The 72,089-nt window shown below is 38.1% G+C and overlaps 1 protein-coding gene across 1 annotated transcript; it reads left to right on the top strand.

Annotated features, from left to right (window-relative positions):
• The first annotated feature begins 28,193 nt into the window (after positions 1-28,193).
• Positions 28,194-63,017, top strand: BET1 (Bet1 golgi vesicular membrane trafficking protein). Its single transcript, XM_030857256.2, has 4 exons — positions 28,194-28,365; positions 32,696-32,820; positions 36,472-36,528; positions 61,831-63,017. Exons 1-4 carry the CDS (start codon positions 28,347-28,349, stop codon positions 61,984-61,986), a joined length of 357 nt encoding a protein of 118 aa, XP_030713116.1. The 5' UTR covers positions 28,194-28,346; the 3' UTR covers positions 61,987-63,017.
• Positions 63,018-72,089: the final 9,072 nt, after the last annotated feature.

Here is a 72,089-nt window from a genome sequence, read left to right as displayed (position 1 = left end):
CCGATACCAACTACTCATCATGGCTGAGACCATAAATTTGCTTATATGGTCTTAGAGCAACACACACAAAAACTTGAGTTATTTTAAAATTACCATTTATTGCTAGGCTTTTGACAGAGGAAAACCTCAGGGGTAACTATAAGCACTTCATAGATTTCTTCCTGAGGATTTATCAATTTAATTAAAATCTTACTTGAGAACAGGCAACTGACTTCAATCATCACAGTGCATGATTATAAAATAAAGACTAACACACCTAAATAAGCTTAGGTGATCATTATTCTCGAAAGCTTCCATCTAATTGAGTTTTTAGAAATTCAGAGTCATTGTCTTATATAAACAATGTTGACCTTGGCAAGTTTATTTTACCAAAAATTAACTTAGATTTAATAGACCACTTTTAGGATATATAACCATAATTTTTTTGAGTCAGTAATGCCCCATGTGCCAACTGGAAATTAAGGACTTCCATAAAACATTTCTGATCACTACACCCCAACTAGATTAAGTTTCTGGGAAGAATTCTCCTACTGCCTAATTCATATAGCTTCCTATCCACCCAGAAATAGAGGAATTGGCCCCTTCACCTTGGCGATTTATAGAGGAATCCTACTCCCTTCTATATCTTGCCTACTTCCCCAAACAATCTTAGGCATCTTGAAATAAAGGAACATATGCAAGAGAATCATTTACATATGAATTAGAGAGCAACCACTTTTTAGAAACATCACTGGTAGAATATATTTGTAAAGAAATGCAAACATTTCAACAAATGACCCTGGCTTGTACTCTTGAAGCATTTAGGTGAGAAAATTGCTCAGAAGTATGATAACAGGTAGCACCTCCATCATGGTGGTACTGACTTGGACTGAGATATTTCAAGAGCCATAAGCTTCAGCTCCTATATATTCTTCTCTAGTCTCCACAGTGTATTCCTACAAAAAGGAAGTGAAGTTGGCCTTGAGTAGCAATGACTTTAAGTCAAGACATAATCATCATTTGCCTGGACTACCGAAGGAACTTTCTACTACTATTTCTGTTTTTACCTTAGTAGTATCTATTGCTACATAACAAATTACCCCAACTTTTAGCTGCTTAAAATGACAAATATTATCTCACACAGTTTCTGAGGGTCAGGAGTCTGGGAGTCACTAAGCTGGCTTGGTCTGGCTTTGAGTTATCAGGATGTTGGCAGGGGCTATAATCATCTGAAGGCTTGAGTGAGGCTGAAGGATTTGCTGCAGACTTTGGCTTCTCACACGGCTGTTGGCAGGAGTTCCCAGTTTCTTGGCTAAAGGTCTTAGTTCCTTATGACATGGCAGCTGGCTTCCACCAGAGCAAATGATTAAAGAGGGTGGTGGGGGCCACACTGTCTTTCTTGACCTGGCCTTAGAAGTTAAGCACTGTCACTTCCATCATGTCCTATTCATTAGGAGTGAGTCACTAAATCCATCCACACTCAAGGGAGGGAGAATTAGGCTCCATTTCCTGAAGCAAGGAGTATCAAAGAATTTGTAGACATACTTTAAAACCACTACACTCCCCTCTTTGATCGAGTATATATACTGCAGTCACAATCTTTTACTAACAAATCTGTTTACATCTCTCTTCTTATTAGCCTTTCAATGGTATCTCACTGATTTGAAGATAAAAACACAATGTCTTTGGTGCTACTTGATGTGGCCAGTGCTCTCCCCCTACAAACCCCTCCAATGTTGCCTCCTATTTTTTCCCAGTTCTCTGTCTACTGGCCACATTCTCTTGCTTTCAGTTCCTCTAATATGCCAAATTCCTTTTGATTCAGGGCCTTTGCACATGCTGTTCCTGGAACCCAGAATGATCATCATCTTGCTGCACTTACTCATCATTCAGTTCTTGGTCCAAAGGATACTTCCTGAGGAGAGCTTCTCTGACTCATTAGCCTTTATTAGCTACCCAGCTACAGTTCTTGTTATAGCCTGTACTTTTCATCTGTGGGGCTGATCACAGTTTATGACTGCTTATTCATCTGACTATTTTGTTATGGCTGTAAAAAGTCTGTCTGATTTGTTCACCATTGAATCCTAGTGTTTGGTACAGGGTTTGGCTGGTATTAGTGCACAGTAAGTATCTGTACTGAATAGGTTATTAGGAAAGGAAGATGAATTGATAGAACAGAGACTTCTGCTTTGAGACCCAAGTTAGAAGAGGTAAGCAAATACATCTTTATCTCTAAGCTTAAGTAAAGACCAAAAGAAAAACATACCATAAATGTGCATAAAGTGGGATATACCAACGATGGAGACGCCAGCAGGGGAAGCACAATTACAGGAAGACAAGGAAGGCACACATGTAATCAGGACTCTGCTGCTGCGTCACAGATCTGGTTAGGTCATTAAAGAGGTAGAGCCCTAATCTTAATCTTTGGCTCTGCACTAAACGGTACAGCCTTGGTTCAGAAATGCATGAGTATATCTGCACTTCAAGGTGACTTTGCAGGTAGGAGAATCATTATTCTTAGAACTTTTATTCTGATGTTTTGCCCCATCTGCTTGCCACTCCATCACTCACAAACTGATCTGAAAATATGCACACATGGTGGTAGTCTCTGAGCTGTAAACTGGGCAAGAAAGGCGCCCAAAAAGCATCACTTCCCCAGTCTCATCCTCTTTGTTAACATGACAAGGGTGAGATTCCTGGATTAGAACCATTCTAGGTTTGGGGATGTCTTTTGCAATAGGAAGAGACATCTAGGTGAGAGTTGGAAAACGTCCACTGCTACTCATTGTGTTGTCAAACCCTTTGCACTCATGGGGACTAAGAGCCCTGCCTTTCAGAGAGTCCATTCACAGAGCATTGCAAGTGAGAAACAAAAACAGCTTGTTGGGAAATGAGTTCAGTCCCAGCAGCACAGCTCTGAGCCTGGAGGGAGGACAAACAAAGCCACTGCTAAGAATAAAGGCAAGTTCAGTGTCTCTCTCCTTATGGTTTATCTTGCTCCAGCCTCTTGTGTCCAGGCTTGAAAGCGTCTAGGGATCTGACTGAGCCTCTCTAATTGGGTGCCTGCAGTTCATCTTATTTTTCATTAAAAAAATAAGCTCATCGGCACTGTAGCCTCAGGGGTCCACACGGAACATGTTTATAGAGAAGTTTTTGTGTTTATTAGCATTTCACAAAGCCCATTAGACAAAAGCCTCAGAAACTCGCCCAGCCTCAGGAAGCTTCCAAATGTGAACACTTGATGTCACAAGCCCTAGGTCACTGCTAGTGACAGGCACACAGGGCCCTGAGAAGGCTATCCTTTCACTCAGCCCAGGTTACTTGAGTCAGTGGACCTTGAAGGGGACATCCCTCCAGAAAGTCACAGCCATTCGTTTTGGGTTGAGGTTGCAGGAAAGACATTTCCTTCGAAGTAAAAAATCATGAAGCACCTACTAACCTACTATGTGTCCGGCAAGCTGGGTGACGTAAATATGCTGGCATGTGGATGTTCTCTTAATACCGACAATAATTTATGAGGTAGATGAGAGTTTCTTGTCTTACAGAAAAAGTCACTGAGGTAAAGAAAGATCAATGACTTGCCCCAAGTCCTACAAATAAGAGGAGTCAAAATTCAAAATCAGGTCTATCTAATCTCAGAGTCTCTCTTCCTCCTACCAGAATGTAGAGTCTCTTAATATAAATTACGATTTGCACAACAGCCCCTTTGAGACTCTCATCCCAAACTACGGTGAAGTAGTACAAGGAGGGCAAAGGGCCAGCAGACCAGGATTTGGGTTCAGTACCTGCTAGGCCACCTGCTGGGCCACCTTGCTGGGCCGTTTCTTCATCGGGATCAGGTGCCCTCCTGGAGGAAGACTGAGCACGAGTCATGCATCAAGCAACCAACATGTCAAGACCTAAGAAGAAATAATGTTCCACAGGATAAGCACAGCAGAAAGAAAACCAAGTTAATTTCCATTGCTGCCAGAGGGGGGGAAAAAGACATTTCAGCAATTGATTCCAAACGCCGACTGTTATGAGACAGAACACAAGAGCAAGTGACTTCAAGTTAAACCTGACCAATTGATTAATAGAAACCATCAAGTAATTGCCTACTAATAGCAGCGGCCTGGAAGGCACTGGAATGTTTGTAAGGAAGTCTCAATTCCACCCAGCCCAAGCATTTCCTAACACTGGAAATGAAAGAACAGATTTTGTGACTATATTAAATATATGTAATGACCATTTTTAATTACTGCCTTTAAGGGTGGTTGATTTACATATGCTTCTTAGTCTTTTCCTCCTCTCCTCCCACCAAGGTATGTAATAGCTGTTGAAGCAAGGACAGAATGAAATGCAAATAAGCAAAGATTGTACAACAGGGCCATGGTATGCTGCTTCTTAAGGCCAGCTGAAGCCATTTCATTAAGTCAGGAGAGAAACATTTTTACCAGTAAGGTTTATACATAAACATAAATGGGAGACGTAAATGGGAGCCTGACTAACCCAACGTTCACCAAAAATTTGGCAAGGTAGAAACCCATTCCTCAAATATTTCTTGCTAAGTTGAGGTTTGATTTTTTGCATTGTTTCTGCATAAATAAAATAAAAACATTTTTGAGTGAGCCATTACCATCAATCATCTGCCTATAATTAAAATAATTGGCACAGAGTTACATATGTCAGGAGTCAAAATAAACTCTTCCTTCATATGCAGTATGCTAGCTGTATGTTAGGAGACCATCTGCAAATATCCAACCTGAATCTCCTTCTGAGACATAAGATCCTGGAGGCAGTTAATGCAGAGCAAAACAGCAAGGTGTGATTAGCATAGGTGTTCTTCTAAGGAGTCTGAATCCATTTAAGTTTGTTCCAAATGTGGGTTTGCCCTAGGAAAGACCCAGAACGTATTTTTATTTTAAACCAAGTTGGCAAAGTATAGCCCAAGGCCAAATGCACCCCCCTTTCACCTATTTTTATAAATATAGTTTTATTGGAACACAATGACACATTTGTTTATGTATTATCTGTCTGCTTTCAAGCTACAAGGGCAGAGTTGAGTAGTACTGAGAGATGTCTGCAGTGCTGAATGTATTTACTATCTAGTGCTTCATGGAAAAAGTTTGTCTGCTCCTGATCTAAACCATGCCCAGTTCTCCTTTGAATTCTACCACATAAAACCAATCAAACCAACAATGCTTATTAAGATCCTGTATGGGCAAACTGGTATGTTCACCTCCTACTGAGTCATCCCAGGTAGACTCTTCCCTGGGAACAGCCTCTAACAGAGTAGAAATGATGGGACTGGCTGCTTGCATAGCCCAGAGTTTCAGGGTCACGGCCAACACCACAATCTTTCAAGCAGCAGTATGGACCCATGGTCCCTCTCCCATGGCTGTCTTCTCAGTGTTTGGGGCAATATATGACATATGAGGCCCAGATCACACTATAACACAGCTGACGCTCTGCCTGGACAAGATAGACTTATAAGAAACTGATGCCCACAAGATTTAAATTTTGGAATTAGCCTTGACAACAACCTATTCTGACTTTCAAGTGTCTTAGGCTTAAAGAGAAACAAAACAAAACAAAACAAAAATCATTAATTTTTTCCGGCTTGGCAGGCATTCTTTGTTTACAGTTACATGAAGGCATTCCTACTTAAATTCTTTTGGTACTGCAGGTTAATATTTTATATACAAAATATATAAACAGCTATTTGTATGTAATATCAAGAGAATATACAAACATATTTAGTCTATCAATACATTTTCCAGAACTGAGAGGGAAAGATGACAAAAAAACCCAGGTACTTTGAGATCATAGAGTGATCGCTGGGCATATTAGGTCCTACTGCACTGTACGCATCAGCATTTAGAGCCCCAGAATGATTGCTTTTTTGAATGATTCCTTCATTACCAGGAAATTGCTTACAACTAAGCAGGATATGCCCAAAGCTTCATGTAATATCTTGGCTTCTCTATAATATTTTGATTGCACATTCATAAGAAGATAAGGGCTCTTGTTCTTTCAGAAAAAAGAAACAGGCATTTTAAACTTGGCAAGTTTTCTGGCAGTAAGTATTCTACAAGGGTTCATGACATTTCCATGAAGCTGTCTATAATACATCACTTATCAACCTCTTTGACACTATCTACACCAAAACATCCCAAAGGCAGTCAGAGGTGAAGGCTCTGGAGTCTAATTAACCTGAAAGTGTCAAGTTTTCAAATTCTCTCCAGCCTGAAGACCCTAGGAAATTTCATATGTTCATTAATTCTACAAATATTTATCAAGTTTAAGACAATGTTAAGGATACAAAAATGGATAAGAACAGGTCCTTGCCTCCAAGCACCTCAAAATCTATTTGTTTCATAAGAGAGGGCTAGTGTGAGCTGTAAGTGGGCTGAAAAATTCCTAACAAAAATTCAGAGCCTTTCTGTAGTGAATCAGATCTAGCCGATTAGAAAATCATTTCTTAGGTGAAAAGGATTTTGCTAGATGGAAAGAGATTGTATACTGTCTTGAAATGGCTATAGTTTGTTTTTAAACCCACCTTCTTGCAATACTCAAGTTTTAAAATTTCTCTCAATAAATTTCTTATTGACTTCAAGCAGTTCAGCCTATTTAATGCAAGAATTTAACACTATTTTTTAAAAGAATAGGAAGCTATTAATAGCCTTTGATAATCGTGAAAGATCAAAAATTTTAATAGTAATGTTGTGTCCATTGTGTTATTTATAAAAAAGGGAAAGCAAAAATTCATAGCCTCTAAATGTAATTGGATCCTGGAATAGAAAAAGGCCATTGGTGAAATAACTAGGGAAATCTGAATGAAGTCTATAATTTAGTAGTATTGTACCAATGTTAGTTTCTTAGTTCTGATAAATGTATCATAATTACGTAAAATGTTGACATTAGGGAAAACTGGATGACAGAGTATATGGGAACTCCATTCTATTTTTGCAACTCCTCGGTAAATCTAAAATTATTTTAAAACAAAACGACTAAAGAATAGTACCAAGTTATTGTTCAAAGCTATTTAGTTTTTCTCATATCTTAGTGTAGACGTGAGAGAACGCAAACAGGAGCACCCGAAATTGGCCAGATAGATAGGCATTAGGCATTAACAGGACTTTTTTTTAAAGTAAGAACATGGAAGTATAGGTTTCCAGTGGCTCTTTCAAATGTAAAATGTACCACTCTGCTGTGAGATTTAGAGACAAAACCCTATAATTCTCTTTGAGAGTAGAACTAGAGGGATCTTTCAGTTTATTCCAGTGCTTGTCAGTTTATCCGTCAATACATTCCTTATGGCCAGAGAGTTAATGTGCACTTCAGAGGGTATGAAGGTTTGCCAGAGATGACGCACCTACAGATACAAACTATCTTCATCATCTCAGGTTTAACTTTAAAAATTCATTCAATACATTATGTTTTATATTACTTATCTATTTAACTGTTCTCTTGAAGTTCTTATAAAATTGATGACCAAACTAAACAAACCAAAGCAAAAACCGAAGCTCTTATATGTTAAGAAAAATTTAGCTGATTGTATCTTGTTGATCGAAGGATATCATTTGATCTTAGATGTATATAAAATTTGCTGAGGGGTAAGAGTGGGAAGAGGGATGTACTATAATTTGAGAAGCCTAGAGTTCCTGGCCTAACAGAGTTCATGCAATTTGCTCAAGACCTGTACCACCTGAGTGAAGACCAACAACTCCTTGTGGGTGTGCACGTGGGTCTTGACATGTGGGATGCCTCACTCTCACTTTTCTAGCCACAGAATCCTTCAGTCAAGGAAGCTTTCATCCCAGATAGTTCAAGAGGAACCTTCCCTTTTTATGTTCCCTGCCCTTTTTGTTTGTCATCTGCCGTCTTTTCCCCACATGGAAAAAGGGAGGACATTTTTCAGTATATCAAATTCAGTCAATTTAGCAATCCAGGGGACTGGCATGCATTTAAAGATGCTTTTCTTTCAGCTTGTTACACTGACAAGACCATTGTTATGGAGTCTGAAACACTGAATGAAAATAGGTGCCCTCCAGAGTCCTACTTGGTTAGTCAGGTCTATAGAGTACAAGGGGAAGCAAATTCAATTGTATGACTTTAGGCAATAAAGATTAGAGTGCAACTTTGATTTGAGAAAATCAGTCCCTATATTCCATTTATATAATTAAAGGCAGGTCAGTTTGAATTATTTAGATAATCCCCCAATTTATGGATTGGATTGGCTTAATCACTTGACCTGAGATTTATTACTCAGATACCATTTCCGTAATTGCTCAGGAAGTTCAATGTTTGCTTGTTTTTATCTTTAATTTCAGTTGATGACCAAAATTAGTATGGTAAGAACTGTTCTACCTAGTATTCTATCAATTAATTAGAACTGCAGTACAATGTACATGGATATAAATTGTAATTAGCCTGATGAACTAAGAATCTTAAATATTAAATTGTATATCCATGTTCTAAAAATTGCAACAGGAAATATAACACCCTATGTTTCTGGTATATGGTTAACTTTTGTAACCAAAAAGTATGTTTTTTCTTTTCTTATTAGGGAGAACAGAAAACCCAAAAAAACAAGTCAGGCTGTCTGGAAAAATCAAATCAGCCAACTCTACCCATTCCTGTGTAATTCTAGAAGTGACACCAAATCTGATCCTCAGATCAAACTTACAAGAAACTTTATACAGACACATTCAAGAGGGGCATGTTAATAAAAGTCATGAAAGAGGTATTGGTAATATGGCGCTGCAACATTTTAAAATTATTTATCTCCTATTTTGTCACAAGGCAAGAGTTGTTTCCTCTATTTTTCCACTGATGCCCTTCTGAATTCATTTTTAAACATCTTTTAAAAATTGGAAAATGTATTTGCCAAGTTTATAATTTACTCATTTTCATGGGTTATAAGTTTAAAGCATAATTGTATTTTCTATATGATATTATTCTAATCCTAGCACATAGTTGAAAGGAAATTGCTAGATTTACCTATCCCCGGTATTCATGGAATATTAATGCGTTGGATTTCTCCTCTGTGTTTCTCCTGAGTTCGTAGGAAAAGCAATGTGAATTTTAATCATATCACATCATATAGGAGGTATGAAAATTTTTCAACACATTATGCTATTTGGTAGAGTTTATTCTTTTGCCTGGTATAATATCTAAAATTGCATTCTGAAGCATAAACTCAAAACAAAAATCTCTCACTTAGTTTTTAATAGTCACCCCACCAAAGACAACAGTGAACCTTCTAGAATCCGAAGATGGGAAAAAATATCCCCCAAAGTGAAGCTAAGCCATAAGACATAAAACTTGACTTTGCAGTCCAGATACCCCTTCTCCCCTCTGCCACCCAAATATTCCTAATTGTATATATATAATATATATATAGTTAACATATATATATAACACACATATATATAACGCATATTTATACAGGGTGGAGGGATGCTCATGGGATTATGGAGTCTAAGAAGTCCCAGGATCTGCATTTGGCAATCTGGAGACCTAGGAGCTCCAATGAACTCAGGAGCACTGAAGGCAGAAGAAGTGGATGTCCCAGCTCAAAGACAGTCAAGCAGAGAGAGTGAATTTTCCCTTACTCTGTTTTTTGTTCTATTCAGGTCTTCAACAGATTGGATGAGGCCCACCAACTCTGGGGAGGGCAATCTGCTTCACTCAGTGAATGTGTTTAAGAAAATATCTGTGCACCCCATGGCCCAGTCAAGTTGACATTTAAAATTAGCCATCATACAAATTAAATCATGGTAGAATGTCAGAGAGCTTATAAGCTACCTAGATCTTTAGCCTCAGAAGAGTTCTAATGAGAGACAACTTATGCCTCAAACTGCAGCATCTGTAATTTCTACTGTTTAGCAGACTTAACCTCCTCCCATCCTCTGATTCCTTGGAAAATACTTCCTCCATTCTATATGTGCCTGATGAGATATCAGTTATGCTTTAGTAATGGTCAGTCCCAGTACTCCCCCTGGACACACTGAATAGAAAGAGAAGCATATTTTGCAAGCAGGGCCAAGGAGAGCCCTGCCTGGGATTCATATACAGCTGTAGAGAAGAATGCTGCTTTCTTTCTACTGGTTGTCAAACCAGGATGGTGTGAAGTTGTGGTTTCAAGTGGCCATCTTCTCTGGCCACATGGAGGAAACTGTAACAAAAAGTAAAGAGACCATCATGCAGGGAGAAGAGACAAACAGAAACATGACATGGAGGGGAAGACAGACTGTTAAAGATTTGAAACTCTCGATATAGTTGGTCCTGAAGGCATCATTCCTGGACTTTCTGCTTAAGTGAGCTAATAATTTTTTGTTTTAAGTTCATTTGAATTGTGACCAAGAGAACCCTGATTAATACAAACTATGGATTCCTCTGCAAAGTGTCATGAAAGATAAAATGCAAAATGTCATTAGAGGCAAACAAACTCAAGGGCACTGTTGAGAACCCTTATGAATTTAGATCTCCACCAACCTCTGAGAAATTGGCCAACGTCTGATTTCATAACTATACACTACACAAGGGCTGAAACTTCATGTTTAGTAAGCAAAACTGTTATGATAGTTCTTTTGCTAATTAAAATACTTTTGCTAAAAAAAAGAGGGGTTCCAAAAGGCATAGAATGGCATCTGGGTCCCAGGGATGGGTCACTGTCTCTTGCCTTTTGGCCCCCTTCCCCACATACCCTGCATCACAGCATGGCCTTCCACTATAGCACACTATAGCACACGTTTCTCAATGTCCTAATATAACATCAGTCACACAATACAGTGCCCTGCAGATGGTGGATTGGTTGGATTGTGTTGTCAGAAATTTAATACAACCAGAAAAGACATAGAAATCATTGTATCCTCTGGAGTAGGGGGTGGGGGGGGGAGGGAGTCATTCTATTCTGTCATAGTATAAAAACTGAAAAATATTCTCAAGATAGGTATTAAAAGTAAAGGAAAATGAGGAGCCTCATTTTATGGAATGACCAACCTCTCATTTCAGATTTTTCCCTTTCTCACCTTTTTCAAGTTTATTCCATGTCTCTGCCTAGAAGGTCCCTGTGTAGCCAGACTAAGGAAGTCAAAGCTTTTCCATCTTCTACCAAATCCTAGTCAGTATAATATATTGACATAAAAAAAGCGACATCATTAAAAGTCAGACTTGGGCCAACATTGTTTTTTTCTTGACTCACATATTTTCTCAGATCCTCTGGATCCACAGAATAACCAAAACACTAATCTCTCAGCCATGTCTTTTGAACAGTACCAGCAAAATGAGCAATAATCATCCCACGCTCTATCCATTCATTACAGCCAAACCCCCTGTACACAGATAGATGCCATGTTGAACAATAGCCTTAACCCAGCAGCTCTTCCATAGCATACAGCTCTGGCATTCACTCCCTCCAGGGAGGTCCCTCAGCAAAACTCATATAGTCTAGCAGACTAGGACTTTGAAGGAATGCTTCTTTAAGTATTTACTACAAGTGATTTTAGGAGAGGTTCCTTCTAAAAACAGGACGGTTTAGCTCCAAAAGAGCTCGCCTTACTTTTTGTAAACTTCACAATTTTCATGTGGAAATAATCCATACAGATTTAATGTTCTCGGCATTTATTCATGTTTGTGGACTTCCTTCCAACTCCCACACACATTTCCCACATCCTGCTTCTCTTGAAAAGTGGAATCTTCTAGGTTTATTCAGAGTGGAGCATAATGGAATAATTGTTTCACAGTTCCCATAAACTCTGCTTTCAAGTGGGTCCTCCAGGCTCTGCCCTTCAACCACGTAGTATGTTGCAGTCTCCTGTGATCCAACTGGACTCAGATTCTTCCTCCCCTCCTCTCACATGGCCGGGTGCCTAGACCCTGACCCCTGCCATTTATGGCTCCTCTTTCTCTTTTCTTAGACTTTCCCATTGTTCGTTATGATATGTGTCTTGGTCATTTGCCAGCTCATCATGTGTGGTTGAACTCTAATCCTCTCCAGAGTTAAACTAATGAACGTGTTCCCTCTTTTACCACAGAAAATCAATTATTTTTGCCTTAACATCAAATGCCTTAAATAGCTACTTCAGAAACCCAAAGGGATAGAGGGAGAAACCTAAGCCAAAAAACCCACCAAAACCACATCTCCCCCCACAAAAAAACCCCACAGAAACACTGTTACAAATAGCAATGCAAGAGTCAAAGGCTGACCCTCTCCTATTGAAACTTATCTTTCTCTCTGTTTTCCCATACATTGGAATCTAATTTGTTTTCCCTCAAAAGGTGGAAGAGCTTTTCACACTTAGTGGAATTTACTTCTAAAGTATTAACGTTAACATTACCAAACATTGTAAGTCCTGCTTCACAGTTTATATACTTGTATATATTGTATTTAATATATGCATATGATTAATAAGTACTTAAGTAGGTCCCAGATAAATAAATACTCATTTATTCAACAAAATATGCTTTGAAAGCTCCTGATGCCAGAGGAAGGGACAGTGACAAAAGGCCAACAATTTGGGATGTTCTGTGGAAAACGGATTCTATGGTGCAAGAGGGGATATGTGTAAGTCAGTTAGAAAGTTGGTATGGTACAGGTGTGGAGTGGCATGGATTAGAGTGGGATTGGTAGTGGTGGTGGAGAACGAGAGGAGAGGGATTTGAGAGAGATTTAGGGTGTAAAATCAATAGTCTATGTTGACGGACTGGATTTTGGGTTTGGGCAGGATATAATTTCCAAAGTGTGATGTGTCAAGGAACGGCTAGGTTTCTGGATGTGTTAACTGGATGGTTAAAGTACTGTTCATGAAATTAGGAAGCAGTGGGAGAGAACACTTAGGGGAAGTAGATTAGGAGTTTGGTTTTAGAGAGGTTGAGTTTGAGATACACCTGAATTCATCCCAAAGGAGATATCAGATAGGTAGTTGGATATACACGTCTGGAAGTCAGATGAGTGGTCTGTGCTGGAAATACAAACTTGGAAGTTGTCAGTGTGTGGCTGTTAACACCATGAAAATAGATATGGCCATCTGGCGTGAAGTTGTAGAACGATAAGAGTCCCTAGGAAAGTGCTTCCAGAAGGAGAAACTATCAAAAGAGACGAAGAAGCTAGGGCCATAGAACTAGAAGGCATTGAGGGAGACTGCAATAAAACAGATAATAAAACAGATGCTGTAAATATAAACTCAATGAAAATATGCCTAATGATACTACAAAGTCACATAAGAGCTTTTTGTACTTATGGACACGGACTTAAAAGCTGTTTCTGTGTGTGTGACATGAGTTTCAGAAAACTGGAAGGGATGGATGAAGAGTGGAGTGGCTGAAGTAAGCACATGCCAGGCAACTTCCAAGGGATTTACAGGCATAATCGTATTTAATCCTCACAGTAACTCTTACAGATAAGGATACTAACTGTTCAGAGAAGTGAGACAAGATGACCTGCCCAAGCTCACACAGCTCTGTGAGGCAGCAGCACTAGAGCTCAACACCCAAGGTTAAAGATATCTGATTGAGTTTTGTTGTTGATAATTTTTTTTTAATTAATGATGAAATACTCCTTCTAAAAGTGAAAGTGGAATAAGTTTGCAAGTCACCTTTGAAATATTCAAAACAAAGAAATAAAACATGATAGTCTTTATTTTAAGGTGTTCCTTCTCATTTTATGAATACATGAATTAAAACATATTTATAAAAGCATCTGCACCCTGCCCCTTGCTCTCCCTATTTCCACTCTGCAGAGCAATCATTTTGAACACTTTCACCTGTGTGGTTGCTCTTGGTTATGCTGCTGAATTTGTTTTCATATTTCTAAATGATATGCGGTGGATATAGCCCAATTACACATGCCTACTCTCCCTTCTCTTCCTAGCCAATACAATTATATCATGGTCTCAGTTATAGAAAACCATGTTATATATTGGCATAACTTTGTAAATATTGTTCATTAGAGACAGATGTATCATGTTTATATTTTCTCTTGAGTTAATAATTGCTTCATTTTAACTCGCATGCTTTTTAATAAACCTATTCTTAACTTCCCACCCTAAGGTGACATCCTTGGTGTCACCATAAGCCAATCACAAGTTGTTTCAAAATGCTCGTTTGTCAGCTAAGCCCTTCCATTTCCCAGCATTTTCATGCCTAGTTATGTTTTTATCCTCCTCTGTTTACTTTCTGTCTCCCAGCTTTCCCTGGAGGTGTGCTCTTCTCTTAGGCTCTCACTCCATTCTCTATCAAATGGAATCTATTAACAGAGGGTGGAAAGCAATATGATACCTGTCCCAGGTCACTGACATTTTGAGCATTGGATCCCTCAATTGTGAAATGTAAGGACTTGCTCCCTGTAGAAGGCAGGTGAATAAAGGACAGAGGGATCCTATTGGCACCTTGAAACCAGTCTAAGAGGTCATGATGCATCACTGTGGGTGTTGGAGCGTTGTCTCATCAGCCTCACAGCACTGGCATGTTGATTTAAGACAATAACCTTCCACAAGGACCCTCCCTCCACAAGACTGGCGCCATAGTCATTCTTAGTATAGAAACATTCAAGTGAAGGCTGACTTCAAAACAATCTATAAACTCTATTAATCTTTCATTAAACCAAATCATTCCTTAAAGTGTAACTTCCATTATAAGTTGTTTTTCCTAGTTGTTAAAGCACATTATTAAATATTTTATAAGTGATTGCTGTCACTATGTCAGAAATATAACAACATCAGGGAATTTTACATTCATTCTTAGGAAAGTAATTATGCAGTAAGTTTTAGAGAAAAGTAAACTGGTTTACAGTCACTATTCATTTATTTTTGCAAGGACTAATGCTATTTTAGAGAAATCATGCAACTTTAACTATGTACAACTGAAAACTAGATACTGTTACATATTTCAATTGGATCGTTCAATCTAATTGCCAATCACTGTAATTTGGGTCTAAGCTGGACTTTATAAGGGGCCATATTATTTTGCTCTAAAGACAGTGACAGTCTCTGGTTAAGGATGGCACACAGACCACACTTTGCAGTAAGTCATAAAGCCTCTTTAAGTTGTGAGATCTCTGCTGGTCAAATTCCACCGACAGAAGTTCCCTGGCCTACTCACTGGCTAGGTCAGTTACACTCACAGTGAGGTCACAGCACTGGCAGCATCAGAATTTGGTAGGAAAATTCTTGGGCCCCACTTCAGACCTCTTAAGTCAGAAATCCTGTGAGCAGTTCCTACAGCACTCGGGCCTAAAGCAGTAGTTCTCAAACGTTAGTTAGTGTATCAGAATCACCTGGACACCCATTGCTGGGATTGACCCTAATTCAGTAGTTCCCAGGCAATGCTGATGCTGCTAGTCAGGGGACTACACTTTTCGAACTGATGACCTAGGCAAATGAAACACCATGTGAATGTTACCACGTTACTAAACGGAAGGTGACTCTCTGTATCCCATGATTTTGTTCGAGGGAACTTACCTGATTTCCTTTGGATGTATGCACATGTAGGGAAGAAAAGGGAGAGTCCATCCTTTAACACACACTTATGACACCTACTCTGTGGCAGGCAAGAGAAAGACAAGGACCACATCCTGGAGTTCACACCCCAGCAGGGGAAAACAACAATAAACAAACAAGAAAACAAAACATTTTGTTATGGCTATTTTACATGCTTTAAAGTGCTAAAAAGAATAAGTGCTGTGCTAATAAAGTGCCTAAGAGGGGAACCTGAGTATCTGGGGGAAATCAAAAAGTGATTTTTCAGCAATCTGAAGGATTGCAATCTGAAGGATGATGTATTAGTTTTCTATTGCTGCTGTAACAAATTACACAAACATAGTGTTTTATCTTACATAATGTTTTATCCTACAGTTCGGTAGGATAGAATTTCGACACAGATCTCACTAGATAAAAATCAAAGCATCAGCAGGACCCTATTCTTTCCTGGAGGCTCTAAGAGAGAATCTGTTTCCTCACCCTTTCCAGCCCCTAGAGGCTGCTCTTATCCTTGGCTCATGGTTCCCTCCCTCTGTAGTTAACACCAGCAACACTGTATCTCTTCAGGCACCTTTCTTTAAGAGCCACATTATCCTCTGACTCTCCTCTTTCTCCTTTCTTGTCCACTTTTAAGGACCCTTCTGAGTACACTGGGCCCACCTGGATAATCCAGGCTCATTAAGGTCGGCTGATTAGCAACTGTAATTCTATCTGCAACTTAATTACACCTTAGCATGTACACACAGGTTCTGGAGGTCAGGATACTGCCATTTTTAATGACTAACATTCCACTTACTACAGGTGACATGAATTTAGCAGAGTTAAAAGAAGAGAAAGAACATTCGAAACACATGTTGCTCTAAAAACAACATATGTGGGTGGAGACCCAGGGAATGACAGGAGCATGACATTTAAAAAGGTGAGCGAACTACACTGTGACCTGAGTAAGAAAGTGAAGGAGAATATGGTGAAAGAGGAGGATGGTGTTTAAGAGACAGGGTCTCCAGAAGACATAAATTTGCAAACAAATTAATTAAAATTATAATTTTGGCAGAGGAGATGAATGAAAACAAAAAATAAGCCACCAAAATATGCTGAAATCTTATTAAAGCAAACATACCCCAAAACTTTTATCTATGTAATGAGCAGACATATCCAACTCTCAATTTCAAAGTGACTATTTCACTTCGTAATAATGATTTATCTATTGCTGGGAATGCTTAAAGTTAGACTCAGTTTTCCAAGATTTCTGCCAGAAATATCAACAGAAGAAAGGTCACTGTTCTTGAAAGCTACGTGATAGGTGAAGAAATTAGGAGAAAGAAAAGTTTCCATGTTATCTTTCTTACCCAGGCAAACTAGTTTTTATCTATTTGATATGATAATAATTTTTAAAGGATAATTTATCATTATGAGCAAACATTACACGGAAATTGCAATGTAGAAATATTTCCTTTCTGGCATCTAAAATGTTCTGAGAGACACCCAGGAAGATCATTGGTACATAAGATAATTAGTCTATTTTGCCCTTGGGAAGACCCTAGAAGGGATTACTGTTCTGAGTCTAAATGCAGTTCTCTGTGCTAGAGCAGGGGCTCTTAGGCAGCCTGAAACTCCTGACATTACCTGCAAAGTTATCCACATAGGTCCACTTTCCCTGTCCATTTTTTTGAGGGAAGGAGATAGTGGCTTTAATCAAAGGATTCTCTGACTTTAAAAAGCATAAGATTTTTAGGGCAGTAAAACTGTGATGGTACAGTGGTAGATACATAACATTAAACATTTGTCCAAACCCACAGAATGTACAACACCAAGAGTGAACTCTAAATGTATGTTACAGACTTTGGGTGATAATGATGTGTTGATGTAGGTTCAAAGAGGTATAAGCATGAAAGCAGGAGCACCATCACAACTGATAACCACTGTTCACATGTTGGTAAACATCTCTCCAGATTCTTCTGTCCCTCTTTCTATCTCCACACACGTTCACACGTGCACATACACACACACACAAGTTAAATGTATATATTTACATATGAATAATTCTTCATAGAAAGGATACTCAAAGTATGTTACGAACATGATTTTATGATACTAGCACAATTTACATATGGTTAATCTCACTGATGTTATTTTCTGTTGGCATTTTTTAATAATGATAAAATGAACATTATGGTGGCTACATCCTTTTACACCCATTTTCTCCTTGGGAAAAGTGTCAGGGTGTTATTTCTGCTTCAAAGTATAAAATAACTTAATCAACATCATATTTCAACATCAACAGCATATTTCTCTCATCAATCAGCCTTGGACTGATTGGTAATAATCAGAAGGTAATACCTTCTTTTGAGAATTGCCTTTATTCTCATATTTATTGACATATTTCTCTTTTATTAATTGAATTTTAAAACTCATTTCAGATTACAATAATTTATACATTTTGACAACATGTATTTTCAGTTTATAATTTTAACCTTATGTATTAGCTAGTGTAGACTAAATTATTTAACAACTAGGCCTCTACATTTATAATGGCTCATTCAGTGAAGTGGTTTTGGGATCCAGGTGCTTTGATCTTGTGACTTTACTGTCAGCTCCTGCCTTATCATCATCTACATCCAGCTGAGGTGGGGAGAGAATATGGAGGAGGTACACTGGCCTTTTGTAAATCTTGGCCCATAAGTTAGCACACATTACTTTCACTTATATTTCACTGGCTACACTTAGTGGCAAATGGGATGGGGAAATTTAGTCCCTGGCTGGGTTGTTACTTCCCATCTACAGCTGTATACTCTAGGAAGGATGAACAAAATTTAGGAAACAGATACAATTTCTGATACAACTTGGACCGTTTTGACAAGCAGAAGTTTTTAAGTTTTATGAAATTAAATCAAACATTCTTTTTCTTTGCAAATTACTTTCTGATTCATTGCATAGGAGCATGGAGACTGAGCAGAAAGTGGTAACCCAGAGCTCGCAACACTCTTCTCGTTGGGCTGGGGAGATAGAAGTGAAGTTCAGAGCCTCCAAGACAACCAGGACTTGAAGGATCAAGATCCCAGAAAAAGAGGGGACTGCAGAAAAGGAAGCCCGCCCTTCTATAGATAACCTACCCTCAATGCATTTGCTGACCCCGAACCAGTGCAAGTCTTGTGAGAGGCTTTGAGAAACCATGCGGAAAGCAGCTGCTAAAAGGCTAAACCTTTAAGCAAAGGACGCAGTGATTGGATGGTTCCAGGAAGACTGAATTTTGAGTTTACCAGGGAGGAATCGCTCAGGCCCAGGAGGAATGAGAGCCTGAAGGAGCTATGCTCCAAAAGTAAGGGCAGATCAAAAATAAAATAGCTTAACCAGATATAACAGCCTACCAGAATGAAATTAAATCTCCTAGAAAAATAATATCTGGTAATTCCACTTGATAGCTCTCTGCACCTGTTTATGACCAGAGTGATAAACTGGTTACAGGGAACCCGGAATGATTCACTACTTCCCCTTCTCCTCCCTTATCTTTTGGTTTCACTGAAAGAATGCTGGCTAACTGCTTTGGAGATGTAAGGTTGCTTTTATTTATTTATTCATTCATTCATTCAGAGGACATGATTTGCTTGTCCTGCCATGAGTTAAGCAGCCTCTGTGGATTGTTAGAAAAAAGGTTTTCTTTCTTCCTTTTTATCTCCTGTGGGCCATGGAGATCCTACAATTCTGGAATAGTTGGTGGTTCACGTTTGACTTGGCTCCGGTTATAAACTGGAATTTTTACAAACGAAGAATTTATTATTGCCATTTAAAAACAAATTGTAAAACAAGCAATTGGTTTAGGTATTTGATATGAAAATATAGTCCCATTCCTTTATTTTAATGTTGCTATAGAACTGGGGGCAAAAATACATTCTACTTCTCAATTTTCCATGCTCCATACTTGCTCTCTGTCCTTAACACTAAATATGCTAACTTCCTTGTTTTTAAATCACATTTTTAGTTTCAAAAAACTTATTTTTGTTACGTTCTACAAATACCTTCCATTTAAATTTTTTGGAAAAAAATCTAGAGGGAAAAAGCCATAGAAGCTAAAACTTTTCCTACTTCCAACAAATAAGAAGAGAATAAGTCTGCTTGTAGAAGGTGTTTTTGAAAAAAAATTTGTTTCTAATTATATCTTGGTAAATAAACTTTATTTCTTGAGCAAAATGGGTTTAAGAAATATAATGTGAGATTCTGGAAATGGAGGGTGCAGCAAAAAGAGCATGCACCCTTTCTATCGTGGTATTGCCATCCTATTGTATTTCAGCTTGTGGACAGCATACTAAAATTAAATTGTGTGAGTGTGTGTGCAAAAACTAAGGGTCCAATTTAAAATTTAAGTTCATTAGTGGCATCAATACAAATTCTCTGGTCTGAAATAGAATCCTGCCCCCTTCTCTGACACACACAGAAATTAAGAGTATCCATGCATGTCAAATACAGCTTAAAATAGCTGGGCGTTTAGATAAACATAAAAACTATGTTCTACAAAAGTGAACTAAATCCTGTGGGGCATATAGGAAAAAAAAATAACTACTTTTGCTCTATGCTTTTGCCTTAAGGATATTCATGAAAGAGGTTTTTTTATTTTGTATTTATTTGAAACATTTTATAATTAGTCCCTAAAAGAACTGTTAGACTCACCATAAGGTAGAGAAAATAAATACATTTTTAAGGTCTGGATTTCTATTATATTTAGATTTTAAAAGTTTAAGCAAAGCTTGCTAATTTCACTCCATTCTTTTTGTAACAGAACCAGTTCACAAACTTGTGGTGCATCAGTTTGAGAACAGTTTTATTTTACCTGTACAGATTTCAATTTTATGGGTCTTTTACTTTTCAAATGTATAATATATAGACATGCTCTATCTTTATACTAACTCATTCCATTATAATTTTTACTGAGACTCTCATCTGTTTACCTAAATCTTTGATGCTTTAGGCCCCATTTTTCAAAGCAGAATTCATTTTGTTCTTTAAAAGCATTGAACAAACCAGAAAATGCATCATACCATATACTGAGATGGAAAATGCTGAATTTGTGTGCTTTTTTCCCAGTAAAAAACATTTAAAATTTTATCAAGTGACATTACATATTTTCTACAATTCAATTAAGAGTTAACAGAGATGCTAAGAAACAAGACCTATGACTAAAAACAAAGAGAAAAAAGACAATATAAACAGACCCACAGGTGATTCAGGTATTGAACCCATACATTAGTAACCCCTAAAGAGTATTTTCAAGAAAATAGGTGAAAAATCATCAGATCCCAATGACTTCACCAATGAATTCTTCCAATTATGTAAGGAATTAAGCTAGCATAACCTTGACTCTAAAACCTGACAAGTCATTACAAGAAAGGAAAATTACAGGCAAGTTTCTCTCATGAATAAAGATATATAAATTTTTAACAACTATTGTCAAATTGAAGTAAATAGTATATGAAAAAAGAATACTATATCATGATCAAATTGAGTTCATTCTGGGAATGCAGAGTTGGTTTAACATTTTAAAATTAATTTAATTCACCACATTAAAAGAAGAATTTAAAAGCTGATCATCTCAAAAGATTCAGAAAAAGAATATGATAAAATCCTATAACCATTAATGATTCTTAAAAAAAAAGTCTCGGCAAACTAGGAACATAAACTTCTTGAATCTGACAAAGTATTTATAAAAAGTATCTATGAAAACATTTATATGTAATGTTATAATACTGAAAGTTATCACCTTGACTTTAGACATAAGTTCAACACTGTGCTGGAGATCCTAACCAGTGCAATAAAGAAAAAAATAGAAAAAGAAAAAGGATTAGGGATTGTAAATGAAGAAATAAAATTATCCACTTTTTATAGACAACTTGCTTGAATCAGTGGATAATCTATCAGAATTTACTTTTATTTCATTTTTATATACTAGCAACAGTTAGAAGAAATTCTTAAGAAATATACTATTCATAATAACATCAAAAATATCAATACATAGGGATATATCTAGCAAAAATTTTGCAAGACCTCTACACAGAAAACTATAGAACATTATTGTGAGAAATTGAGGAAACCCAATAGAATTAGAGAAATACATTGTGCTTAAGAATTGGAAAACTCCATGTTGTAAAGACATCATTGTTCCCCTACTGCAGTGCAAGCCCAGTCAAAATAGCAATAGGATTTTTTTAAAAGTAAAACTTGACAAGCTTTTTCTAAAACTTACATGGAAACACAAAAGGGTCTTAGTTAAGACATTCTCAACAAAGAAGAGCATTGTAGGAGGACTTGTTTTACTAAGTCATTATAAAGCTATTTAAAAGAGTGAGTTGCTGAAGCAAGGATAAAAGAATAGACCAATGGAATAAACAGAGCTTATAAAAAGGCAACAGATGTAGAGGTACTTGGTTCATGAGAAAGAACTGGGGGAGATGGGAAAAGAACAGTATTTTTAATAATAATGATAATGGAAAATTTGGGTATCCATACAGGAAAAAAAAATGCAACTTGATTACTATCTCATACCATACACGAAACTAATTACCGTTAAAGTATAGATATAAATGTGAATGACAAAACACTAATAATTTAGAGTGCAAGAAAGATTCAGATGTCCACTAAAGTTTTCCTCAAAACTGTGACTACTGAAGACCATACACAAACACCATCTTCGGGGCATCTCCAGATGACTTCAGGGAAACGAAAATATAACTCTTCACCCCCCCCCCCCCGCAATAAATCCTGCAGAATTCATCAAATGCCATTAGATAGTGATAAGATGGGAATCCCCAGGTGGTCCAGTGGTTATGACTCCGTGCTTCCACTGCAGGGGGCCCAGGTTCAATCCCTGGTCGGGGAACTAAGATCCCACAAGCTGCGTGGTGCGACCAGAAAATAAATTAATTAATTTAATTAAATAGTGATAAGGCAAGATTAGAGTTCTGGAAATTTTAATCTGGTGTGTTTGAGGGGAGTGAACCTGAAAGCGAGGAAATTAAGAAGCCCCAGCAAGATTTGGCGTGTTTGAAACTTTTAATAATATCGTTAGTTTTGAAATGCAAAGAAAGGGGCAAATCAAAAAGACACTTCAAGAGGACTTGGCCATTGGGTTGATGGTGTTGGCAAAGTGGGGAAAGGTCATATTGACTCAGAGGTTTTGAGGCTTAATCATATCAGTAACAAGGGTAGAAAATCAGACAGGCAAACTGCTTTGGGGAAGATAATGACTGAGTTTGAGATAATGGCAGGATATCCAAACAGAAATGCTCAAAAGAATGGTAGAAATAAGTTACTGGAAATAAAGGGGCCAGGCCTAGAGTGACAGAGTAGGATGTCAGTAACGTCTGTGGGTAAATGACACATGTCTGGCTACTCACTGTCTGTCCCAATTCTCTCACATCCATTCACTGAGTTACAATTGTGGTGTCATCTGCGTAAGCTTGGCTGGTTTTGGAGTAGAGGGGAAAGGACAGTGCTGGTATAGAGACTGACAATTCTTCAGAGGGCTGCCTGTGAGTAACTCTTAAGTCACACAGATACTAAGCAAAATTGTGAACTAAGCTTGTCTTAAGGCCTTCTAGATAAAGAGTTGTATCAATAGACCCTGGCAAACTACTCCATTATTCCACTAGCATTAGAATCCGTCACGTACTTTCTTTCATCAGTTAAGTTAACCCTCACCCAGGAGAATATTAGTGGGGTATGAAGCCTCACCTGAAGACCAGTCCACTTAATTTTTTCAGTTGAGCTGAGGAAGGACACTGGTCATCTGGTGTGGAAGAAAAGCCTCTTCATAACTCTTTTCCTATTCTCTCTGGTACAGGGATAAGGCACTAGATAAATATTCATGGCCGTGCGTAATGGATGTCATTGGTCACTGTCCCTCTAATGAATGGCACCTGTATGCAAAAAAAAAAGAAGGTCATTATTTAATGGAAAAAAGTTCTAAGTGGTCCAGATTTCAGAGGACTGCATAACCATGAATATTTATGTAACACATTATCATTTAAAAACACTTTTTTAAATCTTTTCAAAGCTTTCTAATTGAGCTATAAAAATTCATGCTAGCCTAGAATAGGCATGCATGCTAAATGCCCAGAAGTGCTGTATCAACCCTCTACTACAGTCTGAGTGCTGAGGCTGTGAAGGCAAATTCTCTCTCCCCTGCTCCTATGAAATCAATTTTCCTAATTTTCTCTGTAAGAGTTCTTATTTCCACACAACTCCTTGCTAACAGTTATTGCTCAAATTATGTTTTTGACCTTGAGGCCCTATTTATAGAGAATTTTTAACAAGGGGGAAATACTGGGGCAAGAGAAGAAATCAAATTCCTAGCGTCTCCCATAAAGACCTGCTTCAAACAAGATCAGGTCTTTATCCTTGCCTCCCAAGAGAAAATGGTTTTCTAACCCCAAAAAAGAGAATTCAATAAAATAAAATAAACAAGAGTAAAGGCACGTGGCCAAACACACCTGGGTTAGGAATACAAATCATTGCCCTAACCAACTAACCATAACTTTCACGGCCGGTTTATGATAGTGATAAAGGCCTCAGTGATGGGAGTGAGCACAGAGCCCTAAGCTATTGCATGAAATCTGTTTATGGCTCAGAGCAGAGGTCAAGAGCTTTTATGCAAGGACTCAAACCACATACATGCTTTAATGTACTAAGAAATAGCCTTTTCCCCTACCCCTGCATCCATTTAGAGACTCTGCTCTGCCCAAAGTTCTGGAATCCCTATCACTCAACATCAGCTGCTTGGACCAATCAGGGATGGACCCCTTACCCATGTTTGACAAATCAGAATTCTCTTCCAGAAAACTCGTACTGGGAAACGGTTTGCTACACGGATCAAACTGGAAGGTCAAGACATGGGGCCGAGGCTTTCATTCTGGAACAGTTATAGGAATCCAGCGTTCAAAGAGAAGAGTAAAGTAGGTGAGAGGTGCTGAGAGAAGATACCACGTAGCCCCAGAGGGACAAAATCAGCTGCATCTGGACTCTCCACAAAGAAGCCAGGCTCTACTTTGTGCAATTGTAATCCACGATGTCCACCTTGAAATTCTGTCTTCCTACTTGTCCCAAAATGCAAAACAACAAAAAGTCCTGCAAGAAATATAACATCATGCCAACTTTACTCATTGTTAACTTTACTGTTCATTTAAAAATACCTTTTAAAACAGTTTGTAAGTTAGATATTCTGGTTTCTAACATTGAGTCATAATGCAGAGCCTTTTAAAACATACAACACCAATATTTTCTAAGCAATGGAAATTAAACGTATCATCTTTAACCTAAAACAATGTTTTATAAATGTCAAAAATCTGTCTAAAATTGGAATATTAAAAGGGCAGGCTATGCAAAGTGCAGTTTGAAATTTAGCTCTGCTATGGGTCCAGATATTCAGAAAAAAAAAAAATCAAAGCTACTGATTCACTGACATTAAGGAAGGAGTCATTTCCCAGAATGAGGTCTAAGTAATACATCTGAATTGCTGGAAGAGTGAAACGTCTTGGAGTTAAACACAAGAAAAAGCCTTATCCCTGCAATCACACCCTATCATTCAGGTTTTCTGGGATCATGCCTGCCTTGAGAAAAACTTTTCTACTGCTTATACATGCCAAGTCACAAGAATTTCACTCATCTATGGTTCATTAACCACTTACTGAGACCAACTCGGCGGGTGGTTTGGGAAAATGGTGCAACTAACAACCTCTTCCCTTCCTTCTTCTTTCCTTCTGCTTGGGGCAGCACCTGCATGCTCTATTTTCTTATTTCCCTGAGAATTTCACCTCTCAGTTATTTCACCTTGATCAGTCTCTCCCTGTCGATATATATATCCTCTGTATTCACTCACTTTCTTCCTTTTTCTCTACCAACTATGTCCCCATTACCTTGGAAGATTTCTCTCTGTGTCCCAGGGCCAAGTTCACCAGTTTGCAATCTTTGCAGTTGCATAGGTCTCTTGGCTAGAAGAACATCCTGCCTGGTTTAATGCTCTGCACTCACTGTTTTGAACTAATGGAACCGTGGAGCATGCATATGAGCAGAGGAGATGGCAATATGCATGTTTATTGTTCATTGCCACCCCATTCACATGTAACACTTGTGATGTTCCACAAGCACAGAATTCCAGTGGACACATAATGCATGGAAGTTCTGCAAAACTCAAAGTGAGTACAAGGTAAGTGTTTTAAGTCTGTGACTGAATAAGTGCGGGCACTGACAGCCCTGAAAGACCACATGAACCAGAAGTTCTTCTGCAGAAAGAAGAAAACATCCAAGGAAACTTATATTCTTCCTTACTCATCTTATTTCCTTGTATTAGGCAGTTATATTTAAAATGATGACATCGAAGGAAAGGAAAAGATAGGGCAACCGTAATTACTTTACTTTTCAGTCCCTCCTAACTCACCAATAAGATGAAGACCAAGTTTTGGTAGACTATCAAGACCTGGTGCACATCAAGATTGGAATAAAAACAGTTGAATTAGTTTTGTGCAGTGTTTCTGCAAAATATTATACATGCTCACATATGAGCTATGAAATTCGAACTGTGTGATTTTGGTGATTTCACATATGAGTTAAATGCTCTCATGCTTGCATTTAAAACTGAACAATCTAAAGGGTAAAATTCATGTCAATAATTTAAAATTTTATTTTTCTTTACTTAGAAGGACATAAAATGTCCTTCAAATATTATGCTTGATACACTGAATTTGTTCCATGATTGGAAATTTTGTTAATGTTGATTTAGGCAGTTTTGAAAACGAAAAGTTTCAAATTTTGCACCACGATTCAGACATTTCCTGCTCGTATTCTTGTTTCTGTAATTACTACAAGAAATAGTAGTAAAGACTAATTGTCATTTTTCATCATTCATTTCCTAGAGACCCCAAAGATTAGATGTTTTCTATGAAATTATCCTATGAGAATTGAAAAAAAGTTCTAAATACTCTTCATCTCTAAGAATTTTATTGGTCTTCATTCAGTAAGAAGAGTTAGGGATTTTATTAAAAAGGAAAAGAAAAATAGAAAATGATAAAAGTGAAGAGAACTCTCTCTAGTCTCTATGTCAACTGTGGTCCCACTGAATAACTATTTTTCTGTGTATTAAATGCATCTTTTCCACTTCATCTTTTGCATGCAAAATCTTCTCAGCTAGGATTATCCTAACTTGAGACTGGCAACAGAAGCGATAAGCAACTATTTGGATTTTTGGGTCACAAGCTCAATACAAACCAGCTTTGCCTGTTTTGAGTTATATTCTTGGTACCCTTTATTACTTTATTTTTTATCCCTTTTATATTTTATTATTATATCTCCCTACCATGTAGGGGAAGTAGTTTATAAAAGGATAAGTACATATGTAATTTAAATGATGTTTTGGTAAACTCAACATTAGCTTTAAAAAATTACATTAATATGAGAAAGCCTTCTTTAAGCAAGATGATTTTTCTGACATGTTTGGCTTATAGAACACGTGTACTTCTTACAAAAGAACTGTCACAGATTGTAAGATAAAATGCCATCATCTCTCTTATTGAAATGTCAGTGTTTATTTGCAATAATTGTTTCTGATAAAATCTTCATTTAATTCTCATGTTTTTAGAGAATGGTTGTTTATTTTTATGAATACTGTTTTCCTCTCAAAACGCTATTGGATTAAGCTTATTTCCCAGGTTAATAACTTTTATTAAAAATTGTTTTTTTGGGTGTGTGTATTTTACAAAAACGACCTTAGAGCAGAGACTTACTCTGACACTACTATAGTCAATGTTCATACTGAGACACTATGAGGGAACACTAAATGATCAGATATTGCATTCTCAGAAGTCTATAGTATGGCGATTATCCCACTGTTATACAGCAGCGACGACAAAACAGCAAGCAAGCATCCAGTGGTTTTTGAGCATCTACTGTGTATCAGACTTCTTTTTATAAAAAGTTATCTCATTTAATCCTCACGATAATCCTGTGAGATAAAATGAAATTCTAGGACTAATCTCGATTCCAGTACCACTCCACCCCCGCCAGCACCCCGTTTAAATTGGCACATTACCCTGTGTAAACTGTATTTCAGTATCCTTTGTGTAAGTTGAAAAGGTCTAAGTGGAAGGAAGTTGAGGGGTCCCTCGAGCCCTTAACAGCTAATGGCCGCGGTTCTTTCTAGAAATGCAACAAACTCGGAAACAGGGAACGAAGTCTTCAGTGCTTCCGAGGAGACCCTGTTACTTTTATCGGCTGTTTTAATCCGAGCAGCAGCCGTAGTGCAAGGGGCCTGGTTTTCCCTACACCACTGGTGACCCGGCACCGATGGGCTACACTCTTCCTTCCCGTCTCTGGGTCTCAGATTACTTATATGTGAGATCAGAAACTTGGATAAAGTTTTCTTTGACTTTACCTGAACTAAATCGAGGTGAGAGGAAGTGAAAGGCGGCACCTGGAAAGAGAAGTCAACCATCCTCTCATGGTCTGGGAGGGACAGATGTATAGCGTTAAACTCGGGGGCCGACAGCTGAGAGAAAGAGCCAGGCCGCAGTTGAGATCCATAGTCCCAGGCTCGCAGTCAGAACCGGGGCAGCGCGCGTCCCTTTTCCGGAAGCCCCGCCCGCTCCTCCAGCCTGGTTCACCCCCACGCCCCTACCACACTCCCGGCCTCGGCGGCGAACTACATTTCCCAGAATGTAGTTCGGTCATGCGGCCGCCTCGCTGGGCGCCGAGAAGCGCCTTGGGTGACGCCATCAGCCAGCGCCACGTTTAGACTACTCTGATGTCGTGGCGCTTTAGGGGAAGAAGTTGCTCTTTCGCCGGGCCCCGGTACTGAGGACGCAGTCCGGGTGACCCCTGGCGTCTTCCCACCCCTCCGCCCGCCTTTTCCCCCGCTCCTCTGGCAGGATGAGGCGTGCAGGCCTGGGTAAGAAGAGGGCTGAGATTCTAAGTTCGGGGGCCCTAGAACTGGCCGTGCTGGGCGCGGGGACGCGGAAGGAAATCGGATCTGTTTCATGTCTGTGGAATCTGAACCAGAGAGCAGGGTGTATAGAGGGGTCTTTGAAGGCGATACCAAGTGGAAACACACCATTTGTCCGAGATCCTGGGGCGTTCCTTAAGTTTAGTTCAGTCCCAGGTGTGGATGGTAGGTTTACAGAGAGTAGTGGAGGACTGGAGGTGAGGAATGTACGGGTGCCAACTCAGTGATGAGTCTTTTAGTGTTATTGGTGGTCTGAGCGTGATTATGGAAATTGCTGTCTTCGGTTTCTTTTTATTGGACCTGATGTTAGTTTCTTCAGAAGCGAAGTTTGAAGAGTGAGTGTTGCATGCAGAGCACACTAATAATAATCATATTAGCCTGGTTACAGTGAGTTACAAAGGTAAACGTACGTATCATTACTGTTAAAGGCCGTTTTACCCAGAACAGTTCTTATCTGAGCCTTGTTCCACTGGTAAGACGGTAGAATGTAGTAATTCTTGGTGACTTAGCATTTGTTCTTGACCTTTTAGCTTAGGAAGCAGGTTCACCAAGCAGCAGGAACAAATTAGGCACAAGGACTTATAATGGGCTATTATAACACAGAGCCATTAAAACAGCATTTTCTGGTTCTGAAACTATTAAGAGATAATTGGGAAAAAGAAAACACCTGCCAAATCAGTGTACAATATACCTGAGAAAATATATGAAATATTGAAGAAAGATAATGTTACCTTTTTCAGTTCTTATAAGATGGAAAAAGAAAAAAAAGTTTTCAAGTGTCAGGTATTTAAAGTTAGTGAAAGTTGCTAGTAACTCTAGGCATGTACATTCATTAGTAAATTGTAGTATGAGAAACAGCTTTTGAAAAATGTAGTTTTTGTGAATACTTGGATCATAGAAGGAAAGTTGGCCAAATAAATTGTAGAGAAAAAATATAACTCATTTTGAACAAGGTTAGTTTTATATACCTAAATGTTTTTCCTTTTTATCATTACTAATGACAGCAAACATGTATTGTGTACTTGAGTAAGCTCTAGGTATACAGTCGTTTATAGCTCTGCTTGTGTTCCCCAAAGCTTCCAATCTAGTTGAGGAGTAGAAATATGTACAAAGATAAATTATAGTACAAGGCGGTAGCTATACAACCAAATACCAAATAAGTTCTACAGGTAGTGAATGTCTCGGGGATTTCACAGATAGAGCACTTGGTACTTTGTGGAGACATAGGAACTTGAACTAAAGCTTAAATAATGAAGTGTAGGAGAGGTAATTTCCAGTTGGAAGGATGACCCTTTCCCCCCAGAAATAGTTGTAGGGCTGGAATCTAGAATTATGAATGATGTGTTTTAAAGGATTATGATTAAGCCAATTTGGTTGAAGTAGGAGACATAGAACCAGAACCAACCACATTGTGTAGACCTTTGAGTGCTAGGCCAAGGAATTTGGATCTCATTGGTAGGTCTTTTGGCCCCTTTGAATGTTTTTGTGCAGCAGTGTGCCATGATAAATTGCAGGAAAGGGACTAGAGAAATGATGGTTCTGAGCCCTGACTGTACATTAGAATCACCTGGAGAGCTTTTAGGGCTTTGATACCCGGACCCCAGCCCAGACTAGTGAAATTACAATCTCTAGAATAGAGTGGTTTTTTGTTTGTTTGTTTTTTGTTTTTAAGCTCCCCTGTAGTTGAGAGGAGGAAAGGTGATGTATCAATTGCTGTAATTTACATTGGTGTGATGTGACATGATGTGACAAGAGCTTTTTTTTTTTTTTTTAAAGGATCAGTCTGTATTGACCTGGAACTTTAAACCTGGGATCGTGAATCAGTAGATATTCATGTGGAGAAGCTTCCACACTTCACATGTCCCTCTCGGTGATTTGGTTCAGTTATTGATAGAAACTATCCAAAAGTAGCATTTGTCTAATGGACAAAGTCTGAGGATCATCTTTGGCACCCATTAGCTTTCCTACAACTTTTTATAGCAGTTAAGTCACACAAAGAATAACAACTCCTAACATTTTATTTTATTCATTTATTAATTAATATTGGTAGTGAATGATGGTGTGAGGGAAGATTAACTCTTTAATAGAAGAAATGTGCCTTGAAATACTTCTGAGAATTTCACTTTTAATAAATGGGACAGTATTGAAGAACTCTAAAAATAAAATTAAGATAGGGAAAAATAACAATAAAGGAAGTGAGACAAATAGCCATTAATTTAGAAATGAATTCCTTGGTTGTCAAGTGGTTAAATTCATCCAGTCAGTAATGACTTATTGGACAAACGTTATATTTCTAGGACCTTAGTCACATAAAATATGAAGACATTTTTCTTTTCTGTAAGGATTTTGGTCCTTATTAGAGTTTGTACAGAGTATCATTGATGAATAGGGTGAGAATGCATTGTTTAAATGATGATTTTAATCACTGAGTGGAGGAAAATATTATGTCTAGTGACCTGAGTCCTTAACTTTTATAATGGCACACTTAGCTTTGTGGATAGTGTGTCAGCAGTTGAGGGAAAATTTGGGGAAAGCGACTCCTTCTCCTCAGGAACATACTCGTTTAGCATTTTGTTGTGGTTTTTGTGGTGGTGGAGATTGTGTGTCTGCTGCGTGTAAAGTACTTATTAGGTACAGGGGATATAGAAGAAGGTTGAGACACTGCCTCACTGCCTCTGTCCTCAAAGAAGCCTGTGACCCCACTGCTGACAAAGCCAGGCACATTCAAAGTTGAATAACAGTGAATTCAGATTCTGTTCATTAATTAGTTAATTTACAAGTATTTACTGGGTGTGCCTTACTGTGTGTGTATATTTGTGGGGGGATCTATAGCCACGAGCAGAACAAATTTACTTTCTGCCCTTGGAGTGCAGTCTAGAGTGTGATATTAGTGTTACATATAGTCAGAGCTGTAAGAATTCAAAGGAGAGAGTTTTGCTCTTTAGAGAAAGTGAGATTTGGCTGTGCCTTGAAAGAGCTTTCTATTCACACTTTGACCTTTCTTCAACAACCAGTGCTGCCTGCTACTTCCGGCCCTTCCATATATTACTGTCACTGCCACTCCATCCACTCTTTGAGTTTATGGAGACCTTTAGTTTCTGTATCATCCCTTTCCTCCATATTCTCAGGCTTCTGTTAACACTACTTCAGTCCTTGTCCAATTGAATCCCCATAATCCATATATTCACCCAGTCTTTTTGCAAGGAATCTCATCCTCTTGGGGCTCTGTTCTTCAGCAGCCCCAACACTGTAAACCTCCAACTCTTGATCAGTCCAACCATCCAGCGTTTCATGGGCTAACTTAGGCTGATGAGTTCTTCTGGAGAAAAATCACACTACAATATATTGCCTCAGGCAGGATTGCTTTATCCCTGTAGTAATCCTGTATAACCCTAGTCACTTTCCTCCATTATTCTCTTTACTGTTTATTCCCCCAAATGATCACCATTCTTCAAAGACAGGCTTTTCTCTTTTTTACTGAGAAAATTGTCAATAGTTTAAAAAAAAAATGCGGTTAGATAACACTGTCAGCTATGCTTTCCTCTCTCAATCCTCCAACATGTTAGTATATGTATTCACTGTTCAAGGCTCACTCTACCTGTTTGATTGCCTGATGAATATCAAATACTATATTAGGCAGTGGCTGGGACTATAGTCCTGTATCCCAATGCTATTCCCTAGAAGGTGAGCTCCAAAAAGTGGCACCTAGAAAGAACAATGAATCTGATACATGGAGTTTCTCAAGTATTTGTTGAAGAATGAATGAGTCCCTCTCTTAAATCTCAGCTAATATTCTCCAAGTTATTCCAGCTCTTTTCTATTTAAAAGAAAGAGATGCTAGTAAAGGACCCTCCCTCTGCCATGAACTTCATCCTGCTGTATTATCCTCTTTCTGCCTTTCTCTTCATAGCCAAGCTTCTTCCATAGGTAGTTGATGTTATGATACTTTTAGATTTTTTTTTTAAACTGTGTAGTTCTAGGGAGCAGGAAATGTGTCCAGAATCTCCTTATATATCAGTGCCTATTTTAGTGTCTTGTGGGCAATCAATATGCAGTCAACAAATGTGTTTTGAACTGAATTCAGTATTCTTTGCTTAAGAGAGGGTATTAGAATTGTTCTAATCTCTATTTGGTTATTAATTTTTAAAGTTCATTTGGAGTGTGAATAATAGACATACGTGGTCTGCAACGCCCTCCAGGGGTCTTTTTCGGTTCTTTCTTGTCAAGGTTTCAAAAGTTTTTGCTGCAACTCTGCTTGTGACTCTAATCCTTGCAGGTGAAGGAGTACCTCCTGGCAACTATGGGAACTATGGCTATCCTAATAGTGGGTATAGTGCCTGTGAAGAAGAAAATGAGAGACTCACGGAAAGTCTGAGAAACAAAGTAACTGCTATAAAATCTGTAAGTATAAAGCACATATTATATACTTTTTAATTTGTGTATTTATATATACATGTATATTTTATACTTATAAAATATATACTTTTATTGGTATCATACTAAGGAATTCAGTTACAAAATAGTGTAGTTTGGTGATATGAGCTTTTTTTCCCCAAATTTAACAATTCAGAGATAATAAAGCACCTATGAAACTAGATAGCCCAAATCACCTAACTACTTTCTACAACTGTCATTCACGCCAGGGAAAGAAATTTCCAGGAGAAAAAAACTTTCTTCTAACAAGCCTAAATTATCAATATTGGAATTTTAAAAAAAATCATTTAATTCTTAATTTCCTCTAAATGTTGTATTTTCTAAATTATTCACATTATACAAAATTGCTTAGTTCATAGATCAACTACTTTTGATTTAATATGACCTTGAAAACAATACTCATTTCAAAATATAACAGTCTCCAGGCTTTTACAATTCTACTTTCCAAAGGCTAATGAAATAGCAATTAAGTTTTAGCAACATGACTCAAAATTTAGACATGATTTAAGTACAAGTTTAGAAAATGTGGCCAATCAAAACATATGGTATATTTGTTTTGTTTTTAACTTCAGAATTTTTTTTTTGTAGTTAAATCTAAAATACTGTATGTTGTCTGTACTAATGTCTCAGAGCAATCCACCTTCCACCCCCAAGCAGCTCATCTTCTGACTTTTCTTCTTCTAGTCTCAAAAGCTACAAATCTGTCTTTCATGTTTCTGCCTTTGTACCTCACGTCAGTCACCAAGTCCTGTGCTTTTTTTCCTACTGTTCCTATTTCCACCTTTCTCTTTCTAATACTATCCCCCGGTTTTCTTAGGTGAACTGTTGGGAAAGTCTTTTAACCTATCTGTTCCTAATTTTTCCCATGTTTTGGTCTGAGCTACACCTTGTCACCAGTCATCTTTTTAGAGTATTTTTTAATTTGCATCCTCGCTCCCAGAAGTCTTCAGTGGCCTCCCATGATGTAAGAAATGAAGTTCACACTCTATAGTTCCATCAAATAGGTTCTGCAAATATTGTCCACAGCTTTTCAGACCTTACCACCTGTACCTCCAGAATGTATACATGCTTTCTGCCAGACAAATTCAAGTACTCCTTGTGTCCTACGCATGCTGTCATTCTCCCACTCCTGTATCTTTGGGCATGCTATCACTTTGCCTTAGACTGCCTCTCCCTCCTGACATTGGCTGAAGTCTTGCCCTTCTGAAAGGCTCCACCTCATTGCATCTTCTCTCCTCCAGGCCATTCCTGATCACCACATAAAAGTAACCTTTTCCTTATGAACATAAGACCATTTGTACCATTTCTGTAGCACTTATTGCATAATGATCTGCATTGGAATTATTTGTATGTAAAAGAAATTTACCAGAAATAGGGTTTTCTATTGTACTTAGTTTTATATTCTACATAGCACTTACCATAATTCCTTATAGTGGTATTGACTTAATATATATTAAATAAAGGATTACCAGAAGATGGTTTTAACAGTGTATGTGATTGATTCCGCATTAAAATAAACATACAGTACACTTATAGAGCATTCACTGGAAGCTTATGCTGCCAAAACCTAACTGCTATCTGATTAGTCTTTGGAAAATAGAATTATATTCAGCCTGGAGACTGTTACATTCTGAAATGAGTATTGTTTTCAAGGTCATATTAAATCAAAAGGAGTTGATCTATAAACTAAGCAATATTGTATAATGTTAATAATTTAAAAAATACAACATTCAGGTCATCATCAAAAAAATCTAGAAACAATAAACGCTGGAGAGGGTGTGGAGAAAAGGGAACACTCTTGCACTGCTGGTGGGAATGTGAATTGGTACAGCCACTATGGAGAACAGTCTGGAGGTTCCTTAACAAACTACAAATAGAACTACCATATGACCCAGCAGTCCCACTACTGGGCATATATCCTGAGAAAACCATAATTCAAAAAGAGTCATGTACCAAAATGTTCATTGCAGCTCTATTTACAATAGCCCGGAGATGGAAACAACCTAAGTGTCCATCATCGGATGAATGGATAAAGAAGATGTGGCACATATATACAATAGAATATTACTCAGCCATAAAAAGAAACGAAATTGAGCTATTTGTAATGAGGTGGATAGACCTAGAGTCTGTCATACAGAGTGAAGTAAGTCAGAAAGAGAAAGACAAATACCGTATGCTAACATATATATATGGAATTTAAGAAAAAAGAAAATGTCGTGAAGAACCTAGGGGTAAGACAGGAATAAAGACACAGACCTACTAGAGAATGGACTTGAGGATATGAGGAGGGGGAAGGGTAAGCTGTGACAAAGCGAGAGAGAGGCATGGACATATATACACTACCAAACGTAAAATAGATAGCTAGTGGGAAGCAGCCGCATTGCACAGGGAGATCAGCTCGGTGCTCTGTGACCGCCTGGAGGGGTGGGATAGGGAGGGTGGGAGGGAGGGAGACGCAAGAGGGAAGAGATTTGGGAACATATGTATATGTATACCTGATTCATTTTGTTATAAAGCAGAAACAAAGACACCATTGTAAAGCAATTATACTCCAATAAAGATGTAAACAAATAAAAAAAAATAAAAAATACAACATTCAGAGGAAATTAAGAATTCAATTTTTTTTAATTCCAATATTGATAATTTAGGCTTCTTGTTAGAAGAAATCTTTTTTCTCCTGTAAATTTCTTCCCCTGGCATGAATGACAGTTGTAGAAACAGGTGATTTGGGCTGTCTAGTTTCATAGGTGCTTTATTATCTCTGTATTGTTAAATTTGGGGAAAAAGCTCACATTCTGATCTATAGAATTCTAGCATGGTTTTGCATCACTATTACCCCAGATGCTTTCCACACAAAATAAGTTGAGAACAATATTTTACAGTGGTTTGCCAAGATTTTTAGTAGTTTCCAAGATTTAGTAGTAGTGTGTTTATTCACATATCTTAGAAATGAAGCCTTTGATGAATTTGTTGTATAAAGTATTAGATAGGTTTTGGTTTGAATAGCAGCTGTACTCACTTATGGTATTTCATTGAGACTCAGCCTCTTTTGTGCATAGCTTCAGGATGTGGGTAACACTAACTTTTGAGGGTTTTTTCCCAATTTATTATCATATTTTAAAGAAAAACACCTTTAGAATCTAAAGAAATAATTAGTTTAGATGTTTATTCAAAGTAATGCTACATTCATTAGGAAAATATTGCTTATATCTGGATTTGAATTGATAATATGGGAACTTGTATACATTTTTAAAAGGTAAATGAAGAAATATACAAACAAATGCTATTGTGTAAACAGTATAGAGAAAAAAGAATGCAAGGATAAGAGAACCGGAGAGAAATATGTACCAAAATTAAAAGATGGAATTGAATATTAAGATGAAATCAAAATGAAGAACAGGGAGACAGTGTCCATAGTTGGGAAGGAATAGAAATTCTAAATTTATTTTTCATTAATTTCAGTGAGAAAAGTAACAAAAGAAGAGAGTATATTTTATATTTTTAGAATACAGTTTTATTTGAGAAACTGTTTATGTTTAGAATGTCATTATTGTTTTTACTTTATAACACTTAAAAACATTTATGTAAGTAATAATGTTTACTCTTTCTACTTTATAGCTTTCCATTGAAATAGGCCATGAAGTTAAACATCAAAATAAATTATTAGCTGAAATGGTAAGTGAATATGATTTTAACTTTAAGAAACTTGATCTGATATTCTCAAATCTGGTTTGGAATACCTCTAAGATTCGTTTTTGCCATAGTTTTACAATTTTCATCTTGCCTAACACATACAAGTAGGAGGAGGAGGTGGAAGCCAATTTATCTTTAATCCTGTGCTTAGAGACACTGTTAAAAACTCAGGACAAATGACTATTCTGAGTCTTCTTAAAGATCTCTGGATATAGACTGCCAAGTAATCAAAAGCACTTTATGTCCAACCAACCAAATGTCTTTTACTTAAGGTAAACCTATTTCTTTTGCTTGATCTTCTAAAGATCACTGTGAACAAGTCAATAAGATTTGACCATAGTAACATCCCCAAGCCTTTTATCTCTAGTCTAAACAAACTCAGTAATATATGCCTGTTTTTGTTAGAGGCTTTTTTCATTCTCCAGTGTTTATTTTGTATGTCAAATTACTCTGGGCCTTCCCTAGTTTCTTCAAATGCTTTTAAAATTGTACTGTTCAAAAATGAATATTGCACTGAAAGCAATCGCCTTGTGAAAGTTGTACGTTAGAATCACTTGCGGAACTTTGAAAATATTTATGCCTGGTCCTCACTCTAAATATACTGATTCAGAATTTTAGGGGAAGGGGCCTAGGTATATGTATTTTGAAAAAAGGATCCCAGGTGATTCTGATGCATAACCCCACTGAAGACTATAGATGTAAAGTTCTTGAACTGCATAGAGCCTGAATTGTGCAAAGGCTATCATTGTGCCAGGGCCTTACATCTCAGGATATTGAGATTTCTATGGAAATGCAGTGTTTTTAATCCATACCTAGTTCTCTCATCTTTTTTTATTCTTTTTTTTTTAACATCTTTATTGGAGTATAATTGCTTTACAATGGTGTCTTAGTTTCTGCTTCACAACAAAATGAATCAGTTATATATATACATATGTTCCCATATCTCTTCCCTCTTGCGTCTCCCTCCCTCCCACCCTCCCGATCCCACCCCTCCAGGCGGTCACAGAGCACCCAGCTGATTTCCCTGTGCTATGCGGCTGCTTCCCACTAGCTATCTACCTTACGTTTGTTAGTGTATGTATGCCCATGCCTCTCTCTCGCTTTGTCACAGCTCACCCTTCCCCCTCTCCATATCCTCAAGTCCATTCCCTAGTAGGTCTGTGTCTTTATTCCTGTCTTAGCCCTCGGTTCTTCATGACATTTTTTTTTCTTAAATCCCATATATATGCGTTAGCATATGGTATTTGCCTTTCTCTTTCTGACTTAATTCACTCTGTATGACAGACTCTAGGTCCATCCATCTCATTACAAATAGCTCAATTTCGTTTCTTTTTATGGCTGAGTAGTATTCCATTGTATATATGTGCCACATCTTCTTTATCCATTCATTCGATGATGGGCCCTTAGGTTGTTTCCATCTCCGGGGTAAATAGAGCTGCAATGAACATTTTGGTACATGACTCTTTTTGAATTTTGGTTTTCTCAGGGTATATGCCCAGTAGTGGGATTGCTGGGTCATATGGTAGTTCTATTTGTAGTTTTTTAAGGAACCTCCATACTGTTCTCCATAGTGGCTGAACCAATTCACATTGCCACCGGCAGTGCAAGAGTGTTCTCTTTTCTCCACACCCTCTCCAGCATTTATTGTTTCTAGATTTTTTGATGATGGCCATTCTGACTGGTGTGAGATGATATCTGATTGTAGTTTTGATTTGCATTTCTCTAATGATTAATGATGTTGAGCATTCTTTCATGTCTTTGTTGGCAGTCTGTATATCTTCTTTGGAGAAATGTCTATTTAGGGCTTCTGTCCATTTTTGGATTGGGTTGTTTGTTTTTTTGTTATTGAGCTGCATGAGCTGCTTGTAACTTTTGGAAATTACTCCTTTGTCAGTTGCTTAACTTGCAAATATTTTCTCCCATTCTGAGGGTTGTCTTTTGGTCTTGTTTATGGTTTCCTTTGCTGTGCAAAAGCTTTGAAGTTTCGTTAGGTCCCATTTGTTTATTTTTGTTTTTATTTCCATTTCTCTAGGAAGTGGGTCAAAAAGGATCTTGCTGTGATTTATGTCATAGAGTGTTCTGCTTATGTTTTCCTCTAAGAGTTTCATAGTTTTTGGCCTTACATTTAGGTCTTTAATCCATTTTGAGCTTATTTTTGTGTATGGTGTTAGGGAGTGATCTAATCTGATACTTTTCCATGTACCTATCCCGTTTTCCCAGCACCATTTATTGAAGAGGCTGTCCTTTCTCCACTGTACATTCCTGCCTCCTTTATCAAAGATAAGGTGACCATATGTGCGTGGTTTTATCTCTGGGCTTTCTATCCTGTTCCATTGACCTATCTTTCTGTTTCTGTGCCAGTACCATACTGTCTTGATAACTGTAGCTTTGTAGTATAGTCTGAAGTCAGGGTGCCTGATTCCTCCAGCTCCGTTTTTCGTTCTTAAGATTGCTTTGGCTATTCGGGGTCTTTTGTGTTTCCATACAAATTGTGAAATTTTTTGTTCCAGTTCTGTGAAAAATGCCGGTGGTAGTTTGATAGGGATTCCATTGAATCTATAGATTGCTTTGGGTAGTAGAGTCATTTTCACAATGTTGATTCTTCCAATCCAAGAACATGGTATATCTCTCCATCTATTTGTATCATCTTTAATTTCTTTCATCAGTGTCTTATAATTTTCTGCATATAGGTCTTTTGTCTCCTTAGGTAGGTTTATTCCTAGATATTTTATTCTTTTTGTTGCAATGGTAAATGGGAGTTTTTTCTTGATTTCACTTTCAGATTTTTCATCATTAGTGTATAGGAATGCAAGAGATTTCTGTGCATTAATTTTGTATCCTGCAACTTTACCAATTTGTTGATTATCTCTGGTAGTTTTCTGGTAGCATCTTTAGGATTCTCTATGTATAGTATCATGTCATCTGCAAACAGTGACAGCTTTACTTCTTCTTTTCCGATTTGGATTCCTTTTATTTCCTTTTCTCCTCTGATTGCTGTGGCTAAAACTTCCAAAACTATGTTGAATAAGAGTGGTGAGAGTGGGCAACCTTGTCTTGTTCCTGATCTTAGTGGAAATGCTTTCAGTTTTTCACCATTGAGGATGATGTTGGCTGTGGGCTTGTCATATAATGCCTTTATTATGTTGAGGAAAGTTCCCTCTATGCCTACTTTCTGCAAGCTTTTTATCATAAATGGGTGTTGAATTTTGTCAAAAGCTTTCTCTGCATCTATTGAGACGATCATATCGTTTTTCTCCTTCAGTTTGTTAATATGGTGTATTTCACTGATAGATTTGCGTATATTGAAGAATCCTTGCATTCCCGGAATAAACCCCACTTGATCATGGTGTGTGATCCTCTTAATGTGCTGTTGGATTCTGTTTGCTAGTATTTTGTTGAGGATTTTTGCAGCTATGTACATCAGTGATATCGGCCTGTAGTTTTCTTTCTTTGTGACATCCTTGTCTGGTTTTGGTATCAAGGTGATGGTGGCCTCGTAGAAGGAATTTGGGAGTGTTCCTCCCTCTGCTATATTTTGGAACAGTTTGAGAAGGATAGGTGTTAGCTCTTCACTAAATGTTTGCTAGAATTCGCCTGTGAAGCCATCTGGCCTGGGCTTTTGTTTGTTGGAAGATTTTTAATCACAGTTTCAATTTCAGTGCTTGTCATTGGTCTGTTCGTATTTTCTATTTCTTCCTGATTCAGTCTTGGCAGGTTGTGCCTTTCTAAGAATTTGTCCGTTTCTTCCAGGTTGTCCATTTTATCGGCATAGAGTTGCTTGTAGTAATCTCTCATGATCTTTTGTATTTCTGCAGTGTCAGTTGCTACTTCTCCTTTTTCATTTCTAATTCTATTGATTTGAGTCTTCTCCGTCTTTTTCTTGATGAGTCTGGCTAATGGTTTATCAATTTTGTTTATCTCCTTGAAGAACCACCTTTTAGTTTTATTGATCTTTGCTATCGTTTCCTTCATTTCTTTTTCATTTATTTCTGATCTGATTTTTATGATTTCTTTCCTTCTGCTAATTTTGGGTTTTTTTTTGTTCTTCTTTCTCTGATTGCTTTAGGTGCAAGGTTAGGTTGTTCATTCGAGATGTTTCCTGTTTCCTAAGGTAGGATTGTATAGCTATAAACTTCCCTCTTAGAACTCTTTTGCTGCATCCCATAGATTTTGGGTCATCGTGTCTCCATTGTCATTTGTTTCTAGGTATTTTTTTATTTCCTCTTTGATTTCTTCACTGATCACTTCGTTATTAAGTTGTGTATTGTTTAGCCTCCATGTGTTTGTATTTTTTACAGATCTTTTCCTGTAATTGATATGGTCTCATGGCTTTGTGGTTGGAAAAGATACTTGATACAATTTCAGTTTTCTTAAATTTACCAAGGCTTGATTTGTGACCCAAGATATGATCTATCCTGGGGAATGCTCCATGAGCACTAGAGAAAAACGTGTATTCTGTTGTTTTTGGATGGAATGTCCTATAACTATCAATTAAGTCCATCTTGTTTAATGTATCATTTAAAGCTTGTGTTTCCTTTTTTATTTTCATTTTGGATGATCTGTCCTTTGGTGAAAGTGGGGTGTTAAAGTCCCCTACTATGAATGTGTTACTGTCGATTTCCCCTTTTATGGCTGTTAGTATTTGCCTTATGTATTGAGGTGCTGCTATGTTGGGTGCATAAATATTTACAATTGTTGTATCTTCTTTTTGGATCGATCCCTTGATCGTTATGTAGTGTCCTTCTTTGTCTCTTCTAATAGTCTCTATTTTAAAGTCTATTTTGTGTGATATGAGAATTGCTACTCCAGCTTTCTTTTGGTTTCCATTTGCATGGAATATCTTTTTCCATCCCCTTACTTTCTGTCTGTATGTGTCTCTAGGTCTAAAGTGGGTCTCGTAGACAGCAAATATATGGGTCTTGTTTTCGTATCCATTCAGCCAATCTGTGTCTTTTGGTGGGAGCATTTAGTCCATTTACATTTTTTTTCTTTTTTTTAACCTGTTTATTGGGGTATAATTGCTTTACAATGGTGTGTTAATTTCTGCTTTATAACAAAATGAATCACTTGTACATATACATATGTTCCCATATCTCTTCCCTCTTGCGTCTCCCTCCCTCCCACCCTCCCTATCCCACCCCTCCAAGCGGTCACAAAGCACCGAGCTGATATCCCCGTGCTATGCGGCTGCTTCCCACTAGCTATCTACCTTACGTTTGTTAGTGTATGTATGCCCATGCCTCTCTCTCGCTTTGTCACAGCTCACCCTTCCCCCTCCCCATATCCTCAAGTCCGTTCTCCCGTAGGTCTGTGTCTTTATTCCTGTCTTACTCCTAGGTTCTTCATGACATTTTTTTTTTCTTAAGTTCCATATATATGTGTTAGCATACGGTATTTATCTTTCTCTTTCTGACTTAATTCACTCTGTATGACAGACTGTAAGTCTATCCACCTCATTACAAATAGCTCAATTTCGTTTCTTTTTATGGCTGAGTAATATTCCATTGTATGTGCCACATCTTCTTTATCCATTCATTCGATGATGGGCCCTTAGGTTGTTTCCATCTCCGGGCTATTGTAAATAGAGCTGTTATGAACATTTTGGTACATGACTCTTTTTGAATTTTGGTTTTCTCAGGTTATGTGCCCAGTAGTGGGATTGCTGGGTCATATGGTAGTTCTATTTGTACTTTTTTAAGGAACCTCCATACTGTTCTCCATAGTAGCTGAACCAATTCACATTGCCACCAGCAGTGCAAGACTGTTCCCTTTTCTCCACACCCTCTCCAGCATTTATTGTTTCTAGATTTTTTGATGATGGCCATTCTGACTGGTGTGAGATGATATCTGATTGTAGTTTTGATTTGCATTTCTCTAATGATTAATGATGTTGAGCATTCTTTCATGTCTTTGTTGGCAGTCTGTATATCTTCTTTGGAGAAATGTCTATTTAGGGCTTCTGCCCATTTTTGGATTGGGTTGTTTGTTTTTTTGTTATTGAGCTGCATGAGCTGCTTGTAACTTTTGGAAATTACTCCTTTGTCAGTTGCTTAACTTGCAAATATTTTCTCCCATTCTGAGGGTTGTCTTTTGGTCTTGTTTATGGTTTCCTTTGCTGTGCAAAAGCTTTGAAGTTTCGTTAGGTCCCATTTGTTTATTTTTGTTTTTATTTCCATTTCTCTAGGAGGTGGGTCAAAAAGGATCTTGCTGTGATTTATGTCTTAGAGTGTTCTGCTTATGTTTTCCTCTAAGAATTTGATAGTTTCTGGCCTTACATTTAGGCCTTTAATCCCTTTTGAGCATATTTTTGTGTATGGTGTTAGGGAGTGATCTGATACTTTTATATGTACCTGTCCAGATTTCCCAGCACCACTTATTGAAGAGGCTGTCCTTTCTCCATTGTACATTCCTGCCTCCTTTATCAAAGATAAGGTGACCGTATGTGCGTGGTTTTATCTCTGGGCTTTCTATCCTGTTCCATTGATCTATCTTTCTGTTTCTGTGCCAGTATCATACTGCCTTGATTACTGTAGCTTTGTAGTATAGTCTGAAGTCAGGGTGCCTGATTCCTCCAGCTCCGTTTTTTGTTCTCAAGATTGCTTTGGCTATTCGGGGTGTTTTGTGTTTCCATACAAATTGCGAAATTTTTCGTTCTAGTTCCGTGAAAAATGCCAGTGGTAGTTGGATAGGGATTGCATTGAATCTATAGATTGCTTTGGGTCGTAGAGTCATTTTCACAATGTTGATTCTTCCAATCCAAGAACATGGTATATCTCTCCATCTATTTGTATCATCTTTAATTTCTTTCATCAGTGTCTTATAATTTTCTGCATACAGGTCTTTTGTCTCCTTAGGTAGTTTTATTCCTAGATATTTTATTCTTTTTGTTGCAATGGTAAATGGGAGTTTTTTCTTGATTTCACTTTCAGATTTTTCATCATTAGTGTATAGGAATGCAAGAGATTTCTGTGCATTAATTTTGTATCCTGCAACTTCACCAATTCGTTGATTATCTCTGGTAGTTTTCTGGTAGCATCTTTAGGATTCTCTATGTATAGTATCATGTCATCTGCAAACAGTGACAGCTTTACTTCTTCTTTTCCGATTTGGATTCCTTTTATTTCCTTTTCTCCTCTGATTGCTGTGGCTAAAACTTCCAAAACTATGTTGAATAAGAGTGGTGAGAGTGGGCAACCTTGTCTTGTTCCTGATCTTAGTGGAAATGCTTTCAGTTTTTCACCATTGAGGATGATGTTGGCTGTGGGCTTGTCATATAATGCCTTTATTATGTTGAGGAAAGTTCCCTCTATGCCTACTTTCTGCAAGCTTTTTATCATAAATGGGTGTTGAATTTTGTCAAAAGCTTTCTCTGCATCTATTGAGACGATCATATCGTTTTTCTCCTTCAGTTTGTTAATATGGTGTATTTCACTGATAGATTTGCGTATATTGAAGAATCCTTGCATTCCCGGAATAAACCCCACTTGATCATGGTGTGTGATCCTCTTAATGTGCTGTTGGATTCTGTTTGCTAGTATTTTGTTGAGGATTTTTGCAGCTATGTACATCAGTGATATCGGCCTGTAGTTTTCTTTCTTTGTGACATCCTTGTCTGGTTTTGGTATCAAGGTGATGGTGGCCTCGTAGAAGGAATTTGGGAGTGTTCCTCCCTCTGCTATATTTTGGAACAGTTTGAGAAGGATAGGTGTTAGCTCTTCACTAAATGTTTGCTAGAATTCGCCTGTGAAGCCATCTGGCCTGGGCTTTTGTTTGTTGGAAGATTTTTAATCACAGTTTCAATTTCAGTGCTTGTGATTGGTCTGTTCGTATTTTCTATTTCTTCCTGATTCAGTCTTGGCAGGTTGTGCCTTTCTAAGAATTTGTCCGTTTCTTCCAGGTTGTCCATTTTATCGGCATAGAGTTGCTTGTAGTAATCTCTCATGATCTTTTGTATTTCTGCAGTGTCAGTTGCTACTTCTCCTTTTTCATTTCTAATTCTATTGATTTGAGTCTTCTCCGTCTTTTTCTTGATGAGTCTGGCTAATGGTTTATCAATTTTGTTTATCTCCTTGAAGAACCACCTTTTAGTTTTATTGATCTTTGCTATCGTTTCCTTCATTTCTTTTTCATTTATTTCTGATCTGATTTTTATGATTTCTTTCCTTCTGCTAATTTTGGGTTTTTTTTTGTTCTTCTTTCTCTGATTGCTTTAGGTGCAAGGTTAGGTTGTTCATTCGAGATGTTTCCTGTTTCCTAAGGTAGGATTGTATAGCTATAAACTTCCCTCTTAGAACTCTTTTGCTGCATCCCATAGATTTTGGGTCATCGTGTCTCCATTGTCATTTGTTTCTAGGTATTTTTTTATTTCCTCTTTGATTTCTTCACTGATCACTTCGTTATTAAGTTGTGTATTGTTTAGCCTCCATGTGTTTGTATTTTTTACAGATCTTTTCCTGTAATTGATATGGTCTCATGGCTTTGTGGTTGGAAAAGATACTTGATACAATTTCAGTTTTCTTAAATTTACCAAGGCTTGATTTGTGACCCAAGATATGATCTATCCTGGGGAATGCTCCATGAGCACTAGAGAAAAACGTGTATTCTGTTGTTTTTGGATGGAATGTCCTATAACTATCAATTAAGTCCATCTTGTTTAATGTATCATTTAAAGCTTGTGTTTCCTTTTTTATTTTCATTTTGGATGATCTGTCCTTTGGTGAAAGTGGGGTGTTAAAGTCCCCTACTATGAATGTGTTACTGTCGATTTCCCCTTTTATGGCTGTTAGTATTTGCCTTATGTATTGAGGTGCTGCTATGTTGGGTGCATAAATATTTACAATTGTTGTATCTTCTTTTTGGATCGATCCCTTGATCGTTATGTAGTGTCCTTCTTTGTCTCTTCTAATAGTCTCTATTTTAAAGTCTATTTTGTGTGATATGAGAATTGCTACTCCAGCTTTCTTTTGGTTTCCATTTGCATGGAATATCTTTTTCCATCCCCTTACTTTCTGTCTGTATGTGTCTCTAGGTCTAAAGTGGGTCTCGTAGACAGCAAATATATGGGTCTTGTTTTCGTATCCATTCAGCCAATCTGTGTCTTTTGGTGGGAGCATTTAGTCCATTTACATTTTTTTTCTTTTTTTTAACCTGTTTATTGGGGTATAATTGCTTTACAATGGTGTGTTAATTTCTGCTTTATAACAAAATGAATCACTTGTACATATACATATGTTCCCATATCTCTTCCCTCTTGCGTCTCCCTCCCTCCCACCCTCCCTATCCCACCCCTCCAAGCGGTCACAAAGCACCGAGCTGATATCCCCGTGCTATGCGGCTGCTTCCCACTAGCTATCTACCTTACGTTTGTTAGTGTATGTATGCCCATGCCTCTCTCTCGCTTTGTCACAGCTCACCCTTCCCCCTCCCCATATCCTCAAGTCCGTTCTCCCGTAGGTCTGTGTCTTTATTCCTGTCTTACTCCTAGGTTCTTCATGACATTTTTTTTTTCTTAAGTTCCATATATATGTGTTAGCATACGGTATTTATCTTTCTCTTTCTGACTTAATTCACTCTGTATGACAGACTGTAAGTCTATCCACCTCATTACAAATAGCTCAATTTCGTTTCTTTTTATGGCTGAGTAATATTCCATTGTATGTGCCACATCTTCTTTATCCATTCATTCGATGATGGGCCCTTAGGTTGTTTCCATCTCCGGGCTATTGTAAATAGAGCTGTTATGAACATTTTGGTACATGACTCTTTTTGAATTTTGGTTTTCTCAGGTTATGTGCCCAGTAGTGGGATTGCTGGGTCATATGGTAGTTCTATTTGTACTTTTTTAAGGAACCTCCATACTGTTCTCCATAGTAGCTGAACCAATTCACATTGCCACCAGCAGTGCAAGACTGTTCCCTTTTCTCCACACCCTCTCCAGCATTTATTGTTTCTAGATTTTTTGATGATGGCCATTCTGACTGGTGTGAGATGATATCTGATTGTAGTTTTGATTTGCATTTCTCTAATGATTAATGATGTTGAGCATTCTTTCATGTCTTTGTTGGCAGTCTGTATATCTTCTTTGGAGAAATGTCTATTTAGGGCTTCTGCCCATTTTTGGATTGGGTTGTTTGTTTTTTTGTTATTGAGCTGCATGAGCTGCTTGTAACTTTTGGAAATTACTCCTTTGTCAGTTGCTTAACTTGCAAATATTTTCTCCCATTCTGAGGGTTGTCTTTTGGTCTTGTTTATGGTTTCCTTTGCTGTGCAAAAGCTTTGAAGTTTCGTTAGGTCCCATTTGTTTATTTTTGTTTTTATTTCCATTTCTCTAGGAGGTGGGTCAAAAAGGATCTTGCTGTGATTTATGTCTTAGAGTGTTCTGCTTATGTTTTCCTCTAAGAATTTGATAGTTTCTGGCCTTACATTTAGGCCTTTAATCCCTTTTGAGCATATTTTTGTGTATGGTGTTAGGGAGTGATCTGATACTTTTATATGTACCTGTCCAGATTTCCCAGCACCACTTATTGAAGAGGCTGTCCTTTCTCCATTGTACATTCCTGCCTCCTTTATCAAAGATAAGGTGACCGTATGTGCGTGGTTTTATCTCTGGGCTTTCTATCCTGTTCCATTGATCTATCTTTCTGTTTCTGTGCCAGTATCATACTGCCTTGATTACTGTAGCTTTGTAGTATAGTCTGAAGTCAGGGTGCCTGATTCCTCCAGCTCCGTTTTTTGTTCTCAAGATTGCTTTGGCTATTCGGGGTGTTTTGTGTTTCCATACAAATTGCGAAATTTTTCGTTCTAGTTCCGTGAAAAATGCCAGTGGTAGTTGGATAGGGATTGCATTGAATCTATAGATTGCTTTGGGTCGTAGAGTCATTTTCACAATGTTGATTCTTCCAATCCAAGAACATGGTATATCTCTCCATCTATTTGTATCATCTTTAATTTCTTTCATCAGTGTCTTATAATTTTCTGCATACAGGTCTTTTGTCTCCTTAGGTAGTTTTATTCCTAGATATTTTATTCTTTTTGTTGCAATGGTAAATGGGAGTTTTTTCTTGATTTCACTTTCAGATTTTTCATCATTAGTGTATAGGAATGCAAGAGATTTCTGTGCATTAATTTTGTATCCTGCAACTTCACCAATTCGTTGATTATCTCTGGTAGTTTTCTGGTAGCATCTTTAGGATTCTCTATGTATAGTATCATGTCATCTGCAAACAGTGACAGCTTTACTTCTTCTTTTCCGATTTGGATTCCTTTTATTTCCTTTTCTCCTCTGATTGCTGTGGCTAAAACTTCCAAAACTATGTTGAATAAGAGTGGTGAGAGTGGGCAACCTTGTCTTGTTCCTGATCTTAGTGGAAATGCTTTCAGTTTTTCACCATTGAGGATGATGTTGGCTGTGGGCTTGTCATATAATGCCTTTATTATGTTGAGGAAAGTTCCCTCTATGCCTACTTTCTGCAAGCTTTTTATCATAAATGGGTGTTGAATTTTGTCAAAAGCTTTCTCTGCATCTATTGAGACGATCATATCGTTTTTCTCCTTCAGTTTGTTAATATGGTGTATTTCACTGATAGATTTGCGTATATTGAAGAATCCTTGCATTCCCGGAATAAACCCCACTTGATCATGGTGTGTGATCCTCTTAATGTGCTGTTGGATTCTGTTTGCTAGTATTTTGTTGAGGATTTTTGCAGCTATGTACATCAGTGATATCGGCCTGTAGTTTTCTTTCTTTGTGACATCCTTGTCTGGTTTTGGTATCAAGGTGATGGTGGCCTCGTAGAAGGAATTTGGGAGTGTTCCTCCCTCTGCTATATTTTGGAACAGTTTGAGAAGGATAGGTGTTAGCTCTTCACTAAATGTTTGCTAGAATTCGCCTGTGAAGCCATCTGGCCTGGGCTTTTGTTTGTTGGAAGATTTTTAATCACAGTTTCAATTTCAGTGCTTGTGATTGGTCTGTTCGTATTTTCTATTTCTTCCTGATTCAGTCTTGGCAGGTTGTGCCTTTCTAAGAATTTGTCCGTTTCTTCCAGGTTGTCCATTTTATCGGCATAGAGTTGCTTGTAGTAATCTCTCATGATCTTTTGTATTTCTGCAGTGTCAGTTGCTACTTCTCCTTTTTCATTTCTAATTCTATTGATTTGAGTCTTCTCCGTCTTTTTCTTGATGAGTCTGGCTAATGGTTTATCAATTTTGTTTATCTCCTTGAAGAACCACCTTTTAGTTTTATTGATCTTTGCTATCGTTTCCTTCATTTCTTTTTCATTTATTTCTGATCTGATTTTTATGATTTCTTTCCTTCTGTTAATTTTGTTTTTTTTGGTTCTTCTTTCTCTGATTGCTTTAGGTGCAAGGTTAGGTTGTTTATTCGAGATGTTTCCTGTTTCCTAAGGTAAGATTGTATAGCTATAAACTTCCCTCTTAGAACTCTTTTGCTGCATCCCATAGATTTTGGGTCATCGTGTCTCCATTGTCATTTGTTTCTAGGTATTTTTTATTTCCTCTTTGATTTCTTCACTGATCACTTCGTTATTAAGTTGTGTATTGTTTAGCCTCCATGTGTTTGTATTTTTTACAGATCTTTTCCTGTAATTGATATGGTCTCATGGCTTTGTGGTTGGAAAAGATACTTGATACAATTTCAGTTTTCTTAAATTTACCAAGGCTTGATTTGTGACCCAAGATATGATCTATCCTGGGGAATGCTCCATGAGCACTAGAGAAAAACGTGTATTCTGTTGTTTTTGGATGGAATGTCCTATAACTATCAAATAAGTCCATCTTGTTTAATGTATCATTTAAAGCTTGTGTTTCCTTATTTATTTTCATTTTGGATGATATGTCCATTTGTGAAAGTGGGGTGTTCCAGTTCTCTACTATGAATGTGTTACTGTCGATTTCCCCTTTTATGGCTGTTAGTATTTGCCTTATGTATTGAGGTGCTGCTATGTTGGGTGCATAAATATTTACAATTGTTGTATCTTCTTGGATTGATCCCTTGATCATGATGTAATGTCCTTTTTTGTCTCTTGTAATAGTCTTTATTTTAAAGTCTATTTTGTCGGATATGAGTATTGCTACTCCTGCTTTCTTTTGCTTTCCTTTTGCATGTAGTATCTTTTTCCATCCCCTTACTTTCTGTCTGTATGTGTCCCTAGGTCTGAAGTGGGTCTCTTGTAGACAGCACATATATGGGTCTTGTTTTTGTATCCGTTCAGCTAATCTGTGTGTTTTGTTGGGAGCATTTAGTCCATTTACATTTAAGGTAATTATCGATATGTATGTTCCTATTCCCATTGTCTCAATTGTTTTGGGTTCGTTATTGTCGGTCTTTTCTTTCTCCTCTGTTTCTTGCCTAGAGAAGTTCCTTTAGCAGTTCTTGTAAAGCTGGTTTAGTGGTGCTGAAGTCTCTTGGCTTTTGCTTGTCTGTAAAGGTTTTAATTTCTCCATCAAATCTCAATGAGATCCTTGCTGGGTAGAGTTATCTTGGTTGCAGGTTTTTCTCCTTCATCACTTTAAATATGTCCTGCCAGTCCCTTCTGGCTTGCAGAATTTCTGCTGAAATGTCAGCTGTTAACCTTATGGGGATTCCCTTGTATGTTATTTGTTGTTTTTCCCTTGCTGCTTTTAATATGTTTTCTTTGTATTTAATTTTTGACAGTTTGATTAATATGTGTCTTGGCATGTTTCTCCTTGGATTTATCCTGTATGGGACTCTCTGTGCTTCCTGGACTTGATTAACTATTTCGTTTCCCATATTACGGACGTTTTCAACTACAATCTTTTCAAATATCTTCTCAGTACCTTTCTTTTTCTCCTCTTCTTTCGGGACCCCTATAATTCGAATGTTGGCGCGTTTAATGTTGTCCCAGAGGTCTCTGAGACTGTCCTCAGTTCTTTTCATCTTTTTTCTGTATTCTGCTCTGCAGTAGTTATTTCCACACTTTTATCTTCCAGGTCACTTATCCGTTCTTCCGCCTCAGTTATTCTGCTATTGATCCCATCTAGAGTATTTTTCATTTCATTTATTGTGTTGTTTATCATTGCTTGTTTAATGTTTAGTTCTTCTAGATCCTTGTTAAATGTTTCTTGCATTTTGTCTATTCTATTTCCAAGATTTTGGATCATCCTTACTATCATTTTTCTGAATTCTTTTTCAGGTAGACTGCCTATTTCCTCTTCATTTGTTAGGTCTGGTGGGTTTTTATCTTACTCCTTCATCTGCTGTGTGTTTTTCTGTCTTCTCATTTTGCTTATCTTACTGTGTTTGGGGTCTCCTTTTTGCAGGCTGCAGGTTCGTAGTTCCTGTTGTTTTTGGTGTCTGTCCCCAGTGGCTAAGGTTGGTTCAGTGGGTTGTGTAGGCTTCCTGGTGGAGGGGACTAGTGCCTGTGTTCTGGTGGATGAGGCTGGATCTTGTCTTTCTGGTGGGCAGGTCCACATCTGGTGGTGTGTTTGGGGGTTTCTGTGGACTTATTATGATTTTGGGCAGCCTCTCTGCTAATGGGTGGGGTTGTGTTCCTGTCTTGCTAGTTGTTTGGCATAGGATGTCCAGCACTGTAGCTTGCTGGTCGATGTGTGAAGCTGGGTGCTGGCGTTGAGATGGAGATCTCTGGGAGATTTTCGCCGTTTGATATTATGTGGAGCTGGGAGGTCTCTTGTGGACCAGTGTCCTGAAGTTGGCTCTCCCACCTCAGAGGCACAGCACTAACTCCTGGCTGCAGCACCAAGAGCCTTTCATCCACACGGTTAATTTGGGATGATTCGTTGTCTATTCATGTATTCCACAGATGCAGGGTACATCAAGTTGATTGTGGAGCTTTAATCCGCTGCTTCTGAGGTTGCTGGGAGAGATTTCCCTTTCTCTTCTTTGTTCTCACAGCTCCCAGGGGCTCAGCTTTGGATTTGGCCCCGCTTCTGCATGTAGGTCGCTGGAGGGCGTCTGTTCTTCGCTCAGACAGGATGGGGTTAAAGGAGCCGCTGATGCTGGGGCTCTGGCTCACTCAGGCCAGCGGTAGGGAGGGGCACGGAGTGCGGGGCGAGCCTGCGGCTGCAGAGGCCAGAGGCCAGCGTGTCGTTGCACCAGCCTGAGGCGCGTCGTGTGTTCTCCCCGGGGTAGTTTTCCCTGGATCACAGGACCCTGTCAGTGGCGGGCTGCACAGGCTCCCCGGAAGGGAGGTGTGGAGAGTGACCTGTGCTCGCACACAGGCTTCTTGGTGGTGGCAGCAGCAGCCTTAGCATCTCATGCCTGACTCTGGGGTTCGCGCTTTTAGCCGCGTCTCGCACCCGTCTCTGGAGCTCCTTTAAGCAGCGTTCTTAATCCCCTCCCCTCGCGCACCAGGAAACAAAGAGGGAAGAAAAAGTCTCTTGCCTCTTCGGCAGGTCCAGACTTTTCCCCAGACTCCCTCCTGGCCAGCCGTGGTGCACTAACCCCCTGCAGGCTGTGTTCACGCCGCTAACCACAGTCCTCTCTGTGCACTCCGACCGAAGCCCGAGTCTCAGCTCCCACCCCCGCCCACTCCGGCGGGGGAGCAGACAAGCCTATCGGGCTGGTGATTGCTGGTCGGCACCAATCCTCTGTGCGGGAAATTCTCTGTTTTGCCCCCCGCACCCCTGTTGCTGTGCTCTCCTCCATGGCTCCAAAGCTTTCCCCCTCTGCCCCCCACAGTCTCCGCCCGCGAAGGGGCTTCCTAGTGTGTGGAAACCTTTCCTCCTTCACATCTCCCTCCCACTGGTGCAGGTCCCGTCCCTATCCTTTTGTCTCTGTTTATTCTTTTTTCTTTTTCCCTACCAAGGTACGTGGGGGGTTTGTTTCCTTTTGGGAGGTCTGAGGTCTTCTGCCAGCGTTCAGTAGGTGTTCTGTAGGAGTTGTTCCACGTGTAGATGTATTTCTGGTGTAGGAGTTGTTCCACGTGTAGATGTATTTCTGGTGTATCTGTGGGGAGGAAGGTGATCTCCGCGTCTTACTCTTCCGCCATCTTCTCGTCAATCCTAGCTCTCATCTTAAGGACTTTTCTAGCTGTTTTTTTTTTTAACATCTTTATTGGCATATAATTGCTTTACAGTGGTGTGTTAGTTTTTGCTGTATAAAAAAGTGAATCAGCTATACGTATACATATATCCCCATATCTCCTCCCTTTTGCATCTCCCTTCCACCCTCCCTATCCAACATCTCTAGGTGGTCACAAAGCATAGAGCTGATCTCCCTGTGCTATGTGGCTGCTTCCCACTATCTATTTTACATTTGGTAGTGTATATATGTCCATGCCACTCTCTCACTTCATCCCAGCTTATCCTTCCCCCTCCCTGTGTCCTCAAGTCCATTCTCTATGTCTACGTCTTTATTCCTGTCCTGCCCCTAGGTTCCTCAGAACCCTTTTTTTTTTTTTTTTTTAGATTACATATATATGTGTTAGCATAGGGTATTTGTTTTTCTGACTTACTTCACTCTGTATGACAGACCCTAGGTCCATCCATCTCACTACAAATAACTCAGTTTCGTTTTTTATGGCTAATATTCCATTGTATATATGTGCCACATCTTTTTTGTTTACATCTTTATTGGAGTATAATTGCTTTACAATGATGTGTTAGTTTCTGCTTTATAACAAAGTGAATCAGTTATACATACACGTATGTTCCCATATCTCTTCCCTTTTGCGTCTCACTCCCACCCTCCCTATCCCACCCCTCTAGGTGGTCACAGAGCACTGAGCTGATCTCCCTGTGCTATGTGGCTGCTTCCCACTAGCTATCTATTTTATGTTTGGTAGTGTATATATGTCCATGCCACTCTCTCACTTTGTCACAGCTCACCCTTCCTCCTCCCCATATCCTCAAGTCCATTCCCTAGTAGGTCTGTGTCTTTATTCCTGTCTTACCCCTCGGTTCTTCATGACATTTTTTTTTCTTAAATCCCGTATATGTGTGTTAGTATACGGTATTTGCCTTTCTCTTTCTGACTTACTTCACTCTGTATGACAGACCCTAGGTCCATCCATCTCACTACAAATAACTCAGTTTCGTTTTTTATGGCTAATATTCCATTGTATATATGTGCCACATCTTTTTTGTTTACATCTTTATTGGAGTATAATTGCTTTACAATGATGTGTTAGTTTCTGCTTTATAACAAAGTGAATCAGTTATACATACACGTATGTTCCCATATCTCTTCCCTTTTGCGTCTCACTCCCACCCTCCCTATCCCACCCCTCTAGGTGGTCACAGAGCACTGAGCTGATCTCCCTGTGCTATGTGGCTGCTTCCCACTAGCTATCTATTTTATGTTTGGTAGTGTATATATGTCCATGCCACTCTCTCACTTTGTCACAGCTCACCCTTCCTCCTCCCCATATCCTCAAGTCCATTCCCTAGTAGGTCTGTGTCTTTATTCCTGTCTTACCCCTCGGTTCTTCATGACATTTTTTTTTCTTAAATCCCGTATATGTGTGTTAGTATACGGTATTTGCCTTTCTCTTTCTGACTTACTTCACTCTGTATGACAGACTCTAGGTCCATCCATCTCATTACAAATAGCTCAATTTCGTTTCTTTTTATGGCTTAGTAATAATCCATGGTATATATGTGCCACATCTTCTTTATCCATTTATCTGTTGATGGGCACTTAGGTTGTTTCCATGTCCTGGCTATTGTAAATAGAGCTGCAATGAACATTGTGGTACATGACTTTTTTTTTTAAATTTTTTTATTTTAATTTTTTTATTTTTTTAACATCTTTATTGGAGTATAATTGCTTTACAATGGTATGTTAGTTTCAGCTTCACAACAAAATCAGTTATATATATACATATGTTCCCATGTCTCTTCCCGCTTGCGTCTCCCTCCCTCCCACCCTCCCTATCCCACCCCTCCAGGCGGTCACAAAGCACCAAGCTGATCTCCCTGTGCTATGCGGCTGCTTCCCACTAGCTATCTACCTTACGTTTGGTAGTGTATATATGTCCATGCCTCTTTCTCGCTTAGTCACGGTTTACACTTCCCCCTCCCCATAGCCTCAAGTCCATTCTCTAGTAAGTCTGTGTCTTTATTCCTGTTTTGCCCCTAGGTTTTTCATGACTTTTTTTTTCTTAAATTCCATATATATGTGTTAGCATACGGCATTTGTCTCTCTCTTTCTGACTTCACTCTGTATGACAGACTCTAGGTCTATCCACCTCATTACAAATAGCTCAATTTCGTTTCTCTTTATGGCTGAGTAATATTCCATTGTATATATGTGCCACATCTTCTTTATACTTTCATCCGATGATGGACACTTAGGTTGTTTCCATCTCTGGGCTATTGTAAATAGAGCTGCAATGAACATTTTGGTACATGACTCTTTTTGAATTATGGTTTTCTCAGGGTATATGCCCAGTACTGGGATTGCTGGGTCATATGGTAGTTCTATTTGTAGCTTTTTAAGGAAACTCTATACTGTTCTCCACAGTGGCTGTATCAATTTACATTCCCACCAACAGTGCAAGAGGGTTCCCTTTTCTCCACACCCTCTCCAGCATTTATTGTTTCTAGATTTTTTGATGATGGCCATTCTGACTGGTGTGAGATGATATCTCATTGTAGTTTTGATTTGCATTTCTCTAATGATTAGTGATGTTGAGCATTCTTTCATGTGTTTGTTGGCACTCTATATCTTCTTTGGAGAAATGTCTATTTAGGTCTTCTGCCCATTTTTGGATTGGGTTGTTTGCTTTTTTGTTATTAAGCTGCATGAGCTGCTTATAAATTTTGGAGATTAATCCTTTGTCAGTTGCTTCATTTGCAAATAGTTTCTCCCATTCTGAGGGTTGTCTTATGGTCTTCTTTATGGTTTCCTTTGCTGCGCAAAAGCTTTGAAGTTTCATTAGGTCCCATTTGTTTATTTTTGTTTTTATTTCCATTTCTCTAGGAGGTGGGTCAAAAAGGACCTTGCTGTGATTCATGTCATAGAGTGTCCTGCCTATGTTTTCCTCTAAGAGTTTGATAGTTTCTGGTCTTACCTTTAGGTCTTTAATCCATTTTGAGCTTATTTTTGTGTATGGTGTTAGGGAGTGATCTAATCTCATACTTTTACATGTAGCTGTCCAGTTTTCCCAGCACCACTTATTGAAGAGGCTGTCCTTTCTCCACTGTACATTCCTGCCTCCTTTGTCAAAGATAAGGTGACCATAGGTGCGTGGGTTTATCTCTGGGCTTTCTATCCTGTTCCATTGATCTATATTTCTGTTTTGGTGCCAGTACCATACTGTCTTGATTACTGTAGCTTTGTAGTATAGCCTGATGTCAGGAAGCCTGATTCCTCCAGCTCCATTTTTCGTTCTCAAGATTGCTTTGGCTATTCGGGGTGTTTTGTGTTTCCATACAAATTGCGAAATTTTTTGTTCTAGTTCTGTGAAAAATGCCAGTGGTAGTTTGATAGGGATTGCATTGAATCTGTAGATTGCTTTGGGTAGTAGAGTCATTTTCACAGTGTTGATTCTTCCAATCCAAGAACATGGTATATCTCTCCATCTATTTGTATCATCTTTAATTTCTTTCATCAGTGTCTTATAATTTTCTGCATACAGATCTTTTGTCTCCTTAGGTAGGTTTATTCCTAGATATTTTATTCTTTTTGTTGCAATGGTAAATGGGAGTGTTTTCTTGATTTCACTTTCAGATTTTTCATCCTTAGTGTATAGGAATGCCAGAGATTTCTGTGCATTAATTTTGTATCCTGCAACTTTACCAATTCGTTGATTATCTCTGGTAGTTTTCTGGTAGCATCTTTAGGATTCTCTATGTATAGTATCATGTCATCTGCAAACAGTGACAGCTTTACTTCTTCTTTTCCGATTTGGATTCCTTTTATTTCCTTTTCTTCTCTGATTGCTGTGGCTAAAACTTCCAAAACTATGTTGAATAAGAGTGGTGAGAGTGGGCAACCTTGTCTTGTTCCTGATCTTAGTGGAAATGCTTTCACCATTGAGGACGATGTTGGCTGTGGGTTTGTTATATATGGCCTTTATTATGTTGAGGAAAGTTCCCTCTATGCCTACTTTCTGCAGGGTTTTTATCATAAATGGGTGTTGAATTTTGTCAAAAGCTTTCTCTGCATCTATTGAGATGATCATATGGTTTTCTCCTTCAATTTGTTAATATGGTGTATCACGTTGATTTATTTGCGTATATTGAAGAATCCTTGCATACCTGGAATAAACCCCACTTGATCATGGTGTATGATCCGTTTAATGTGCTGTTGGATTCTGTTTGCTAGTATTTTGTTGAGGATCTTTGCATCTATATTCATCAGTGATATTGGCCTGTAGTTTTCTTTCTTTGTGACATCCTTGTCTGGTTTTGGTATCAGGGTGATAGTGGCCTCGTAGAATGAGTTGGGGAGTGTTCCTCCCTCTGCTATATTTTGGAAGAGTCTGAGAAGGATAGGTGATAGCTCTTCTCTAAATGTTTGATAGAATTCGCCTGTGAAGCCATCTGGTCCTGGGCTTTTGCTTGTTGGAAGATTTTTCATCACAGTTTCAATTTCAGTGCTTGTCATTGGTCTGTTCATATTTTCTATTTCTTCCTGATTCAGTCTTGGCAGGTTGTGCCTTTCTAAGAATTTGTCCATTTCTTCCAGGTTGTCCATTTTATTGGCATAGAGTTGCTTGTAGTAATCTCTCATGATCTTTTGTATTTCTGCAGTGTCAGTTGTTACTTCTTCTTTTTCATTTCTAATTCTATTGATTTGAGTCTTCTCCCTTTTTTTCTTGATGCGTCTGGCTAATGGTTTATCAATTTTATTTATCCTTTCAAAGAACCACCTTTTAGTTTGATTGATCTTTGCTATCTTTTCCTTCATTTCCTTTTCATTTATTTCTGATCTGATTTTTATGATTTCTTTCCTTCTGCTAACTTTGGGGTTTTTTTGTTCTTCTTTCTCTAATTGCTTTAGGTGCAAGGTTAGTTTGTTTATTCGAGATGTTTCCTGTTTCTTAAGGTAGGATTGTATTGCTATAAACTTCCCTCTTAGAACTGCTTTTGCTGCATCCCATAGATATTGAGTCAACGTGTCTCCATTGTCATTTGTTTCTAGGTATTTTTTTATTTCCTCTTTGATTTCTTCAGTGATCACTTCGTTATTAAGTTGTGTATTGTTTAGCCTCCACGTGTTTGTATTTTTTACAGATCTTTTCCTGTAATTGATATCGAGTCTCATGGCTTTGTGGTCGGAAAAGATACTTGATACAATTTACCAAGGCTTGATTTGTGACCCAAGATATGATCTATCCTGGAGAATGTTCCATGAGCACTAGAGAAAAATGTGTATTCTGTTGTTTTTGGATGGAATGTCCTATAAATATCAATTAAGTCCATCTCGTTTAATGTATCATTTAAAGCTTGTGTTTCCTTATTTATTTTCATTTTGGATGATCTGTCCATTGGTGAAAGTGGGGTGTTAAAGTCCCCTACTATGAATGTGTTACTGTCAATTTCCCCTTTTATGGCTGTTAGTATTTGCCTTATGTATTGAGGTGCTGCTATGTTGGGTGCATAAATATTTACAATTGTTATATCTTCTTCTTGGATCGATCCCTTGATCATTATGTAGTGTCCTTTTTTGTCTCTTCTAATAGTCTTTGTTTTAAAGTCTATTTTGTCTGATATGAGAATTGCTACTCCAGCTTTCTTTTGGTTTCCATTTGCATGGAATATCTTTTTCCATCCCCTTACTTTCAGTCTGTATGTGTCTCTGGGTCTGAAGTGGGTCTCTTGTAGACAGCAAATATATGGGTCTTGTTTTTGTATCCATTCAGCCAATCTGTGTCTTTTGGTGGGAGCATTTAGTCCATTTACATTTACGGTAATATCGATATGTGTGTTCCCATTCCCATTTTCTTAATTGTTTTGGATTCCTTATTGTAGGTCTTTTCCTTCTTTTGTTTCTTGCCTAGAGAAGTTCCTTTAGCAGTTGTTGTAGAGCTGGTTTGGTGGTGCTGAACTGTCTCAGCTTTTGCTTGTCTGTAAAGGTTTTAATTTCTCCATCAAATCTGAATGAGATCCTTGCTGGGTAGAGTAATCTTGGTTGCAGGTTTTTCTCCTTCAACACTTTCAGTATGTCCTGCCACTCCCTTCTGGCTTGCAGGGTTTCTGCTGAAAGATCAGCTGTTAACCTTATGGGGATTCCCTTGTGTGTTATTTGTCGTTTTTCCCTTGCTGCTTTTAATATGTTTTCTTTGTATTTAATTTTTGACAGTTTGATTAATATGTGTCTTGGCGTATTTCTCCTTGGATTTATCCTGTATGGGACTCTGTGTGCTTCCTGGACTTGATTAACTATTTCCTTTCCCATATTAGGGAAGTTTTCAACTATAATCTCTTCAAGTATTTTCTCAGTCCCTTTCTTTTTCTCTTCTTCTTCTGGAACCCCTATAATTCGAATGTTGGTGCGTTTAATGTTGTCCCAGAGGTCTCTGAGACTGTCCTCAGTTCTTTTCATTCTTTTTTCTTTATTCTGGTCTGCAGTAGTTATTTCCACTATTTTATCTTCCAGGTCACTTATCCGTTCTTCTGCCTCAGTTATTCTGCTATTGATCCCATCTATTTTTCATTTCATTTATTGTGATGTTCATCATTGTTTGTTTCATCTTTAGTTCTTCTAGGTCCTTGTTAATGGATTCTTGCATTTTGTCTATTTTATTTCCAAGATTTTGGATCATCTTTACTATCATTATTCTGAATTCTTTTTCAGGTAGACTGCCTATTTCCTCTTTGTTTGTTAGGTCTGGTGGGTTTTTATCTTGCTCCTTCATCTGCTGTGTGTTTTTCTGTCTTTTCATTTTGCTTATCTTACTGTGTTTGGGGTCTCCTTTTTGCAGGCTGAAGGTTCATAATTCTTGTTGTTTTTTGTGTCTGTCCCCAGTGGCTAAGGTTGGTTCAGTGGGTTGTGTAGGCTTCCTGGTGGAGGGGACTAGTGCCTGTGTTCTGGTGGATGAGGCTGGATCTTGTTTTTCTGGTGGGCAGGTCCACGTCTGGTGGTGTGTTTTGGGGTGTCTGTAGACTTATGATTTTGGTCAGCCTCTCTGCTCATGGGTGGGGCTGTGTTCCCGTCTTGCTAGTTGTTTGGCATAGGATGTCCGGCATTGGGTGTCCAGCACTGTAGCTTGCTGGTTGTTGAGTGAAGCTGGGTGCTGGCGTTGAGATGGAGATCTCTGGGAGATTTTCGCTGTTTGATATTATGTGCAGCTGGGAGGCCTCTTGTGGACCAGTGTCCTGAAGTTGGCTCTCCCACCTCAGAGGCACAGCACTGACTCCTGGCTGCAGCACGAAGAGCCTTTCATCCACAGGGCTTCTTAATTTGGGATGATTCGTTGTCTATTCATGTATTCCACAGATGCAGGGTACATCAAGTTGATTGTGGAGCTTTAATCCGCTGCTTCTGAGGCTGCTGGGAGAGATTTCCCTTTCTCTTCTTTGTTCTCACAGTTCCCAGGGGCTCAGCTTTGGATTTGGCCCCGCCTGTGCGTGTAGGTCACCGGAGGGCGTCTGTTCTTTGCTCAGACAGGACGGGGTTAAAGGAGCCGCTGATTCGGAGGCTCTGGCTCACTCAGGCCGGGGGGTAGGGAGGGTCACGGAGTATGGGGCGGGCCTGTGGCGGCAGAGGCCAGCGTGACGTTGCTAGCCTGAGGCGCACCGTGCGTTCTCCTGGGGGAGTTGTCCCTGGATCCCGGGACCCTGGCAGTGGCGGGCTGCACAGGCTCCCCGGAAGGGGGTGTGGATAGTGACCTGTGTTTGCACACAGGCTTCTTGGTGGCGGCAGCAGCGGCCTTAGCATCTCATGTCTGTCTCTGTTTTCCGCACTTTTAGCCGCGGCTCGCGCCCGTCTCTGGAGCTCTCTTAAGCAGCGTTCTTAATCCCCTCTCCTCGTGCACCAGGAAACAAAGAGCAAAGAAAAAGTCTCTTGCCTCTTCGGCAGGTCCAGACTTTTCCCCGGACTCCCTCCCGGCTAGCCGCGGTGCACTAACCCCCTGCATGCTGTGTTCACGCCGCCAACCTCAGTCCTCTCCCGGCGCTCGGACAGAAGCCGGAGCCTCAGCTCCCAGCCCCGCCCGCCCCAGTGGGCGAGCAGACAAGCCTCTCGGCTGGTGAGTGCCGGTCGGCCCGATCCTCTGTGCTGGAATCTCTCCGCTTTGCCCTCCGCACCCCTGTTGCTGTGCTCTCCTCCGCGGCTCCCAAGCTCCCCCACCCGAAGTCTCCGCCCGCGAAGGGGCTTCCTAGTGTGTGGACACTTTTCCTCCTTCACAGCTCTCTCCTGCTGGTGCAGGACCCGTCCCTATCCTTTTGTCTCTGTTTAGTTTTTTCTTTTGCCCTAACCAGGTACGTGGGGGGTTCCTTGCCCCCACGGTCTGAGGGCGGTCTGAGGTCTTCTGCCAGCGTTCAGTAGGTGCTCCGTAGGAGTTGTTCCACGCGTAGATGTATTTCTGGTGTATCTGTGGGGAGGAAGGTGATCTCCGCGTCTTACTCTTCCGCCATCTTCCCGGAAGTCCCCCATGACTCTTTTTGAATTATGGTTTTCTCAGGGTATATGCCCAGTAGTGTGATTGCTGGTTCTTATGGTAGTTCAACTTATAGTTTTTTAAGGAACCGCCATACTGTTGTCCATAGTGGCTGTATTAATTTACATTCCCGTCAACAGTGCAAGAGGGTTCCGTTTCCTCCACACCCATGGTGGTTGTCTTTCCCCATCCGTATTTGTAGTCTGTACCACATTTTACCACCTCTACATGATACTCTCTTAACTTTTAATAGACTCTGCTGACCTTCTAAGTCAACTATGTAAATAAAAGGATCTTAAAAGTAAAGGTACATTTAACTGCTAACCATATTAAATTTTGGTTGAATTCTGTACTGGGAAGCAGCCCACCATTTGACCTTGGAGAGCAATGCCCCAACAAAAAGTGGGAAAAAACCTGTGTGATAGTAGATAAACTACTTACTTTATTAATATTTTTTAATCCACATAATTGGAATAAACCTAAATACTTTGGGGTTTTGAATTGCTCCCGAGCTGAAAGAATGTTTATTGGATAATGAAAGAGCTTTTTATTTATTGAGAAAATTATTTTGCATGGAGTAATCAAGCTGATTAAGTTATAAACAGAGTCCTGAATTGATTAAACATAGAAAATGTCATTAAAAATGTATTCTAATAACAGTATATTAAATTACTTAAATATGCATGTGTAGAATATTAGAATTCAACTAGTATATTCTGTTTTCCTTTTCTCCTCATAGGATTCACAGTTTGATTCTACAACTGGATTTCTAGGTAAAACCATGGGAAAACTGAAGATTTTATCCAGAGGGAGCCAAACAAAGCTGCTGTGCTATATGATGCTGTTTTCATTGTTTGTCTTTTTTGTCATTTATTGGATTATTAAACTGAGGTGATGCAAGTCACTGAGTTTGGAATTTGTTCCAACTTAACGGCTTGGAGTACCACTTCAGTAAAAAATCAGCATCAAAACATTCCTAAATTTCAAATAACACTATGGCATTTTCCATCGAACATTACTGAATTTTACTTGTTTTATAAATCACATTAGATAATACAGTGCTCTTTGAATACTGTTTCTTAATGATTCATTTTTTGCCCCTATTTTCAGGGGTATTGAGATGGTCCGAGGTCAGCCTGGCCCTAATAAGTTTTTTTCCTGTTTTTGCTGTCAGGTTAAATAGCAGTATAATATCCTGTTGTTACCATAAATGTAGGTTTATGTTCCACATAAAGAAACAGTGGAAAATAACAATGCCTGGAGAGCCTTGTGCTGAGCTTTTGAGGTGGTGAGAAAGTTTGTGATGGATGGTAAATGTATTTTCCTGAACTGTCATCACCCCTGATGACGTACTCTCCTTTTCTCCTTTATTTGGTTAAAATTGTAGGCTGATTTCTTTTTACCTACAGGTTTCCTAATAATTTTTGATGATATGACTCTTCTTCTGTTTCTGCCCAAGGACCTCATTCTTTAATAAAACTTGTTATTTTGGCATATTTCTAGTAAGGTTCAAAACAAATGTGTACCCGTATAGTTGTCATTTTCTATTAACTTTATATATATACCATTGACTTGGCTTATAATAGTTTTATGATTTTAGCTACTTAGGCCATTTGGTTATCACTTATGACAGAATAATGTGAAGCTAAAGTAATTGCTAAGCTCTGAATGGAAATAAAATGTTCAAGAAAAGTAATTGCCTCTGCTTTATTATGTGCTCAGAATAAATATTGGAAATACTCAGGCATTGACCTTGCAGTTAAGGGCACTGTTACTTTAATCCAGTGTATTTGTCTATAGAAAACAAAATACAAAAGTGGACTGTTGAATAGAAAGAGATATTAAAATGTGAAATACTCCGTATTGCTACTATTTTGGAATTTGCCCATTTATGGGCTCCAAAAATAAAATTTTTAATGAAATACATTAATTGACTTTGTTGCTTCTTTGTTCAAGTCTCTCTCTTTTTTTTTCCTCCATAGACTGAGAAGTGGTTCTGAAAACTCAGAACAAACTCAGGAAAGCTTAACATATTTGTATTATTTCAGAACTTGCTGCAAACAAATGCGATAAATCATGACTGGTTTCAAAATTCTCTTTAATTCTTTAAATTTTTATTTAAAAATCTATTTTTGATTTTCCTGAGTTTGCGATCCTTTTTTGCTCATCCCTACTTAACCTATCAAATTTAGGCCTATCTTTTCTTGCTCCGCTTGTTGTCATTTGGGCCTCCACCTGACAGGTTAAAACTCTAGAGCTGAGAGGGTTAAGTGACAGCATGTAAGAGACAGGCCTGAGGTGTGAGGTGAGGGACACTGGTTTGGGTTAGATGACCTGGGTTCAAATCTCCATTCCTTCACTTGCTCAGTGTTTGCGGGCCTGTTTCTTCATTTAATCATCTATTTCATAAGATTATTGTGAGAAGAAGATAATATATTGGAAAGACATGATAATGACTCAATAAATGTTAGTTCTCCATATCATGAACAGACATGTCAGAAAAGGGAGTAAATTTAAGGGCAAGACAGTAAGTTTGAGGTGAGGATATGACCTCCAAGTGGAAATTTGTATCAGACAATTAGAGATTGTTTTTCAAGAATTATTTAACTGTGTCCTCTGCCAACTATTTAACATCAGAGCTCAGAGAAAACTCAAAAATCATTGTCAATAATTAAAATTGCAGAAAAGGGAAGAAGAGAAGGCTAAAAAAAATGACCAGAAGATGGAAACAAGAGAATCAACAATGGAAATAGGTGAGATCAAAGCCTCAGGAAAAGCAATGATGGCAAGAGAAGGATGGATTTCAAGATTAAGGTTTGGCTATTATAAGAAAGTACTTTGTAAAGTATTAAAACACTATTTCAATGTTGGCTATTATCAAGGACGGGAGGATTTCAGGAAAGGGGGTTTGGGGTTATGTAAAAGTGATTCTCATCACTGCATTATCCAGCATTTCATATTTTACAATTCTTTTTTAAGAGCTGCCTAAAATAGGTCCCTAACCAGCATTTTATATCACCCCTCCCCATTACTGCCTTTGCTGAGAGTCCTGGCAGGCAGGGAACTCTGGAAAGGTTTGTCTCTGCCCTATCAGGGATCCTTCTGCCAGCACCTCTTTCTTCCTTCTGCTTAGGGACCCCTAGGAAAAAGTACTTCGAGAAATAAAATTTGGGGAAAACATCAAATATGGACAAGTTCTAATTCTTCATAATCCTTTACAAACTCATTGCTAAATCTGAAAAGGACTTTATTGCTATTGGTGTTGGGGAGGTTGATTGTAATAACTGAACAAAATATCCACATTATTTTGAATTTTTAGTCAAGCAGCGTAAGATTTGTAGGTGGTTGGGTGGTGGGTAGCACACTATAAATCCTATATTTTAAATGGGAAAGCAGCTTTAGAAAAATCTCAAGTGTCCAAAGTTTTTTCCGCAAAAATACCTGGTCACTTCATTTCACTAGGAGTTGGTCTTTGGAAGTGTGCTGACACATTTGCAAATAATAGAAAGTTTAACTTACCTGCTCCATCCCTTACAGATGCCAGGCATAGGTTTCCACAATGAGGAAAGGGAGAATTATACATAATAGTGATAGAATTTAAATCAGCATGTAAATTAATTCTTGACCAGAGAATCGTTGTCAAATCTAAAACAAATGGGCAACATTTGAAGCATCAGAATTCTGGAGCAGAAAACCCTAGCACCTGCACCCATAAAAAGCTTCTGTTTCTACCAAACTAGTTTTCCTAATTTTTCAGTGCTCTTAAATTTCTAATTGTATGTATTGAATTTGCTTCCTTGTAGAAAAAGTGGGAAAAGTGCTTGATAATTTGGGTTTATTCAGTTAGCAAATATGTTTATCAGGCCATATTGATGGATAAACTTTGACTCAATATTTACTGGAAAGTGGAATAGCATTGTAGCTAAGACTGAAAGCTGTGCAGTCACACTGCCTGAGCATAAATCCTGGCTCTACCATTCACATCATAACTTTGGGCTGATGACCTCTCCACCTCAGTTACTTTATTTGTAAAACAGGAATAAAAATTGTATATAGGTAGCAGTAATACACTCATAGGGTTATTATGATTTAAAAAATGATATTCCTTATAAAGAACTTCAAATGGGTTCCTGGCACTCAATGGTGGCTGTTGCTTTTGTGGGTCTGTGGATGGGCACTTGGGAATTTTAATCACACCAGCCAGACAGAATTTTGGCTGCTTTCTCCCGCTCTCAAAATCCTGCCAAGGATAAAAGCAGCTGTTGGTCTTTTCTGGGAAGAGTCATCATTTTCTGGAATTTAGTTCATTTATGTTTCTTTGTATCCTTGGCCATCTGATGGTATTTTTTTTTAAACCTGTGACTTTTGAGTGTATCTGGCTTGAATTATTGGAGTGAGAACAACAGATTTTTTAACTTTCTGGAAGCAGAATTTTGGAGGGAGAGAGCTTAGTTTTCTACTTGCTAAAAAGTTATAAACACTCCATTTCCTTTTTACTTTTTCTATCGTTAAATTTTTAACTTTCTTCTATTTTGAAATATTGATTAATGGTATGAGGTGAGGGGCACAAATGATTTTATTTTTAATTTACTAAGTGCCAACCAGTTATTCCCACAGTAAATATTAACACCTTTTTTTTCTCCTTATATGTTGTTACAGTACATGACAGGGTCATTTTCTTGTATATGTATTTTGTTCCATTCACTTTCTTTATCCTTGCACCAATACCACACTATTTTAATTATTGTAGTTTCATAGCATATTAATAGCCAGCACATATCTATTCAATTTATTCTTTCTGATGAACTTCAACATACTTTGATAATATTTTAATAAAGCATAGTGAATTTTGATAAGAATCACATTAATCTTTTATAACCTTCACTGAAAACAAAAAACGAAAACATTCCCCTACTGGAATGTTAGATTTTGACTCCAAGCAAATTTCACATTTTTTTCATTATATATTTATATTTAATGATATATACTGGTAAACCAGCTCTCTTGGGGGTGGGGGGATTGATTCATAGTAATTTTTAATTTCTGTGGTATAAATATTTCCACCATACTTGATTTCAAGCTACCAAATGTAACAGCACTGAACACAGAGTTATGAAAACAGACGGACAACTGGATCTAATAATGTGGTACAAGCAGGCTCTAGTACACCACTGGTTACATTGATGATAAACATTCTTTTTAAAAATGTAGAAGTTATTTGTTTCCTAAATGAGAATCTCACACTTATATTTTAATAGGAAAAAACTCAGGCAACATGAACTTAAATTGATAAATTAACCAGAATAATATTTTTTTCAATGTCATATGTCAACTTTTTTTCTCAATATTTACGGGTAAACTCATGCTACATTTATTGATCTCCCATTTTCTGGTAGTTCAAATACTGTGTACAAATTATATATTTTAAAAGGTAGCTGATTATTGTTGTTCTCTATGCTTTTCCCTCCAGTTAAATGTTCAAACAGAGTGCAGGAATTGTTCTGGATATTTTATAAAGCTTTCCTCTTTATAGACAAATGTTACCTTAGCTGAGGTGTTCAGGTCTCATCTGCTCGTCCTTTGAGAAGAGTTTTTCATGAGCCTTTAAAGGACTACCATATGCACTGAAGAGCTCTGCAAAGGGCCAAGTCCAGGTCTTAAAATAATCTTTCCTAATCTTCAAAATGAACAGAAAGATTGAAATACACATAAAATGTTTTTGACCAAAAAAATCATCCATATATTAGGTGTGAGACTTGAAAATTCACAAAAGCTTAATTAATCATCTGTAACTTTAATAGTAAAGGATAATGCAAAATATAACCACATTATCCATTGTAAATGTTAGTATTCTACAAAGTGTTTACAACGCTTAAAAAGAAAAATTAATGTTTAATGGTTTCTTTTTACTAATAGGTCAACTTTGCAACTTCAACAAGGATCAATTTTATATACATAATTGTATAAAAATTGTTCTTACTGTGCTTTTTCAAAGATCCATTATCGTGGTGAGTCACATGAAAGCAGACAGCTGAATCTGCTTATGTCAGTATTTATGACTTCTTTCATGCCTACAGTGAATTTGGAAATGAGCAGAAAAATCATAGCACAGCTGAAGTAAAAGTCCAGATAAAACAGATATTGTATAATGAAAAACTTTGCTGTCATTAATTTATATTTTATAAGTATTTATAATTATTCCTCAACTTTATCTCATTAATGAATAAATCATCCTGTAAGTTGATAATTTATGAAGCTTTCTGCATTATTGAATAATCCATTGGCTTTAAAGCATATAAGCTAAGCTCTCTTACTTTCAAGAAAACTGGAGTGTAATTGTTATGTGAGATAACCTGTATTTCAGAAAATTTATTGGACTGGAATGCTTTAGTCTGCTCACGTACAGATTTAATGCTTAGTGTCTTCAAAAAGTCTTTTAAAATATTTTAATCTCACATTAATGTATATTTATGTTTAAATTATTTGAACATTATTTAAACATTTTTAAAGGTAAGTTGAATTTGTTTTGTGTGCGTGTGCACACACACACCAATTCCATACTATTAGATTAAAATTCCTTCAATATTAATGGATTCTCTTCTATGTTATTGCTTGAAAGACAAGCAAATTTCTGAATGGGGTATGCTATTCTGCTCCCTTAAACTATCTTTACTTTGCATTTACTTCTCGTGACTGAACAATTTAAAGTTAGTACTAAAATAGTTCTATTCACACAGAGAGCTTTTTAAAGGAGAGCAATGAGTATACATTCTTTTTACTGATTACATACTGTTTCATCCTCAAAATTCCCACGAAATGACCTCTTCCAAAGGCTTGGTGAAAACCTGAATGCCGAGGACAGGGTGTCTACCAATATTAGACTGTAGTAGATCTCCAGAAGTGTCTGGTGAATAAGTTGATGTTTCCTACTAGAGAACATGTCGTTTTTATTACCTCTGACTAAAATTCCAGTGCTGAGACCATAGAAAGCCCTTAATAAAAATGTGTGGCATGATAAATAACATTCCAAGTTCAGTTATGAGCTGAGTTTCTCTGAATATCTGAGGCACAGTACGGTAGCCGTTAGGCTAATTAGGGGCCAAAATTATTGCTAATTTAAAATTCTAATGTTTTTGACTTTTTAAAGCTGAAGGAAGATGGGCTAAAATTGAACGCTCTGCCTAAGAGGTCAAGGACAGACACCACTTAATCAGGCACAAGTGGCAGAGGAGTTGAGGAAAGCCATTTAATATTCCTCTTCTTCCACCACCAATCACATTTAAAAACAGAAGAGGTTTATCAACATCTCTGACCCAAGGGGATCAGATGGGTAGAGCATTCTACTCCAGAAAACCTAGGTTGTTTTAAGAATTTTTTTTTCCTGTTTCTGACTAACTAGACTTGACTACTGTCCTTAGCCAAGATGTTTGCATGTAACTCAAAGCGCTACAACAAGATGTGCAACCCACCTAGTCATTAATGTAAGTGGTGGCTTCTCACTTACCAGAGAACTTCACTGGCACCCAGATCAAGGTCAGAGAATGGGACGTTCCATACTAGTGGAGACATGCACATCCAGTGAGCATAGCATTCTTGGGTGGCCCACACTTTCCTACCACTGACAATATAGTCATCACTTTCTTCACATCTGTTATCTTGATATCTGCTGAAAAAGTAAATCAGGGGAAATGGAAGCTTCATTTTTTATCTTTCAGAACAGGCAGTCCATTTTCATCCATGAAAGGCAAGTGATAAATATTAGCAACTTAGTAACTCTGCTCTTTAAGTCTACCTTGAATTTTCAGAGCTAAAAATTTCTGGTCTGTTCACAGGATTATAGAATTTATAGTGATTTGTAAAATGAGAATTCCAACATATATCTAATATTCCCAAAGTGAAAATTGAGAAAATGGAAATGAGGCAAGTTTTGAAAGAGATAATGAATGAAAATTCTCCAGAAATTGAAAAAAATTACTGAGTTCTCAGATCGATATGCCACACTACAATGCAAACAGGTTATAAAGGAAAGAAAAGAAGCAAAGCCCCACAGCTAGGCACAACATATTAACAGTGCAAACATTAAAGATGAAGAAGTCTTAAATGTATTTCTTTAGTAAGAGGACAATTGTACATAGAATGAAGAAGATGAACATGAGGAGAACATTTTAAAGAAAAAAAAGTACCTTGAGGGCTTCCCTGGTGGCGCAGTGGTTGAGAGTCCGCCTGCCGATGCAGGGGACACGGGTTCGTGCCCTGGTCCGGGAAGATCCCACATACCGTGGAGTGGCTGGGCCCGTGAGCCATGGCCGCGGAGCCTGCGCATCCGGAGCCTGTGCTCCACAACGGGAGAGGCCACAACAGTGAGAGGCCCACATACCACAAAAAAAACAAAAAAACAAAAAAAGGCATGTTTCATTTTTAACTAGGTAACTTACCTCTTAGGAGTATGATATTGATGATATTTTTAGTCTATACACTGATATTACTTTCCTTTGAGCTATAAGTAGCAGCTGATTAGGGACATGCTGATCTGATTCATCATTTGAACATCCTTCTGGGTCATACATAAACATAAAACAGACAACTTATATTTGCTAAAGTAATTTAAAAGGCTCACATCATCATAGAGGTCTAGAGGAAGAAACTGGATGCTATTCCAAAAGGTCTCACTTTGCTGAAGGAGAGAAAAAAAAAGAAAACAGAATTATATACATGTATGTATATATTCTATTACATAAAACATTCTGATTCTACGTACACCTGCAACTGCACTTAAATTTCCTTTCACTCATTCATTCAGGGACATCATCATGTCAAGAGAGATTTAAACTTCAGTAATGGAAAAAATAAATAAAAACTTTCTCAATCTTAAATGGAAGGAAGATGCAATCAAGTAAATGTTTATTTTCCAAATGTAAAAATATTGATCACGATTCCTACAGGCAACACAGTGGGATTTTTGTCATATAGAAGACTTTTTCTTGTTCCACAAACTATGAGGTCTAATAGTTTCTTTCTGAGAGGAGGGAACACAGGAAGGTGCTACCTGTAAAGTCTTCTATAAGCCTGGATAATGTAAGATGATGACTTCACTTCTGCTGTTTTTTAAAAAAAGAAAAAAATGCCTTATAAGTAGATTCTCAGTCCATCTTTATGAATTTGGGATTCATAAGGGAAGAGGATGTTTTTTCCTTAACTAAGGAATGTTTTTTTCAGAGAAGAGAATGTTTTTTCCTTAATTAAGGAAGAATTCATTGTTTACAGGCTCTGGTACTCTATCTAAAGAACACAGGGGCTCTCTCTCCTTCAACCTCTCCCTAATTGCCATTCAGCAGCTATTAAACTTCTGTACAGTTCCTATCCATGCAACTGCCCTTTCTGCTTACTTGCAGCTATTTTATGTTACTTACACATAAGGATTTTACAATACAACTAAAAAAAATAATAGGCACACAGAAATAACTGGTTAAGATCTGTTTGGGATAGAGGGGGAATATAGCTTTTATTAAAATGTTTTAAATGGCTAGATGAATGTCTCTGAGTTTAATAGTATCCAGTGAAGCTTATTATCTAGAATAAATTGTTTCTTAAAAGTTAAGAACTATAAAATATGTGGGAAATTGATACAACTTTTTAATTCATAGGATAAATACGTTTAATAAGTAGAATATCAACCTTTAAAAAATGTAAGTCTATAACTACATAAACTGCAGAAAAGATGTCATTAAGAAAAATAAAAGCCACATAAATTTTTATTCTACAAGAATTAAAGTAGTTAATTTTAAGTTATTATTTCTGACCCCTGCCTGCTTCTTTTATTACAAGAAACAGTAAAAATACTTTTTTTTTTTTTAAAGCTAATGGTTGTGAAATGGATTTTAGGGGCAATGTGATCCAAACCACCATTTAAAAAGTGATAAAACTATGAGATCATCACATGAGTTGAATTGCCTAACGTCTCAGAGGTCGGTGGTAGCAAAGTTGAAGCTAGATCTGGTTACCTTTTAATCAAGTGTTTTGTCCATATCACCAACTAGACTCCCCCTCAAATGTGTTTGCTTTTCAACCACTTTTGTCATGTGAATGTCACTCAAAAGAAACAGAGTTGACAGCAAGTTTCTTTGTTGGTTTTAAAACATCTAAATATATACATCAGGCAAGAAAGACTTGCTTATGCTACCGTAACAAACCACAGAAACTTCTCAGTGGCTTAAAGGCCAAAGTCTATTTCTTGCTCTTTGCCACATGCCCATGGTCGGTTGTCTAGGGACCTCTGCTCTGTGTTATCCTCTGTGCTTACATTGAGGGAGGTCCCATCTCTGAGCTTCATAATTACTGAGGGAAGAAAACTGGAATGCGGCAGACAGTGCTTTATGCTTTATGCTTTTGTCCAGCAGTGACATGTGACATTATGATCACACTTCACTGCCAAATCCCATCTCACGGCCACCCAAATATCAGAAGGCAGAAAGGGAAGCCTTCCTATGTGCCTAGAAAGAGAGAAAATTATTTGGTGATTTGGTGAGCAGCATTAATGACTAATATATATATATATATGTAAAACAGCTATCTATTCTTTTGAGCTTTGCAGGCAAAATATTCACTTCATCATACATTCACTGAATAATGAATATTCATATATCTGTAAAAATGCTACTGGAAGACAGAAGGCTAATGAAATTTGATATCTGATTACACCTACCTGCTCTGTGAAATATACTACTAAACAGATTTTTAAATGGATAACATATAAGACAAAAAAACTAGAATTTAAAACCAGTTTTAAAAATCCCATTATGTAAAAGAATGAAATTAGAACACTCCCTTACACCATACACAAAAAATAAACTCAAAATGGATTAAAGACCTAAATGTAAGGCCGGATACTATAAAACTCTTAAGAGGAAAACATAGGCAGAACCTCTCTGACATAAATTGCAGCATTATCTTTTTGGATCCACCTCCTAGAGTAATGAAAATAAAAACAAAAATAAACAA

This window comes from Globicephala melas, chromosome 9 (assembly GCF_963455315.2).
Source record: "Globicephala melas chromosome 9, mGloMel1.2, whole genome shotgun sequence".
NCBI lineage: Eukaryota > Metazoa > Chordata > Mammalia > Artiodactyla > Delphinidae > Globicephala > Globicephala melas.
Note: the sequence above shows the minus strand (reverse complement) of the source record. Positions and strands in the feature narration are given on the sequence as shown.

What these genes read in the sequence shown, in the direction of transcription:
- BET1 (XM_030857256.2), top strand. An exon ending in AAGTAACTGCTATAAAATCT is followed by an intron (nt 32,821 to 36,471) that starts GTAAGTATAAAG and finishes TCTACTTTATAG; the next exon opens with CTTTCCATTGAAATAGGCCA. An exon ending in ATAAATTATTAGCTGAAATG is followed by an intron (nt 36,529 to 61,830) that starts GTAAGTGAATAT and finishes TTCTCCTCATAG; the next exon opens with GATTCACAGTTTGATTCTAC.